This window comes from Carya illinoinensis, chromosome 15 (assembly GCF_018687715.1).
Source record: "Carya illinoinensis cultivar Pawnee chromosome 15, C.illinoinensisPawnee_v1, whole genome shotgun sequence".
Lineage (NCBI taxonomy): Eukaryota > Viridiplantae > Streptophyta > Magnoliopsida > Fagales > Juglandaceae > Carya > Carya illinoinensis.
The window spans coordinates 6,292,667-6,353,614 of NC_056766.1; the positions used below are offsets into that span (position 1 = coordinate 6,292,667).

Here is a 60,948-nt window from a genome sequence, read left to right on the forward strand (position 1 = left end):
ATTTGAATTTTAAAAGAAAATTAATAAAATAAGTCTTGTAAGTAAAAATGTAAGAATATGTAGAACTACTATACTTGCATATTAATGTATTCAACTCCCCGGCCTCGAGGATCATGATCAGTACTAGACTCGATTACAAAAACCATAGAGCTCTAAACCCTAAAACATGACTTCTGATCATGAATCTTAAACACTCAGTACGTAGAGTAGTACTCTTAACGAAACGTACAAATATTAATTAGGTGAATATAATATCCCATGAAGGGGAAATTGGTGAATCCAAAAGCTAGCTTTAGATCGATAAATCTCATATATATATATATATATATATACATCAATCGAGAAATTAGAAAAATATGATCATTTGAACACTAATATGATCGATGATCAGCACAATATATACATGATGAAGTACTTTATAAACTGAATTAAGTTCGTCAAAAACAACTTAATTTGGCTGGCATATCTTCATCATCGATCGATGATCATGATCATCCCTTGAGGAACTCACAAATTCTCTCAGATTTACGAAGAACCATGCACATATATGGTAGAAGCCGCGGACAGCATTAATCTTGTTGCAGAATTTCCACACACATGATTATTAAGACCATCAGGCATCAATATCTGATCATCGTCATCATCATCATCATCAGCCTTCTTCCAGCTTACAAAAACACATGCATGGCAGCTTTGGATTGATCTTCTCCATGCATCATCAAGCATTCCCACATATAATATTTAATTTTGGCTCAAATTAACCAGTCACTTCAAGCTGGAAGCCAAGTGGGAATAGCTGATCATTAAGAGTAATGAAAAACACATCAAAGGAACTAACTTTATATACATGACCTATATAACCAGCTATTCTGAACAAATTAATCATAAACAATCTTTACCTAAATATATATATATATAGGTAATTGTGATCATCAACCACCTTGAGGTACTGGATCTTCAAGTTGATCAGTGAATTCCAAGAATTTCTGCAACTTCACTGCTGGCCTGTTGTACAGATGAGATAAAAAAACCAGACGCATCTGATCTGGATCCCATTAGCTTGATTGATCCCTACATCAGTAGTACTTCTTGCTTTCAACATTTTCACCATTGATTAGGTCATTTCTAACTAATTAAAGACCTTCCTTCTGTACTGTCAAGAGGGTACATTTAAGTTTTGCAAGCAGATTAACCCCAGCTAACAAGACAACACGGCCTATACCCTAATAACCGTACAAGTTTACGAGGGCAACACGCATATATAGCTAGAGACATGGAACAAAAAAAACATCCCTTGATCTCCCTGCCATCTTGTAATTTTGTTTTATTCTGTCCATAAACTCAACCAAAAACATTTTCTGTGAAGGAAAATCACAGAACCTCTGTAGATTAATAAATCTTCTTGATCAAATGGTATAGTCGTAATTACTCAAGTCAAAACCTTATGTTTTGATGAAAAGTACGAAAATAGTACGCAGGACCAAGAACTTTCAGATGTCATCAAGCAGAGCGACTCTTAACAGAAATCTTGGAACTGATCCCCCCTCCCCCCCTTTTGTTCCGAACAAAAAGCAAGGAACTGACAAATTAGTGGCACTTTCTGCGCATACACAAACAGGTAGTCCTTAACTAATTAAGCAATCTTTGAGTTCACGTGACAGAAGCAGGCAACACGATCGACATATGACAAGAACAAACAATTTTAAAACATAACAGATAATCTGGAATGACCACATGAACCGTTTCAGTACTGTGGGTACAATACGAAAAGCATTGGTTCCAACTTCGAAGTAAGCAAAGTTCTGGTTAATTTCTCCCCAGCCGATTAGGAATCCACTGCAAAGACATTCTAAAGGAATACATCACACGATAGATAACAAATTAGTATAGGCAGAAAGAATCCAAATCCCAGTCCCTTTCCCCCCTCCTGCAATACACAAGCACACGGACGCACACAAGGCATGTACAAAAAATTCAAAGGCATACATATATATATATGGAGAGAGAGAGAGAGAGAGAGAGAGAGAGAGAGAGAGAGAGAGAGAGAGAGAGAGTGGTGGGGTGACAGATAGAGAGTGAGCACGCAGAGCTTCAAGCATGAAACCGGGCATGCAAGAAATACCATGTGTGCTCACTCTCTTCTGTCACCTCCCTTACCCTTGAACCCTTGATGTTAAGAGGGAAAGAGTATTGCCAGCCTCTAGCCTGTGATTTCACGAGACAAGCCAAAAGTAGCTGCCAAACCCTTATTTTGCACCATCTTTACCAAACCAATTAAAACCAGCTTCATCTCTTAGAAACAAAGCTTGTATTTGTTGTGGGAAGAGGTGAAGGCCTGTTGGGCTTTATATAGCACCAGAAATCCAGAAGAGAATGGTTTCATCATGTATGGAATAAATGTGGGCTTCACCCTTATTGGTCACTGCCTAATAATTAAATACCATTTTACAGATGAGAAAGAGAAAAGGAAAAGGAAGTCTAGAAACTTTATCTTTATTATCACTCCCCATATGATCATGCAATCTAACCAGATCAGACTCATTTATTCAACTACAGTAACCAATGCATCTTGTAATTCTAAATTCGTAACCCCCAACGTTCCCTGCTCTTCCTCCTTTATCACCTTCAACTCTCAGTCGTTATATGATTTATTCCCATTCTCTTGCCTATAGATCCTTCATATATATATATATATATATAAATATATACACACACATGAAGTGGCCTTTTTCAGAAAATATCAAATTCTGCATATTTTTTGAAGCCTTGTTGGATATGCTTAATTTTTATCGAGTACTTATGGCATGCAGTGTTTTGACGTAATGGCATGCAGTGCTTTGACAAATGATCATAATCATTGCATTCGAAAGGATAAAGATCAAGATGGATTTTTTAGCTTAACCATCTAATCAGTCACCATATATACGTACTTAATTATATCTGAACTTCAAGTACTGTATTTACGTTTTGTCCCTTTGTAAGGTACAAATTTGTCTTAACTCATGTACAGGAAAAACTAAAACATCTTTGTCACATTTATATTCAGCATTAATATGTTCTCCAAAGCATATGAAACGAAATATTTACTGTGCTTTACAGGTAACTAACTTTATGAATTCTCGAATTTATGTAAAAATCAAATAAGATTGGTCCATTGCGAAGACAAACAAAAGGGGGAATGTATCCTTCTGCAAGGAATGTACAAAGTGGTAACCTTAATTTATAAAAAATAATTAACCACAAATCACGTTTAAGCTCCTAACATGGGAACTATAATGGCATGAGGTCCCCCTCCCTTTGTAAAAAGATAAAGGATCGAGAAAAAGAAATATGGAATGATATCAGTTTAAAAACCAATTTACTTAACAAATGAGAGGTTGACAGAGTCTCGTCAATATACATAAGCCCATAGAAATATCTAATGCAGCGCTAAAGTAATTGAAAGTATATATGCTTTTGATAAATTAAAGTACCATAACGACGGAGAGAATCATTGAAATGAAAATCCTTGGACCAATCACCTATGTAAACGCGTGTTTCCCAGGATATGATCTTGCCTTCTTTACATTAATCTGTGTTTAACATGCATTAATGTGAATAAGAATATTAGAGCTCTTGAATAAAGTTGTTAAGCAAAATCTGTATATATATATATATATTGGCGATGATCAGTTACACATCTTTTATATATTAATCTGCATAGTGCATGCACTCCATGAAAAGACATGATTTAACAATGTCAAGCCGATTCATAAAGCCAAACAAAGCCAGTAGTCGAAAGATTAATATATTGCAGATTTAGATCGCACCGGCCGGCCTGATCTGCAGGCGTGTCATGTAGGAAGACAGACTATATATACTCTAAAATAGTACTGCTATATATATATATATATAAATACACAGTATGATCATGACATGGAGTACTGCAGATATATTGGAGTTGATCCAATGAGTATACGTGGTGGGTGCAAAGGAAAAGATAAAAGGTTTTCCCATTAGGGAAGTGGGGTTCTGTTTAATATGGTCCAGACTCCGGACTTTCCCCTTTTGGAAGTGGAGGATGAGAGGCGTGCTTACATATATGTTGATTCCAAACGGCAAACGGGCTTCAATATTCAAAGAAGGAATTCAAAAATTGTAAATACTTGTTCAAAAAGGAGTGCCACTTGCTATGCCAATTATGATATATAAAAACAATTAATAAGCATCTGCTGCCGTATGGGGCACCTTTTTTTTTGGGGGCAGCCCCTAAAAGGCAGGTAAAAGGAAGCATTTGGGACTTATGTCATGTTCTCATTCTATCTTCCACACCGGCCACTTTGGCATCCAAAATGGGTGGTGCGGCATGAAATTACTTATTCGATCCCTAGGTTCCGAATGGCATTCCAGGGTCAGCTATATATGTACTGTTGGATGAAGCCCACTGTCCGTGGATTTGGTATTTGGCAATTTGCCTAAAAACTTTTTTTTTTTTCTTTTTCTTTTTTTTTTCCTTTCATCGATCTAAATTGATCGGTCAAAGTATATATCCTGTCATGGCCGAGTGGCATGAGTAGCTAGGGTTTTGGGAAAAAAGGAAACGAATGGTAGGGTTAATACAGCAGCTTGAACCCCACACGTTTAGACAGCCCCAAATTGCATGCGTATTGCAGTATTCGATAAAACAAACATGCATGCGATTGTTTTTACATATATAAAACATCATAGTGCTGGTTTGGTGGGGATCTGCAGTGCTAGCTGCCTCACCTCCACATTCAGCCAATTGCGTGCATGTTGCTAGGTCAGGAAACATGTGATCAAGCACATGGCCCTGATCATGCATGCATTTGGATGCTGCTGCGTGCCTTGAGTTGCAGAAACAGAACAGGACCATTCATTTTTAGGCTATATTTATTGTATACAGAACTTTGGGAACAGTGATTTTATGTTGAGACAGTTGACCCATATATATAAAGTTTGGAAAAAGATCATGCATTCCAACTTGAAATAGTATTGTTGTGTAAATTGAATAGACGTAAAACTGAAATAAGTCTCAACTTAGATTTTATGAATCCCAAGAGATTTTCACAAATATAAAGAGCATACCAAAATCCATAGCAATTTCTTCAATTAAATCTTGATCAGGTAAAATGTAGAATTCATCAGAAAATAGGTTTATCTCTCTTAGCCGTTTCTCTAAAATGAAAATTCATACACACCATTGATGGAAACTGTACGTTTATCTCTCTTAGCCCTTTCTTTTTTAATGGGTAGAGAGAGGACTTGTTTCCTTTTTGATAACTGTCAATTCTTTAATAACCGCTACTCCACTTCCCATCAAAATAGAAGTAAAAATAGAAAATTACTTCTCTCATGCATATCAGCTAATATTTTAGAGATTGGCTGGATTAGACGACCTCATAATATTAGGGGTCTATAAGTCATACACGTGTCACGTGGGACATTAAATATCCAACATTCTCTCACTTGACCCATATAACTAACCTTATTTTAGGCTCAATGAAGTCGATATTATGCCCGCAAAACACTAATCCATCTGTAATTTCACTTGGTCATCATAACACTATGGTCAAATGAATCACTAGAGTGAGTCATGGCAATTATACATCAATAAGGCGATATAGTCCCTTCTATGTACCACAACACTAGCAACCCAATCAACCATGCACGGTTCATAAATGATAAGTATCCAAAATTGGTCTAACAAAAATTGTCTTTGTCAAAGACTTATGTTATCATTTATCCAATCTCATAGATGTAGATGTACGTACTGAATGGAAAACAAGAAAAATTAGAAACATAATTAATGAGATCTCAAAACGTCTAATAACATGAACAAACATTTGCAATCCAAAAACACAATGGGCATTACCGGTTACAATCATGAAACATTTGCAATCCAAAAATTAGAAACATAATTAATGAGATCTCAAAATAGATAACAACATAAACAAATATTTGCAATCCAAAAACACAATGGGCATTAAGTGTTACAATCAAAACGCATTGTGACGCCCCCAAATTCCGTTTGGGATCGGACGGACATTTGAAGCGTCGAGACATGTAACACAAAGTTACCTGCCCCCGTTCATGACATATAAGATGCAATAATCCTAACATGCATCTAACATTATGCAATATTCGCAGCGGATAATTTTTTTTCTTTAGCAATACTATGCACCAAACTGAAAATATCCCAATACTTAAAACATACTTCATACATAAAGATCCATTGAATAACTAAGATCACAGCACTATTCCAAAATAGTTATGATCCAAAAGTACTGGAGATGCAACTCCATCGTACAAGTAGTAATTTAACTACTATATTAACATTAACGACGCACCGTCGTTCAGTCGACTGTGTCTAGTTGGTCAGCTCCTGATCCTCCTTCAGGTCCTGTAACAAGATCTACCATTCGGGGGGAATGGTAGTTGGGACTACCACAGTGAGATTTGATTACAAATCTCAGCAAGTTAACAAAAACTTCCATACAGACTAATGATGCATGTATGACAGTAAAAGCATAAATGCATAATCAAATTTATAAGTAATTAAAGCATAACTTAGCGTACAACATAGCATAATTGACATAACTTAAATTGAATCATGAACTGAACTTGACTTGACATGAACTTGATCTGAAACTTGACTTAGCATGAACTTGCTCTGAAACTTGAATTAACATGAAAAATACATACTCCACAGTTGTTGTGGCCCCATGTATTCTACGTGTAAATACATACTCCACAGTTATTGTGGCCCTATGTATTCTACACAAACTTGACTTAACATTAAAAATACATACTCCACAGTTGTTGTGGCCCCATGTATTCTATGTGTAAATACATACTCCACAGTTGTTGTGGCCTCATGTATTCTATACATCACTATGCAGTTAAATACATACTCCACAGTTGTTGTGGCCCCATGTATTCTACATAAACTTGACTTAACATGAAAAATACATACTCCACAGTTGTTGTGGCCCCATGTATTTTACGCATCACAATTGTAGTTAAATACATAACCAACTTGAGATAGTAACATTTCGTAACATGGCATAACATATAACAGACAACGTATTTAACATGACATATTTGTAATGTATAGTAATACATGACAGAATGTATTGTGTAACAGATAAAAATTGATGACAGAATAAATTCTGTATAATAGACAATTACATGATAACTTGGCATGGTATGACATATATGATAACATACATACATACACTGTAATTCTTTTACTTAGCACACATACACAGTAGACTGCTAGTAAGTTAAAAGCTAACTTACCTCGATCTCCGCGTTTCTTATAAAACTTCAAGTGCGATCACGAGGAACTGTAATTAGTAATTCTAAAAATTAGAACTAAATCACTAATAATTTGAAATATGGAAAATACTAACTTAAAGAGTAAAAATTTCATTTTACTCTCTACATGTGGGAAATTGACCGTTTTACCCATAACTTAAGGATTTTGCATACTAACTTCAAAAGTTTCCAAAATTTACATTCCTCATGTAAATTTTGTCCTAAACTTAAATATCAACTCATAAAAATTTAAAACAAAACACAACCATGAAGAACACAGTATGGTCGAAACATCCATAGGCCATTTCCCTTTATTTTTGTTGCAATTCCTTCCAACTTCAAAACTCATGCTTAAACCAAAATTTTGCAACAAACATCTTCCAATCCTAAGTTCAAAACCATACTTAAAACATCCATTTAGAAAAATCTAATAATCAACACCAAACTTTTTTTTGTAAAAAGATCCAAGCACTTGAATCACAAGTTTTGACCTTAAATCAAAACATCTCCAAGAATTTCAAAAATCAAATCTTACTTCTAACATATTCATAATATCATCCTAATATCAACCATGCTTTAAATCATCAAACTAAAGTCACCAAAATCACAAAATAACATTTGGAGTTTTTGGTTTTACACTTAGTCCAAAAACAGGAACTTTTTCCTCAACTAGTTTTGATAAATCTCTTGATCTATGACTTATAAATATATGATCTTCAAACCAAACCATTACATGGTTTAAAAAGATGTCCTAAAACATATACAAGCTTCTAATTCAAGATCACATGGTTAGAAATTAACCAAAACATAAATTTAGCCAAGAATATCCACACTTTGGCTTATCTGAATATCTCTTTGCATAAAATTTTATATCTTTGAAACTAACATCAAATATCTTCAAAATAATAATATAACATGTATATAAGATGTTTAGGATCCTCCAATAAAATTATCAAAGTCATTAGAATAGGTTTAGACCACCAAAGAGTTAAACTTTCTCAAAACAGAAACTGTTTTTCCTCTTCCAGTTTCTAAGTTTCTAAATCTAAGAACATCTTTCATCAAAACCTTTAATCATGCAAAAATCCTCAACCAATAGTCACATATACATGTTAACAATACTCCATAAAAATTTCGGATCAATATCTAACTATTAGCTTGGTCAAAAACTCCAAACTATAACATATTCTCCAGTTTATCTCCCAGAATGACCTTTCTATAGTTTACACAATATTTGACTGACCAAATGATCTTCAAATGGGGCAAATAAGATATCCATGTAAACTAGACTCAAAAAGGAACAACTTATATGAAAGAGACTTTATGATAAAACACTTACAACAGCTTTGAAATGGGCGTGCAAAAGATCTCCTAAAATCTGTCCGAGAGAGAGTGTTTGATAATCTTTTATTAGAATGAGTAATTGAAGATAAGTTCATGGGTGCTGGCTGGACACATTTATGGACGAGATAAGAGAGGTGATAAGGCTGGAGTTGAGAGTTGAGTGTGGTTTTCTCCTACCCAAAATATCTATAAAAGATTATCTCATAATATTCTATCCAATAATATCTATAAAAATCAACTTAAGATATTTTTATCTAATAATATCTATAAAAATCAACTCAAAATATTTTTACCCAATAATATTCACCAAAATTACCTCAAGATATTTCTTTTTATCCAAAAATATCTACAGTTTTGAACAGACGTTTTGTTCGAAAATATGAAAAAAATGTTATTGCGCCATAAAACTTTAAATAACCCTCCGAGTCTAATGGCACAAATCATAATACATTTTGACACTTCTAACTATCTCCAATAATCAAAAATACACTTCTGATACCATAGTAAATAATAACACTAACTATGTAGTTAGACAAAAACCTATACGATTAATGGATTCGTGAAAACTTATGGGTTTTTCACGAGATTCCTAAAGTTAATAGAAATTTTACAATTGAATTTCTAGCGGGCTGTTACACGCATCCTCCTAACATGTTTCTTAAATGTATTTGGTGGTAACCCTTTAGTTAATGGAGCTGCAACTATGAGCTCAGAATTAATATGTTCTATAGTCATAAGTTATTTCTAAACTTCCTCCTTAACAGCAAAATACTTCAACTCCATGCGCTTAGTACAATTAAAGTATTTGTCATTCTTGGAGAAAAATACAGCTATAAAATTATCACCATAAATTCTCAGCGGCTTCTCAATAGTGTTGATAATTCCAAATCTTGAGATAAAATTTTGTAGTCATAAATAATAAATTGTGGCCTCAAAGAATGCCACAAATTCAGCTTTCATTGTGGATGCAGCAATGATAGTTGATTTGCACTTTTCCATGAGATTGCTACTTCAGCCAACATATATATATATACATAACCAAAAGTTGATTTTCTACTATCAACACATCCAACAAAGTTTGAATCAGTGTAGCCAATCACCTGCAAATTATTATACCTCTTAAAAGTGAGCATACAATCTTTTGTTCCCCTTAAGTACATCATCACTTTCTTTGCAGCTTTCCAATAATCCATTTCAGGATTACTATGGTGGTTCTGCCCTTTTGTCCCTCTTAGATTTCTTCCACTTCTTATTGGCTCCTTAACTTACAAGGTGAACTAAATAATGTCCTTGTTACTTGAGCCTTGCCTCTTCTTGAACAAGCATACTGGCCAATTCATTTATATCCTATTTATCCTTAGTAGTATTATAATGAATTTGAAATGACCCATACTAAGGAGGCAAGGAGTTCAAAATAAATTACACGAGAAAGAACTCATCCACATTCATCCAAGAGCCTTTAATTTAGCATCTAGATTTGACATTTCAATAATGTGTTCATGCATCCCACGTGTACCATCAAACTTCATGGTCGTGAGTTCAGCCAACAATGTCCCAGCAAAAGACTCATCAGCTGAATGAAAATGTTCTTCCACAATTTTAAAGAAATCCTTAGCAGTGTCACATTCAAGAAGTATTGAATTAATATTGCTCGTTATACTCATTCGCATGAGCATAATGCTCAATCCGTTCGATCCTTCCCAAGAATGATATAAAGTATTTTGTTCCGCACTACTTTCCTCAATAATAGCAGGTAGCTTCTCAGTCTGGAGTGCCAAATCAAGATCCAGTACATCCGGGTGAAACTGGACTTATTCAGACTAGTATGAGAAATTTGTTTCATTAAGGATTAAAACAAATGAAGTGTGCGAATGAAGCGAAACATAATTGAAACTACAATTAACTAAATGCTCACAACATTAATGCTTTGAGTTTAGAAAAAATAATAAACAAATAATAAGTAGTACTTCTGCAATACATCTTTGGATGAAAATTATAGCATACAAAAATAAAATTTTGACTATTATGGTGATTCCCTTTCACCTATTAGAAATAATTAATAATGCATCAATAAAATCCGATAGGTCTGTTACCTTTGAGTATCCGGTTCAACTCTCAATTAAGGATACACGTTAATTATTTTATCTCAATTTATTAATCACTCAAAAAGTGGTGCACCTTTGGGCCAAGCCAAAATATTCTCATCATAAAGATATATATATCTAAATATATCTATTAAAAAATTTTGTGCAGTCATTTTCTTAATACTTAGGATATGAGTATTAAGAACCAAAATATACAGCTTGAAACCTATGATTTTCTAGTTGGGTCACTTTGGTGATGACTAAACTATTTCATAAAATAGATCTCCAGTTGAAATGATCACTTGGCAAAACAGTTGGTCATCAATTACAACATGTCAAATATTTACATAGTTTCATGTACGTGACAATTTCATATTCAAATAAATTATAGATATTCAATTATAATATACCAGTACAATCAATGCCATTGATAAACATGAAACATTCAGATTTTGTAAATAACACACATTTTATGCACTATAGTTCTATATTTGTATAACAAAATATAGGTAACATTATCAATCAAATTAAAATTATTGTACAATAAACCATCACAAAATACTTTTTGTGACGCTTTTTTTTAAAACGGCTTCAAACAGTCACAAAAAGCTTCTGTGATGGTTTTCTAATTTTTTTGTGACGGTTCCATTTGTTACAATAAATATGTTGTACTGAGGAGAATCTCATGGATAAGATAAAACCAACATATATGGATCAATCAATAAAATTAAAATCCCACTCATCTAGGAAGTTAGTCACCGAATGGATAAGTACGTGATAATGTAAATTAAAAAAAAAAAAATGAGATTTCATTTTGTGGGAGAACAAGTCAAAAAATAAATCTTTAAACATAACTGATCAAATATAAATGAAATCTTGTACAAATATTTGATTCCGACAAATAGATCATGGAAAATAATGAAAGTAGTCTCTTAACGATGCTCTGATACCACATGTAAATTTAATAGATCATGATTTTCACAAATATAAAGAACATACTGGAATCCATAGCAATTTCTTCAATTAAATCTTGATCGGATAAAATATAGAATTCACCAAGAAATAAGTTTCTCTCTCTTAGCCCTTTCTCTAAAATGAAAAGTCACACACACTAATGATGGAAACGGTAAGTTTCTTTTTTAATGTGTAGAGAGAGGACATGTTTTCTTTCAAAAGTTTAATATGTAATCACTTTTGCATATTCATTTCGTACTTCATTAATATGAATTGTTGCATTACTTTTTTTAAATATAAAATAACTGAATTGATTAATTATATTAGTGAAGTAAGAGTAAAGAGTACGTAAAAAGTAATTGTATATAACAAAACTTATTTACTTTTTGGTAACTGTCAATTCTTTAGTAACCGCTACTCCACCTTCTCTCTTTCATATCAGCAATATTCTAGAGATTGGATTAGAGAAAACCTCATGATATTATGAGTCTAAAAGTCATACACGTATGTGGGACATTAAATATCTATTATTGGACCCATATATATAAAGTTTGGAAAAAGATCATGCATTCCAACTTGATATAGTTTGGACCAATTTCTAATCATGCGTTTGAAAGATTCTCTCACATCAACCAGATCTTCTTTAATCTTGATAAGATTTCGACATCCTAGCTGTTCTATCCGATATTGCATCTATATATCTTACGTGTAAATCTATATTCTATACATCACGCTTCTACAGGGAAAGAAAAACCATAAACAACATTTTAATTTACAAATTTAGTATATATATGTTTCTCTTAGGAGATCAAGAACTTGTCGATCAGTTCCACAAGCAACAAGAAAATAATGATAAAAAGAATATTGATAGACGTCATATATAATATAAATATACACATGTGTGTGTGTACATATATATGCATATATATATATATATATATGTGTGTGTGTGTGTGTGTGTGTGTAATTAAATACGTGGTAATTGACATATAACATATATATATATATATATATATATATATATATATTGTTGCAATAACATGAAAAATGTTGTGTATATTTATAGAATTGCATTTTTCCATGATATATATATATATATATATATGCATCCAAAACTTTATATTTTCTTCTTAATTAAATGCCGGCGGGATCGAGAAGGATATATAGCTAGCTAGAGTTAAAATTAAACCAATAGTTTTGGTTCGTTTCTTTAAAAAAAATCTAAGTGTCAGCAAAAATTTAGATAAGCCTGAACTATGAAAAGAAATTTGTTTTAGTGACAGCTAGCATTTACTTTCCATATATGATAGGAAAAACTAAGATAATTAATAAGTTGATAGCAGCTCATAAACAAGTAAGAGTAATGTTACATACAGTCGTAGAATACGTAAGTACCGTGCAGTTACTTTAAAAAAGAGTGGGATACAATATTAAAAAATTAATTTTTTTCATGTAGATTATATATTTATTCACTTTTTTTAAAGTGACTACATGACGTTTTCGTATTCACGATTGTAAGTATCAACAAGTAATTGACACATGTTAATTCGAAGCAAAAAAGAAAGAAAGAATGGATCAATATATATATTAAGCTTGATATATCGAACATATATATATACCATCTAGTTTAATTTGGTGACGAGTTTGTGTTTGAATAATGCTCCGATGGGGCTTCTATAATTAAGGCTAGCCTTTTGTGGTAAGTGGCTAATCATCATGTGGGCATGCATATATGCACTTTGATCAAAAGGCCTCATATATATATATATATATATGACATGTCCAAAATCAGTTAAACAGCACACACACCACTAGAGATAGAAAAGCAGCTAAGAATAGCACACACTGCATAGATATCAGACAACTAAAGAAAGCAAAAGGAGCCGAAAAGTTGGACTTACATTAAATATTCCAAGATTGGTTAGACATGCAGTTATGTATATATATGCATGCATGCTAGCTGAAAACAGGCCGCGTAAATGAATATATATATGGAAATTAATGCGTGGGTAAGGGGGCATTATCATGCATGCATGCATGCTGCATGGTACCCTGCTGATCACATATATACCAATTGATCAATATCAAGTCTCGATCTCTAAGTACTTTCTGCAACCATGCATTTGCAAGGAAACGGCTACGTACCCTTTTTCCAACCCTAGCTTCAGTCATCCAAATTAACTACTCAAATTAACACTAATTACAACTCCATTAACCTTCACCTAATTAAAATCAGCAGCAAGCATGCATGGAAGACATATCTCCTCATGATGATCTCTTAATAAGTACCACCTACAAGTACATCATGATGATCATCATGTACATAGAAGACTCATGTACATCTCCTCATATGCATTAAATCTGCAACGGACAGTGTACGCCTGGCCTCATATCATGATAACAAGTAGTAGATTGCAACATGCTTGCAGTAGTACCTTAATTTCCTTCCAAAAAATCTTCGATCCCCCAGCGTCGGAAGTATACTCACGCATAATGATATCCCTTTCTGTATGCATGGCTTGCTTGATTAATATTATATGTATGCATGCAGTCATGTACGGATGATCCGCATGCATGCATTTCATCGCTTAACCAGTATATAGTACATGATTAACCAGCTAATTGATTACGTTCTTCATGTGTTCATGCAAATATCACGATCGATGATCTGCGCATTAATGCATGCATTTATGCATGCTGGCCTATATAAAGCTTTAAGTAATTGGTAGTAAAGGTCACAATATTTCACAAAGTGTGTCGAGTTCGCATGCATGCAATATCAGCAGTACATCATCATCCCATGCAAACAGAAGGGCTCTCGCTCCCAACAACATCTTCAAGCCCAACAAGTACTGGCCCTTTTAACTAAGCCCATTTCATTTTCACCCAAGCACCTGGGCCCTAATTTCACCCAAGCAAATGAAGACCGAAGTCCAACAATATAAAGCCCGTGTCGTGGCCCAAGATTATTATCAACAACATATATTAATGATTATGCTGACACCGTCTTTTATTCAAATTTCAAACCCTATTATGATTTAATTGATTTTATCCATTGCTATCTCATCGAATTGGTGTTTTTGTCAACTTGACGTGAAAATGCACTTTTCTCCATGGGAAAACATATTTGAAAGATATTATTAATTTTAAATTTTAATTTATAAAGTCGAGATATTGGTGGTATTTTGTGTGTTTTTGTAAAATAAAATTATTTATACATCATATTTTATGCAATCCTCGTGCACTCTTTTTTTTTTAATGGAAATAGACTTCATTTCATTCAATGAACCAAAGTTACAACTATGACTTATTAATACAGGAAAATTCAGACTATAAACCAAACTACATATCTGCTCTAGAGCATCTCCGCACACATAGTGGCGAATATTGTCTTAACTTCTCAATAACTCTCTTCTAACATAGAAAGCACTCTATATAAACAAAACTGAATAACCCTCTCCATCCTCCCAGGGAGGTGGAGTATAGGATATTGCTGCTATGGACACCAAATTCAATAACCTATTTCTTATATATTAATAACTAAACAGCAAAAAACTACAATACAAAATACTATAAAAGCAACATAACCATAAGTATCGGCATGAGCCCAGACGGCACATCCGCTGCAAGCATTGGCGTCATGAGCCCAAACAACACAAGCACCCAGCACGTGCACAAACAACAGCCTCCACTGTGCAGGCCGACCGTAGCATCCCTTGCCACTCTCGACCAGCTCTTGCCCCAGATTGCGTTCGATCTAGTAGCTCATCACCTCACTCAGGTCAAACATGAAGAGAAGAAAGAACAAAAAAACACTACGGAAGTGGCGGAACAAAACACAAAAATGGCGACAATGGCCCATGTAAGACACACACCACTCTCGGAGGAAAGCCGACGGTCAATCTCTAAAGTCATGAAGTCACAGATCTCGGAAAAGTCTAGCGTTGTGTTGACAGAAGGCTTCTTGGTGGTGCGTGAGGGCCACACACCAACGTGATCCGAAACTCCCCCTGCGCACATTGGCTTCGCTCCACTCCAATTGACACCGCATTTGGTGGTCTTGAAAATCGGTTGTTAGGCAGCATCCAGGTGGGGCACATGTTGAACAAAATAGAAAAATATAAAATCCGTATGAAAAATTTTATTTTTAAAAGTAGACCTTATTTTTGTTTCAAAATGGGTGTGCAAGTCTTACATACATTAATATTATATCTAGCATTACTATTGAGTATTGCTAGAGGGCCATTTGAAACTTACAGCTCATATAAGCCTCTTGATATAACACCATTATGTGATTTATTAAAAAATTACAAAAAAATATATTCAAACCCAAAAGAGCATCCAAAAATACAAAAAAATGAATAATGGAACTCTAGGTTCCCTTTTATTTCTTTTGTGTTTATATTTTTAATAAATTAAGTAGTATCACATAATAGTGCCACGTCAAGCGGATCATCTGAACGGTAAGTTTCAATTAACCAAATAGGATTATTCATTATTATTTTGTAAATTTGTTATTAGAATACTCATTTTTATAGTAATGTTTGTTCCTTCAACTAAATAGAATTTTTAGTTTTTTCTTATTTTTGTGAAGAAAAACATCTCTTATATCTGATTAAAAATCTTAAAAAATTACAAGGAATCAAAATAAATGAATAATAATTCACTAAAATCGGTTGTGAATTATTTAAGAAAAATGATATTTGCAGTCGTGGTTGTGCAAGCGGCGTGCAGTCATTTTGAAAAAAATAAATTAATATGAGATCTATATAAAAAAATTAATATTTTAATTATAGACCTCACTTTTTTTCAAAACGATTATATAATATTTATAATTTCACGACTGTATGTAATATTGCTCATTATTTAATTCAAGAGACCCTTTATTTTGAACCATGAACAAAACCTTCAAGAGTACAATCAAACAGAGACAATGACGTAATTAGGCGGTGCGAGACCTTCGGCGTGGAGACAAAGCTAGAAAATAAGAACGAAGCACAGGGGTAAAACCGGCAACTCAGAAAAGCGAGAGGCTTGACAAAATCCATCACGTTTCTTTCACCCCGAGTCCTTTCTCTTTGTTATAGTTACTTCCCACTACCCACAGCCTTCTCTTATCTCTGTGTTTCGTTGCTTTCCCTTTTAACTCCTCCAATCAAAGATCCGAGGAGTTTGGGAGACCCTAGCCCTAGAGACCCCCATACCGAAACTGTACCTCTCTTTCTCTTCGTCGAGCTACCTCTATCGTTTTCAGGTGCTCGCTTTCTTTTCTCTCCTGTTATTTTTTCGCTTTACACTTTATAGATGGGAATTTTATTGCTTTCTCTTTTATCTTTGCTTATAGATTCCTTGTTTCTATGGATTTGGTTCTAGATTGTTTTCATCGCGAGTAGATCGTTAAATTTTTTGGCTTTGTTTGGTTTCCGAGAAAAGGAGATGGAATATCCGTATATGTGAAACATAAACGACCAAATACATGTGAATTAGAATTTCTCTCTTTTATTTTCAGCTAATTTGTTTCGTGCCCATTTTTTATACCAATTCTATGATGCCCATGTTTAGTTTGCTTGGTATAGCGCTAGATGCACTGAAAAATTGGGAAATATTCTACTTATTTAACGGAAATTCTTAAATTTATGTATGGAACTTCTTTGTACGATTTCCATATATTTTGATTTTAAGTATTGTATGCGGGATATCAGCTGTGGTTTAGTTCATTAAATATGTGGTAATGTGTTAAGTAGGTTGTTTGATTGGTTTGTAATAAATCATTCCTGTTTGAATCTGTCAACTTGATTACAATGGTTTCATGATTTTGGTTAGTAGTATGATTTAGGTCATTTGGTTGAGATTTTTTGGCCCCTCGTAGGGAGGGGGGGTTTGTTGTGTATGGGCAAGATGTGAATCTCCTTCCAAATAAAAATAAAAAATAAAAAATAAAAAAAGAGAGAGAGGAGATATTCATATTAGATGGGGACTGTTTCTTGGTGCAGATGTAGCATGTACAATACAGTGCTATACAAATTGCACACCTAGGGTTCCTAGCCATCTAAATGATTGTTTTTTTTTTTTTGGAAATTTCTTAACCCTATTAACTTGTATGTACCTTTTTCTGCACTTTCTATCGTCCAACACCTTTGAGTAATTCAATTGTGCTGACCATGTTGGCGTTATACACTAGCCTTTTTTTAGTGTTGGGTTCATCTTTTCAAACTGATTAGCTTCTTGGTGAGAGAGAGAAGGAATCATCTTTTTGTAACTGTGCGTGTATAAGTGTGCAAAACCTTTACCTAGTAGTATCTGGTATTTTTGGTTACTGGCATAAGAAATCTGTTGTTTCTTGCTTATTAAAAAAAATGAGAAATATGTTGTTTCTTGCATGCATAGAGAAATGTAATTAGTATATCTGTGGCTATACATAAATAATTCCCGGTGTACTGATATATGATTACAAGTTAGACGCTTACCCCTGACTCTTTGCAGTCATGGCTAGTGCGGCACCTGAGGGATCCCAATTTGATGCCCGTCAATTTGATGCTAAAATGAGCGAGTTGTAAGTTCTTTCTATTCAGTTTTCACTTTAAAGATCTTTCTATTCAGTTTTCACTTTAAAGAAATATACTGCCCATGCACTGATGGTAATTGGTTCTCTTTTTGTTCATCCTCCACATCATTGGTGAGATATTAGCATTTTTTCATGTCACACTTTTGTCATATGATGCCTGCAATAAAGACTCATGCTTGGTTTGTTAATTTGGTTGGAGCAGACTTGGAGCAGATGGGCAAGATTTCTTCACATCATATGATGAGGTTTATGATAGTTTTGATGCAATGGGATTGCAAGAGAACCTCCTTAGAGGAATCTATGCTTACGGTATGTCAGATAAGATATATTTTCTCTCTGAAATTCAAATTTATCAAGTCTGTCTTTAATAGGCAGTACATGCAACTTGCCTATTTGCCATGTCTATGGATTAGCCTGGCAAAAAAAATCATCAAGTGATTTTTAGTTTTGTTTTTAAACATTTGAGGATGTGTATGCGCATGCACAGGCACACACGTTTACCCGCACTTATTATTGTGCCCTGCTACATTTCACATTGAGTATGTGAAGTATTATAAAGGTGAAGGAATATGATAAAGGTTTACTTATAAATAAATAAAAAGTATGATAAAGGTGCATTTAGTGTCAAGTCCCACATTGGTTCCTTACCGGGTAGAACTTGGTTTTATAATGATTTAAGGAGCATCAATTGTAGCTTTGACAAATTCTTTTGGAGTATAAGCCTAGATGTCCTTGGGTTTTCCTCACATTGTTATACTTAAACTTGCACTGCATTCCTATTTCTTTTGTATATAACAGCTCTGTGATTACATTCAGTTTGTCTGGCAATATCCTCTGATTTGCCTTGTTCTTACCTAGAACTTCTTCAGGAGTTGTTTTATTAGTTCATGGTGTATATAATTGTACATGCAATGGGTGATGCGAGTTTCATGTGAAGTGAAGTTTATGCTATATTTGAAACTTCTTTTCTCTAATATGTACTCCGAGACTTGACTTCAATCTTGTGGTGACATAGAAAGATGATACATGGATCAAACTTCTTTGTAGGTTTTGAGAAGCCCTCTGCAATTCAGCAAAGGGGGATTGTTCCTTTCTGTAAAGGACTTGATGTGATTCAACAAGCACAGTCTGGAACTGGGAAAACTGCTACTTTTTGCTCCGGTATCTTGCAGCAGCTTGATTATGGCTTGGTCGAATGCCAGGCCTTGGTTCTTGCTCCCACTAGGGAGCTTGCACAACAGATTGAGAAGGTCATGCGGGCCCTTGGTGACTATTTGGGTGTCAAGGTTCATGCCTGTGTTGGTGGAACAAGTGTTCGTGAGGATCAACGAATTCTTTCTGCTGGGGTCCATGTTGTTGTTGGTACCCCTGGTCGTGTCTTTGACATGCTTCGCAGGCAATCACTGCGCCCTGATTACATTAGGATGTTTGTGTTAGACGAAGCGGATGAAATGCTTTCACGAGGCTTTAAGGATCAGGTCCTTGCTTTATTTTCATATAAATCTCTTCTTTTTGCGCTTTCTTGAATTATTAGATAGAAATCTGAGTCTAAGGTTTTAATAATTGTATTGTTGCATACAGTATTCAGGGATCCTACTTCATTCATGATGGAGGGAAAATATTTTACCATTACATGCTAGTTTTCAGAATTAACTTGTGTTGGCATTTGGTACTCTTATTCATTTCAGGCATGTGTGCAGGGCCCTTTCAAGCTGGAATTTTGTACCACTGTATTAAAAGATCTGTTTTTACTTTGTACAAATGCTAGCTGGTTTGGTAATTTCTTTTTCTAACATTCTCGGTTGGCGTCTTCTAGATCTATGATATCTTCCAGCTGCTGCCACCTAAAATTCAGGTTGGGGTTTTCTCTGCCACAATGCCGCCTGAGGCTCTTGAGATTACCAGGAAATTCATGAATAAACCTGTAAGGATTCTGGTTAAACGTGATGAGCTCACCCTTGAGGGTATTAAGCAATTCCATGTTAATGTAGACAAGGAGGAATGGAAGCTTGAGACACTTTGTGATCTTTATGAAACCTTGGCAATCACCCAAAGTGTCATCTTTGTGAACACAAGGCGCAAGGTTGATTGGCTGACAGACAAGATGCGCGGCCGTGACCATACAGTTTCTGCCACCCATGGAGACATGGATCAAAATACAAGAGACATCATCATGCGGGAATTCAGGTCTGGGTCCTCTCGTGTTCTCATCACTACTGATCTCTTGGCCAGGGGTATTGATGTCCAGCAAGTCTCTCTTGTGATCAATTATGATCTTCCTACTCAGCCAGAGAACTACCTCCATCGAATTGGTCGTAGTGGGCGGTTTGGAAGGAAGGGTGTTGCCATCAATTTTGTGACCGCAGATGATGAGAGGATGCTCTTTGACATCCAGAGGTTCTACAATGTGGTGATTGAGGAGCTGCCAGCAAATGTTGCCGATCTCCTTTGAGGCAGTTTTAGCTTGGCGTTGTTAATGGTTTTTATCTGGAAGCCATTATTGATAAGTCTTTTTCCGGGACTAGGGCCTTTGTTGGTTCTTTCATGGGTTGAAATCAGGGTTTTTGGCTCTTTTGCATGGTGATATGGGCGCCTATTCCCATTTTGGGTGTAAAAGAATCATCCATAGTTGCAAATTTTGTTGAGTTTGCTATGTATTCTTATTTCAAAATGAATTGCAGTTGTAATTTGGATTGGCCTTGTCTTGATCTAATATTAATTAGGTTTATGTGTGAGAGGGAATGTTATGTAGATTTGAATCATGATATGACTTTGTTGGGATACTGATCTTGATCTAGTATCTCTTCAAGCTGTTTGCTAATGTATCTATTCTCTCTCCGTGTCTGTTTGAAGATTGCTAATTCTTCTGTGCTCAAACTGGAGGATGAATCCGTTTCTATGTTTCAACTGCTGTTTCTCTTTCAAAGATCGAATTTGATTCGTTTTGGGGTAGATGTACCTGTGTTTTTGCCGCATTTTACCCCCAGAGATTGCATCAGTCTTTATAAAATGTGCGGTACATGCTATTTGGTGGGGGGATTATCAACGGTCTAAAGTGTTCATGGTCTCTCTCTCTCTCTCTCTCTCTCTCTCTTATGGGCTATATAGTCTTGTTTGTTTTTGCAGATGAGTTGAAATAAAAATTGAAAGTTAAATAAAATATTTTTAGAATATATGTAGATTTTTTGTTGGGACAAAAAAGTAGAGCTAGGATATTTTAGGAACTTTAATCTAATTCCAATCATTACATAAGAAGTTGTAACCAAAGAAAAGAATAAGAATATCTCTCTCATCCGCATACTCATTTCCTTTGGAATAAGAATACTCATATATTCGTGTATGAAATGGAGCCGTAGCCATTAGTTGAAATGGAAGAAGATAGAATCAACTCAAGTAATTTTCCTACCCATTAGTTTGGTTGCCTAGAATAAAAACTTTGAATATGTAATCCATATTTTGGTACAATTCAATACACAAATTAATAGATTCACATTGCAATCAAATTTCTTAAATCACCCTTGTTATATATAATTCTATAACCTTGTTGACTACTCCCAATAGTTGTTTTATATTATCTTTTAAAATATATTACCAAAATTCAATTTTTCTATTTTACATACTAACTTATACTATATATTAGTTTATATATTTTTTTTATATATCATTTTAAAATATTTTTTTAATATTTTACCCAAATGAGAGAAACTCATTAAAAATTCTTTACATTTGTTGTGCACAGTGCACTCCAATGTAGCAATATCCCTGCAGCAAACTGAAAAATTACAAATGGAATGCATCCGTTGGATGATTTTTTGAACTCATTTCTTCATACAACAACCTTAGGGATGCTTTTAAGGAATTGAGCTATCATTAGTTTGGCTATATAGAATAAAAAACCATGAATATGTACTCTGTAATTTGATATATGAGTAATATTATATACAGTTTTAATATGTGTAAGTTCAGTACACTCATTTTAAAAAAAATAAATAGTATATTATTAAAAAAATAAATTTTCATGTAAACTTTAAACTTATCTATTTTACAAAAAAAAAATACGTAAAATTTATACATATAAATAATATTTCTATAAAGATAGAATCAACTACAGTATATGGATGCTAACCAGGCAGACCTTATTTTTACAAGTCAATGCAAAATTAAAAGAAAAAACAAGAAGAACTTGACTCGGACAACATGATTGCCCAGCAAACACGCCGACTCGAATCAAAACCCAAATTTCAATATCACCCCTTCTAGAGAATAGAAAAGAGAGAGAAATTATAGGAAACTATCCTTGGGAGGCCAGGGGTGTTTCCCTACTTATTGGTTCCCCACGTTCCATTATTTACCTCTCTTTCCTCTCCCAAAAGTCCGGCAAAAACCCAACGTCTCAAGGTCCCTGCCACCCTCTCATGGAAGACTACAACGGATCGAGGCGATATGGGGAAGGGACGATACAGATGCAGAGCTATTACGGACCACCACCATCCAGACAACCCACTTCCTATGATCTCAGGTGCTACAGCTCCTCCTATGCAGAGACCCAGATGGGCAACAACAGAGACTTAAAGCTCAAGAAGGCAAAGAGCACTGCTGGGTCCTTTTCAAAGTCTTGGACTTTTGGTGACCGTGAGTTCCAGAGGAAGAAGAGGATTGCTGGCTATAAGATGTATTCTGTGGAGGGAAAAATGAAGGGATCCTTGAGGAGGAGCTTCAGGTGGCTTAAACATAAGTACACCGAGGTGCTCTATGGCTGGTAGTGATTTTGCGGGCATGGAAGTTTTCTTCTTTCTTACTGTATGTTAAAAGTTGTGTTTGGCATTCTCAAATTCAGTGTCATCAACAGAATTTCTGAATTTGTTGCTTGTGATGACAAAGTCATTATTTGCGTTGTTCAATGGACTATAATAGTATAGACCATAATTTGCTCCTGGGGATCTTCTCTCCGGCTTTAAATTTGTTTGTTAGTCTTTTATAGTTGTTGATGCTGGTTTGATCAAAAGCTATTTATGTCCTTTGAGATTGGTGAGCAACCTTTGCGACTGTTAGTTCTTCAATTTTTGTCACTTATACAAGATATAATGCCGGTTTGTTTTCTTTCTGAAGAAAGAGGTTGCGTTCGTATCTTGTTGATTAAAAAAACCTACTTTCAACGGGACTCTCACATTTGATGCGTTGGGTTCGGCGAAGAGGATTAGTATGTAGGATGGCTTTGTTGCAGGCATTGCATAGCATTAAGAGCATGAAATCTCCTCTGTTCTGTGTTTTTTGTTTTTGTTTGAGCATAAGAAAAACACCCCTTTCCCTATACCCTCAAAGTTCTAAATGTCTAACGTGATCACTCCTCCTTTGGTATTACTCTAGGTAGCAAATATATGTAGACCAAACTGGTTATTACATCTGTAGTATCTCTTTAATGAATGTTTTAGGTCCATTCCCTGGTTGACTCACTATGATTAGTAGTCAAGGTTATCAATGTTGAGTTTTCCTCCATCGCCACGTCTTATTTACTGATAGAATGATGCGCTCTGATTTTCGCACTTCTTAAAGGATTATGTTTAACTTTTTTCATGGTGCTGACAATCAAATAGAACCAATAGTGAGAAATGGAAGGAGTAGAGGGGAGAATGAGGACTGGCTTATAACGGGCTGAAACTGTTCCTAACAGCAGTTGCTGGGTATTCTCAATTATGGCATTCATTGTTTATGACTAACTAATGGTGTGCTTTCTCTACTCAAGTATACATGGACCCATATACGTTGTTCTGTCTCCTGCTCTGTCATCCACTAGAGAACCCCTTTTCAGCAAAAGCATGTTCCAGCATACTGGTAAAGCTTTCTAACTAAAGAATTTTATCACGCCCAGGCCATCCAACCATTTAAGCCAGCCATTTATAGTGTCATAGAATTCATTAGCACGTTCTGATTGAAGATTTTAGTGGAAGCAGCGACATGCTAGGAGAGCTAGCATGAGTCTTTGTTAGTCATTAGTTGTTGTAACTTCTGGAGGCTCTCTGTATCATCACCCTTCACTAGAAACCGCCTTTTCCTTCCATGAGCTTTTCTCTTTTAATCCAGCTGTGCATTCTATGTGGTACTTACCTCAAATTTCTTCATGCTATTTGCTCCCCTGAACTTCTCTCTCATTCTATTAAGAGTAACAATAAACAATGTATAGAATCTGAGGTTCTAGTGTAGTAACATTTTTGAGTTTGAGAATCTTGAGAACTTTATCTCTCTCCTCAAGTTTTGTGTTTGACTTTTTTATTTCTGAGTTTGAGCACCACTAGCCCAACTGGCAAGGGCGAACTTGTGTTCATGACCTCCATGTCACTGGTTCGATTCCTCTTGGAATCAAACTACGACTTAAGTGGGAGGTCATCGTGGTGGGTTGCTGTGCTAGTTTTCTCGAGAATTTAGGTTCTATGGTGAGTCTTAACAACTCTATTTTATGTGTAATGTTTTGTATCAACTCGCATCATTCATGTTAAAATCAAGTTAGCTGCCACATTCATGTTAAAATCAAGCTATGGTATTTGGAAGGGTTAATATTGGTTTGGCTCAAATTAGAGCCCAAGCCCAAGGTCCATCACCCTAAAGGATAACTACTCAACGGAGCTGTGTGGTCTATCCACCCTACTTATTAGGAGGGATGAATTTTCAGCCTATGAATATTCACGGCATGACGATTGGATAATTTTGAGATATCAAGAATAAGCCTCCAAATGGCTAAACATTACATAAAGTTAATCTGTTTATACACTCATCCAATGAGTCTCTACGCCTATATATAAGAGCATCAGGTAACTCTCGAATCATCGAATTACACATTTTTTAATTATTATCTCTCACTTGTTAATGACTTAAACATTGGAATTATCATAGGTATGTAGTGCCACCTACATAGTGACTTACATGTTAAAGATTATAATTGGTAGTGGGACACATCCTTTCTAGTATTTTCATAGTTGGTGTTTCTTTTTCTTCTCTTTTACTTGGCCAAATAACAAATGATAGAAGAAGAGCCCTAACACTCTTAAGACTGAAAATTGTATGAAAAATGATAGACTAACTACTACTTTATAATTTGTTTACAACTATAGATTAGAAAATATTTTAGAAATAAAAAAATTATATAAAAGTAAACCTATAAATTGATGTGATTTATACGTCAAATTATAAAATTATTTTTATTATAAAATAAATTTTATAAATTTTATAAAATTATATCATTTCTAGAATTATTTATATATATATATATATATTTTATGTAATTAGCATCTCCATTTTCTATGGTTGGTGTACCGATCAAGTAAATGGTATATTGTCAGAGTTTGAATAGATTCCCTCCGTGCTCTGGGGTGTAGCCCGTCTGTCTCAAACAAAACACGTCTGTCTCAAACAACTTCTGCCTAGTCTTTGCCTTTACAATTGTCACCTTAAAATTTGGTACAATGTGGGAAAAACTTATCCATATCCAGATACTCTGATTAGTCATGTCAACGACACTTGCCCGCTGCATCAGTCAAAGGCTTGAGCTGTCTCCGTGTCCATGCCACCTTCAAACCTTTATACCCTTGTGCTGAAGTTCATGACACGGCATACAACAGCATCTTCCTCGACTTAGTCAAATTTACCTTTAAATTTAACCGAGTTATATCAATACTTCTTTATATTTATCTATTCTATTTAAATATAATTTTTAGATTAAATTAATTATTATTTTCTATATAATAATAAAATATTATTAAATTAATAATTTTTTTATTTAATTTATTTGATCACATTCTATAATTCTACCAATTAAATGTTAATAATAATTATTATATAATATTAAATTAATATTATTATATTATAATTAAATTAATATTAAATAAGTATTACTAAATATTAATAATAATTATATTTTAAATGTTAAATGTTAATTATATTCTAATTAATTTAATTTATTTGTTTAGAATAAGAAATTAATATTTTAATATTTGATAAATGAATAGTAATCTTTCATCTTTAGCTTACCACTTTAATAAAAATCTAAATTATTTTAAATTTATCCAATTCAATATGAAGCATATTTTAACTAAATTATGTAAAACTTGGCCTTGCTCTAATAGGGTGGTTTATCTTTTATGTCACTAAAACCTTTTTTTTTTTTTAGACCAAGAAAATAATTAGAAAAAAATACATTTTAAACGTTATTAATGTTTAGAATTATTCTATTTATAGTCATTTTTATATATTTTTTATATATTTTATTAATATAATTAATCAAAATAGTTATTTTATATTAAAAAAATGATACAGCTAATCACATTAATAAAATATATAAAAAAATACATAAAAAATAACTATACATAAAATTTTTATATTATTTATTCGCTCAATACAAATTAACCCAAAAAATATTGTTTGTGTTTTATTTTTTTGTAATTATAATAAATGTTACAATAAATTGTGTAACTTTATTCATCGATTTATAAGTACCAAAATTCGAATTGTTTCAAAAAGAGTGATTGGACTCGATCGGGCCACCTGTTCTGTGTACCTGCTCAAGAGGAGTAGGTGTGTCCAATCGCTCCGCTTTCTTCCTAAAAAAAATCATCTCGAAAAATTTTAATTATAAGTTATTTTACTTATCAATAAATACGTATACTTATTTAATATAATTAGATAAAAAGTAAGATTTTAATTAAAATAATAATAATTTTAATTTTAAATATAAAGACAACAATAATAATATATAAATTAATATATAAATACAAAACTCATTCATTCCAATTATTCACTCTTTTTTATTGTTTAAACTTTAATCACTTGGTACCAAAAGTCGCTTTTTTGTTTAATCTCGAGGCGGTGGAACGTGCATGAACTAAAGGATTTAGGTCCATTTGGAATTTAGATTAAATTGATCTTAGTTTGATTTAATTTTAAATTAAATTTAATATTTAAATATTTAATTTTTAAATTATTAAATTTATTTTAATTCAAAACTCTTTACACGTGAGATATATAATATTTTTTAATTTAACATTTTTTTATACACATAACTTACAATCTTTTTCAATTTCTTATAAATACATATAAAATATTTTGTTATATATAAACGTGTTTGTTAACATACCATTTATTTTGATAATCACTATAATTTTAAAAAGTCAAATTACTAATAATTTGTTAGCATGATTGATATAAAAGGTTTCTTACCCATTTTATATTCGAGTCTCGTTTATTTTTAGAATCATTCTCATTTAATCTTATCTTATTATTACAAATTTTTTAAATTTCTATACAAAATTAAATAAATAATTCAATTTTTTTTAAATTTAAAAATAAAAATAAAATTTAAAAAAATATATTCTAATAATATTTTATTCGATTTTTAACTTTCATATTAATTTATCTCATCTTATCTTATTTGCGAAAACAAACTACGCGTGCAGAAAATGAGGCCGTAAATTAATTTTTTCTAGTAATGTGATGTCAAAATATAGATCAATACACATTAATTTGTAATGTTTTGATTAAGATGTTTTAGATTTTTAAGTTAAATCATCTCACAAAAATATATATTATTTGAAAAGAAAAAATCTATTATTCATCTCATGATAAATTTATAATTAAAATATAATAAATAATCTAAATTATCTAATACTAAATTATAAAATTAAAATAAAAAATTAAAATTAAAATGACAAATAACATTCCTGAAAAAAATGTACTCATCAAATAAACTCCTTAAATTCGTGTCGTTTTCCTGTTGTGGCGACGGCGTGCCACCCTATCAGCCTCCATTCACAATTCACATACGATGCACATCAATACGTGAGAAACAGGCATGTGCTGTTACACAGACAGCGCAGTAACCAACAACCGAATAGAAAAGCCATCGGTGGCTATAGAACCCAATTGGAAACCTTTGTCGGTGATTCTTCAGAGTGAGAGAGATGTGGGAATCGATCTGTTTAACGTTAGCTGCGACCGCCGGTAACAACATCGGCAAAGTCCTCCAGAAAAAGGGCACTCTTATTCTTCCCCCTCTCTCTTTCAAGTTCAAGGCACGCCCGCAACCTGAACCTTTGCTCCTTTTTTATTTTTTGGCTTTATTTAGATTTTCTCGTCACCCCATTATTGATTTCTGTGATTCGGTATTTATTTTCTTTTAGTTGATCTGAATTATGGTGGGTATTGTCAAATTCCGGTAAAAAATTCATCCAAGATGAATGTGAAAAGATGCAATTTTGTAAAAATATGATTCATGATTACCGTTTGATTTCATGTCCTATTTTGTGGAATCGAGATTCAATTCTAAATCCATGCAACCAAACACTACGTCCTGCATGCCCTTTTATTGATTGATAATTGGTGCTGGTGTAAATGTACATTTGTTTGTGTTTATAGGTGATAAGGGCATATGCTTTCAACAAAACTTGGGCGGTTGGTTTTCTAATGGATATATTTGGAGCAATGTTGATGTTAAGGGCACTATCTCAAGCCCCTGTAAGTGCATCTACATCAAGCTTTCGTATCTTTATCATTTACGTTATGACATTATTCAGTATTCCCAACAGAAAAATAAATAATTATATAAATAGAAAGCTGTCAGTGCTTTTGTTATTTTGTTGAGGATGAAGTTCTGGGTTCACATATCCAATTACCACATATCAAAGATGATTTCTTTTCCACCAGTGCTGCTGCAGTTGAACTTCTGGATGCATATTATGGTGCTCTTGGACGATTTTTTAACCTTGGCTTCGTTCTTTATGATGTCTTCTCAGGTATCTGTTATCCAACCAGTTTCTGGCTGCGGACTTGCTATTCTTTCTGTCTTTTCCCATTTTTATTTGAAGGAAGTCATGAATGCTATTGACTGGGTGGGCATTACTTTGGCGGGCATCGGTACTATCGGTAATTTAAGCTCTTTATAGTTATCGTAGTTAAAAACATTTTGCCTTTTTATAAGTAAATGATTATATTTATAGAATAGGCATAACGCAAGTATACAAGATGATATACAAGAGGAAACACCTATCTAGGATGAAGAAAAGGAAACAAGAAAATCATGAAGGCCTAGAACATTAAAATCTACAGCTATGACCCATAGGAATAATGTTCTAACAAAAAGAGATCTAATATCCTCAAATCAGCGCTCCTTGTCTTTGAACGTCCTGTCATTTTGCTCCTGCCATAAGCTATAAGCACCACAGAATACAAATAGGAACCATCTGCACATGGCTGTGATTTGTGGAATACCTCATAGATTTGTCCAACTAGCCAAAAACGCCTCCACTATGGCGGGCATAACCCACGCTAACTCTAATCTGCTGAACACCTCATCCCATAGCGCTCTAGCAACTTAACAATGTAGTAGAAGATGATCCACAGTCTCACCACTCTTCTTGCACATGCAGCACCAATCTATTATGATCACCCCGCATTTCCGCAAATTATCTATCGTCAAGATCTTACCCAAAGAAGCTGTCCAGGCAAAGAAAGTCACTTTGGGAGGTGCCTTATTATGCCAGATCGTCCTCCATGGAAACTATGTTATGCACCTATGTGAGAGACTTATAGAACAATCGAATCGAAAATGTGCCTAGTTAAAAACATATTAAAATATTATGTTTTTTTATTTTTTTATTTTTTTTTGTTAAAAACATATTAAAAAACATAATTGGTCTTGATGGTTCTCATATTTATTAGAATCATCACCTGATGACAATTATATCAAGTAAATGTTAAAGGATATATTACTTTTTCCAAAAAATATGTAAATATATTTTGCAGCGTGATGCTTTAGTGTGTGTGAATATTGATGATTTCTTGTTCCTTTTGGTTTCACTTTTTTTTATCATCCCTAAACCATCAAATTTTTTCTAATGCCTTTTTTCTTTTTAATTTATTATAACCGACATTTCATTAAATTAACAAGAGAAATACAAAAGGAGGGGGTGGGGGACCCAACGACTGTCTCATTACAATGAATACAATGCATAGAAATACAATTAGAAAAATGGTGGCAAAAATATGGTCCAGGTCTTAGTCTTGGTGGAGCCAAGAAAAGAATCGACATAAAAGGTGGTTTTTTTCTTAATTTCATTGGAGGATTGTGATACTATGACTGAAAGCCACAACAGATATTTATGCACTGGACTTTATTTGCTTTGGAGATTCCGGTGGAGCTTCCCACGCCTTAATTTTCCATATCCTTGGAATGGAAAGCATGGATGATTACCTGTTCCTGCAAAAGAGAAATAAAGGACTGTCCCTTGAAGGAGAAAACTGTTGAACTACTGTCAAAGAAGGAGGCCTGTGGGCCCTACATGCCACCAAATAGGGACTGGGTGTGGACCATGCACACGTTGAAATGACTGGCAGTGGAGAGTGATGGAGGAGCTTATGGCCAAACTAGAGGAGGGGTGCGTGGTGGTTGTGGGCGAGCAGATGACAGCAGATAAGAGGTTTTAAAAATGGCAAAGGGTGAAAATGGAGGAGAAAGGGAGACAAAGGGTAAATAGGCCGACAAATGAGCCGGGGACTATCTAGTAGAGGCTAGTGACAAAAATTGTGGTCCGAGGAGGTTTAGAAACCACAGTTTGGAGGTGGCGTATGGCAGCAATGAGTGCCATTGATGATGTGTGGCAGCCACACGTTGGTGGTTTGGGGTAGCTGATGGCTGATGATGGTGGAGAAAAGGACAGTGACTCTAATCTTAGTGATTGTGTGGTGGTTTGGTAGGTGGAAAGCCGTAGATCTATCCTCTAGGTATCTAAGAGAAGGGTTGAAAAACTAGGAGAAATGGGCTAAAAGAGCAAGGGGAAGATGGAAAGGGGAAATAGGGAGGAGCAGGGAGGGGGCCGGATCTAGTGGAGTTCTCCTCCCTTCAGTGGGAAGACTTTTAAGGAATGGGGAGAGGGTTTTGGTAAAGAGAGAAATATGAGCTTTTCCCACCAAGTTTTTACCTGCTTGTCACCAAAAGTGTCTAAGAAAATATTCAGGTGATATAATTGCCTAATGCTTTCAACATCCTTAGGGATGTTTTACTTTATACTCCTTATCTTTGGATGAATGTTCATGTTTCTAGTTTTCAGGACTTTCTTACCTATCAAAAAAAGTTTTCAGGACTTTCTTGCTCTTTTTTCTTTTGTTTAGGAATATCTCCTGTACACTGCACGTGTCCTTTTATTTTCATAAGTAAGGTAGTCTTATATCAATCTAAACTTGGGTATCAACCTCACAGCCTTTCTTGAATAATTTTACCAACTTCTAATTTTTTTTATTTGGTTTATTTTATTGACTTTATCTGTATGGTATAAGTTGTGTATGTTTTCTTTGTATTTACAGGAGTTGGCGCTGGAGGTGAGAAGCAAGAGGCTACTGTCATATCTATTTTCCATTTACCATGGCTGGCATTTGTTGTTGCCATCTTGTTTGTAGGTACCTTATCCTATGCACGATCTGAGCTAAGTATAGGCATTTAAGAGTTTGTCAACTCATTGATAATAATAATAATAATAATAATAATAATAATAATAATAAATTGTCAACTCCTGTTCATGTGACACGATTTTGGTATCAAAACTTGAAATTGAAGAGGATTTTCTTCTGGATTTCATAAAAATCCTGTTTGGATGAAGTTGTTGTAAGGTGTTATGTCAATGTATTGCCTCAATTCGTTGTTGGTGCAATGTGCATGGAATTGCTGCCAACTGTACATGTGTCTCAGGTACCTAGCTCATGGACCTCTAAAAACACCATGCCAGACATGGTAGTTTATTCATTAAATTTGGAATTTGAAGATGTGATGCTTTTTGCAACCAAACAAAACCTCAATCCAAAGTACCTAGTGTTGGCTGCACAGACCCTTTTCAGCATTCAATATAAACTAGATTGTAATTTTTGTTCACAAACTCTATTGCAGATACCTAGTATGAAATTGGAGTAGTAACATTTAGTATATGTTTTCTTAATCATGAAATCTTGTTTAAGTAGGACCAACTGTAAGGTTTGTAACTCTCTAGATTGAGTACAGAAGGGTGCTGAATGAGATTTTACATTGTCTAGGATGGAGAAGTTCGTAGCCTTTATAATGGTTTCAATAAAGCTCCAATTGTGACCTTGACTAGTGCTTTTGCAGCATCAGCCTAGATGTGGCTTCGACTTTCCTTTGGATCGTTACAAATGATATTACAGTAAATCCCAGCTAGAGGTGTGGGACTTGAGCTGAATGGTCTGACAAGGACATCAGAGATTTGAGTGAGGAAGGTCCTAAGGTCCAGGATTGAGCATAGAAGGGTAGTAAATGGATTTCCACATTATTTGGGAGAAAAGTTTTTGGCTTTTATAATGATTCCAATGAACTCCAATGTGACTAGTCCTTTTGAAGTGATATGTAGCATGGGCTTTACTCAGATCTTTAGAAATTATGTAGCGTGGCATCAATTGTCCATGCATTCAGACTGCTATAACCTTAAGATGTGCAGTTCCTAATGACATTGGTTTATGTTGTCACTAGGCTGTCTCTTTATTCTATTTTTATTCCCTTTTGGAAAATGATAGACGGCACCGTTTTTACAACCCTTTACACAACCAAAATAACTGATACAAGTAACATCATTTTACAAAAAACACCCTCATTTTAAAACATCTTTGTATAAAGGGTTGTAAACATGGTTGTAGGTGTATCAATACATTAAAAGATGATGTTTACTTCATTTGGAAATCAACCACACTACAAGATTCGGAATGAGTGATTGCTGTAGTCCATTCCATAATGAGGCCTAGTTTCATTGCTTTAAATGTTACCGACTTGGTGCAAAGTGCAGTGTTGTGAATACTTATGTTACTAGTGTTTGGCTACCTGGACTTGATAAACATAATTAGTCTTTATGCATTACTCTTTGCTTGGAAGACCTCAATTGATGGTATATTTATCTGTAACATAGCAGTGGGGTGAGGTTTGTCGCAATAATGCTGATACTTGGGATGTGGTTTCGTTATCAATTATGCAATCATTGTAAGCCTGGTAGGATTTTTCAATTAGGGGATCGTTGTAAACGTTGTAGAACTCTTTTTCTTAGGTACTTCTTAACGGGTGGCTTCGTATCTACAAACGTCAACGAAAAGAACAGGAGATGGTAAAAATCCCCCTTCAGTGATGTTCGCATTAAGCAAGATATGCCATTTCTTTTCTTTTCTTTTAATATTAGCACAACTCTTCTCCTACTCCCCACCCCTTGTCTCGTTATTGACACTCTTTTGATCCAGATGGAATATGAAGTTGTTGAAGAAATTATATATGGTTTGGAATCTGGAATTTTGTTCGGGTACTATATCCTCTCAAGCTAAATTTTTGCAGTATTTTTTTTCCTGCTCATATTTTTGTGTGAATTCTGACAGAGCTAACATGGTAAAGCATGATTAAACTATTGACAGTTTTCCATCTTACAACTTACAAATAGTGTCTTGTCATGTTCTCTTGTGATGTTTGTTAAATCAAATAGTACATTCTGTTATTGTAAAATCATAATATACATGAAATTGAATTTATATCAGGAGCTGAACTTGATTCCTAAAGCAAATTCATTTTTTTATAACTTATCGAGCAATTTTAATACATCTGATTGCAGGATGGCATCTGTAATTTCAAAGATGGGCTTTGTATTTTTGGAGCAGGGCTTCCACATGATGCTGGTACCAATATGCATTTCAGTCAGTGTTTTTTGTAGTGGTACAGGATTTTATTATCAGGTACTTCAGATGGTTGAAAATTAACAATTTAATTTCGATATGTTGATGGACCTGCGTCTGAGCTATTTAATCTTTTTGAGCCAAATTGATATTTCAACAACATACTAACATGTGTGTACCTTTTTATTTTGTTTTGGGGAGAGAATTGGTTGAATCTTCTCTCATATGTTCTACTGTCCATATTGCTGTATTTGCCTAGGAGGAACTATTTTAATTGAAACTAGTGGGGTTCTGTAAAAAATTGGCACAAACAATCATTATCATAACATACTTGTTCGTTCAAGTTTTACAGACTCGGGGTCTAAAGCATGGGAGAGCAATTGTAATAGCCACGTGTGCTGCTGTGGCATCAATTGTGACTGGTGTTCTTGCTGGTATGCTTGCATTAGGCGAACGATTACCTGAAGCACCAACAGCTCGTGTTTCACTTCTGCTTGGATGGTAATTTAAAATACTGAACTATTTTGTAATTCAATGTGCTTACAGAAGAAACCTTCTTAAAGCTTGATACACAGTGAATATCAATTTATCTCAATTTATGCCTGGCACTTTGTCAATGTCATAGTTATCAGTCAAAATTAATCAGGTAAAAATATACAGTTTGAAACATTTGGTTATATTTAATTACTTGTCATATACTCATTATTCGACAGATCCATTAATAGTACAACCCTTATTCTCAATTTGCAGCACCTGGTTCTTGTGGATTGAGGTGATATGGGGATCTGAGTCCTTGTATTTCGTATCTGGGTGCCATTATGTTTATTATTTGCTGTTTTCATTTCTTTACTGCAGGTTCCTTATCATTATTGGTGTGGTTTTACTCGTGAGTTCATCACGGCTGGTGAGACACCTTCCATGGCCATTACGACATCTCATACCAAGTGGTGTTGAGAGGAATTTCAATGCTAGACGATCTGGATCTGTCCGTGTTAGGGATTCAAACCCAAGTGCTGTCATCCATGCAGCAACATTGCATCATTTAGTATCATCTCCTCCTAAAGAGAAGGCTTGAATTGACAATAGCCGATAATGGGGATAAAAACTCAAGTGCTGTTATCTAGACGGCAACATTGCATCATTTGGCATAACCTCGTCCTGAAGAAGACTTGGAAGTGACAATAGTAAGAAGATTATCACGTGTGTATGTTAAAACTCTTGTTGATGGGCTTGTAGATGACATTGAGTTGTTCTTTATTGAGGGTGGGGTGTATAGTACGATCCTGCTTACTGATTTTAGAGGGCATGTAATTTTGTGGGTCATTCCTTCTCCTTGACATGCTTTGCCTGATTTAAAATCCTTGTATCTTGAACCTCGTATCCATTTGTATTACTTGGGATGGTGATATCATAAATACTGACATATCTGAGTTTTACTCATTAGGTATGAATAATTTTTGCCAAGTATGTGCTACATGCAAGTCCTAATCTCTAATGACAAGAAAGTTTTTACATTATTTCTATAGGTGTGGCCACATCGTTGACATGATAATATTTGATTTAAAAAATCAATTTAGAATTAAAATTTTTTTACAAATTAAATATTATCATGTCAGTAATGTCGAGGATGCATCTTTACATTAGCTTGTAGATATAATATTCCCTTTTACAAGCAGTACTTTTAAATGTAAGAGTCCTAATCTGCCAGAACAAAATGAAGAATTCATAAAGCATTCACAATCCCGTTTCTCATTATCTCGCCAACTTTAAGCAAAAAAGCATAATCATGTATGGTTGTCGGAGAAGTTATGCTGCGGACACCACTTCAGAAGGGTGGCTCTATTATTAGTCCTTGACAGTACAAACTTTTCATGTTTTCACCTCTCTGTTTTTTTTTTTTTTTTTTTTTTTTTTTAGCTCTTTCTCCTCCATGTTATCTTTGATAGTAGAAAAAGCTCCCCGTTTTCACCTCTGCTTTCCCTTTTACTTCTCTCTCTTGAGGCAGACAGCAAAATGATGGTAACAATGACAAGAACGACAAGGACAAAGACTGGGGGAAACAAGACCTTTTATTATTTTGACTTTTTTTAGCCAAACAAGAGCTGATTTTAAGTTAATAAAAGTTATGGAGGGGCCCCTCCACCCAAAAATCCCAAAAGTTCAAAACAATGGTCATATACCTCTGCAGTCACTTCATGGTGGATTTCAAACGTTAAAAGAAACCACTAGGGATAAGGAAAGAACAGGGGTGGGGGCCACTAGAGAAGTTACAGCCATTTCCACCTGCTCCTCATATTCATGATGAACCAGATGCAGAGGTCCACCATCACCAGGAAAAAAATCCTACCACTAGCGTGAAAAAATCCACAATGCAGAACAAAATGCCATTTTCCAAATCGTATGGATATCCTATCCTAAAAAATTCATGATGCTACGATTTTGATGGGACACATCAAGGTAATTATTTAGGAACCAAACCATTCTGCAAAAGATTTGATGATGGAGTTCTGCATTAGTTACTATAATTAAGTTACAAGTCAAGGTAATTATTGTGTTCTTAGGTGGAATTCTTCTATTGACAAGCGTTAAGATGATAGGATTTTATCTATAAGATAATTTATTATATATTAAATTATAATTTTTCAATTGGGTCCCTTGTATCACATTTTCAAACTCCGTGAATGTGTAAGGTACAAAATTGGTAGAAATCACACGTGACACTTAGAGCATTAGTATTGACTTCATCAAAAGTCAATACATTTTTAAATTTTGATGAATTTACTTAAAATGAACATTGGATTCATCAAATAGTATTTGGAAAGTTTTGAACTACAGTAATTGTTGCTCTTCTTTCAAATTTGAAGGCCTACTATTCCACCTTCAAACTAATATTTTATTCTAATTTTAATAGGCAATAGTTTTATTTTTTTTATTCTAAATTATTTGGGAATCAATTATTTAAATACTAAATTAAACTATTAATGTCTATATGGTTAGCATAATTACAAAATATGAAGAAAAAAATTAAAAATATTATTATTAAAAAAATAATATTATATTATTATTTTGATGAATCTAATGGTTAATTCAATATGAAATTATAGATATAAAAGTTTTGTATTTATGAAAAATTTATACTTTTCATTAAATTTTAAAGATGAATTTGATGATTCTAATGCTAGAGCTATTATACCATTACAACTTCTCGAGTGAAAAGTTATTTGTATAAAGAAATGATCATGCAAATCTTTTGAAAAAAAAGTAATAACTATTCTTAAAAAATAATTGAAAGTGATTCTAGTATTACTTATTATTATTATTATTAATTGAGAAAAGATGACTGCAGGGCCCTAGAACCAGACTGTCCTGACCCGTCAGAGAGAAGATGGCCATGACATCAGGACCCCTCAGATGGTGATCCCTTGAGAGATCCATGTGAATTGCAGCTTGGCGTTACATATATGGCCAAGCTCAAAGAAAAAGGCACATACACGACTAGGAGTAGGGACTTCCAAAAGTGACAGATCAGTTGAGTTCCTATGACCCGGGACGAGTTTTAATTATCATGAAACTATTTAGTTGAAAATTTTATGTTCTGGACTCTAGACACCAAAATCTTCACTACCTAAATAGTTATTGCTTCTTACTTAAGAAAGAAATTTTAGATTTAACAACTTCCCAACTTCCTAATTTAGGCCCGGAAAAGTGAAAATGCTTCGTCTTATCTTATTATTACAATTTTTACAAATTTTCTTGTAAAATATAATATATTATTCTATTTTTTATATCTCATAATAATAATAATATTAAAAAATAATATTTTATTCAACTTTGATCTCCATTCACTGTCCAAACCGTGCCTTAAACTTTTATGTCAGTTCTCTCCTAACTTACCCTATACCAATTAGTGGGTGTCACCATCTTATTGCTTTGAAGTCCTCAAATTATGACCTGAACCAGATATGAACTCAAAGGAAAACGTGCACGACTAAACTTTTATACCTAAATTAGTGACTGCTCTCTCAACGTTTTCTGATTCTTTTTAAGTTTCAATCTAACTTTATAAACAGTTTTTAAAGGGTCATGATCAGGTTTGTACAAAAGAATTCTTGCTGCATGTAACTCTCTGAATATTTCAAGGCTGGAGGGATGCTGTAGGATCAATTTGCAAATAGTCTAAACTTTCCAAGAGAAAAAAATGCACCTAAAATGCTCCTGGAATGAAATTATTTTTTAAGTTACCGACAGATTGTGCTTAAGAACTGTTGTTCCTTTTATGTTATCATCAGCGGACCTCAGGATGAAGTCATCTTTGAGTTGCTCGAACTCAATAGTTTCCCCCAAAAGTCCAAGTTGTCTTCAAATCAAGTGTCCAGTCCAATTAGCCCATTATAGTGGGACCTCTGATCACCACTTAAGAGAAGATTCTGTACTACTGCATACCACCTCTTTTCCCATTTCAAACTATCTTTGCCCCTTGAACAAGTGGTAACGACCAGATATGACTAGAGAACAGTGTTTCAACTTTCAACCGACCATAAACCATGGTTTGTAATAAAACATTAAGGAAAATTTTAGTACAATTCAGGTCACAAAGAACGACAAGAGTTCATAGTAATAAACAATAAATGGTCCCATCTATATAGATTCTTCCACATAAATGATGAGAAGCACATCAGGAATCGATTTAGCAGAAAGACCTACCACCAACAATCACTGTGCGTTTTCTTGCCCGGGATAATTACCAAGCTGTTCCATCTGCCAGCTTTCATGAGAAGCAACATGTTCATTGAAAGGAGTGTATTGCTGCAAAAGCATATATATATAAAAAAAAAAGAAAAAGAAAAATTAGAGTATGGATATACTAAATAGACTTTAGCTACCTCTATATCATTTCCCTGTCCGAGAATTGAAACAACATTTCATGCAAGTCTCCCTAATAAGAGGATGTTGTTTACCATGTCAATAAGACTAAAAAATGAAGAGAGAGAAAGAGCGCCAAAAAGGAAAGGGAGATCAATGAATAAGAGGAGGGAGGCCAAGTCATCTGGAGGCTCTATATATATTAACTCATCTGAAATTTGTGTTTCACTTAGTGACCCAATTAAATTACATGACTCAAATCCATGTCAGGTGTGCTTTTTACAATAATGATTTCAAGCATTTTATGAGTACAACTAGATTTTCTTAGGAAATTTGGGGAGGCTCATCCATGTGATAGGTGGCTTAGCCATCTTTTAGATTCAAAGAGTTCAACAATTTCATTTCAGTATTTTCAGGAAGTCTGGTGAAGCTTTATTCATTTTTTCCGTTTGGGGAAAAGCAAAGAACATCCATGAGAATTGCAACTGCTAAATAGAAGCTAACCTTGCATTTAAATTTACCACTGTCTCTCTTCTTTTTTCCTTTTGTTTTCAAGAAGAAAAGAATAAGGGAGGGGTTTATTTCCATCCAGTAAGCCTAATTAATTATGGGGGAAGATGATTTAGGTAATTATACCTCCATCTCAATCATTAGTTCTTTAGCAGTTGGAGCAGAGAGGACTATATGCCTAGCACTTGGCTTGATGAATCCTTCTTTAACCCCATTGTCAAATGATGCCAGCAAGGAATTATAGAACCCGTCAACATTTAGCAGAGCTACCTATAGAATTCAACATCCAGTTAATGGTAATTCTCCAATTCTCCTATATCTTCAAACACCAAATTGGTAGGTTACCGGTTTTTTATGAATTCCAAGTTGGGCCCATGTTATCATCTCCAACAGCTCTTCCATTGTCCCATATCCTCCTAAAACCACCAAAAAGGAAAAGATATGTGGGTATTAAGCACTAAGAGAATAACCATTTTGATTTGTGAAGGAAGATCTCAACGGTTTCATGGAACAAAACACTCAAGGTGATTGTTTGTTTTCTTTTGACTATTGATGAGAATTTTCCAGATGATTTACCAGGAAGAGCAATAAAGGCATCAGCTTCTCGAGCCATTGCAGCTTTCCGCTCATGCATGTCTGAAACAGTTCTTACTTCTCCAACAGTTTGACCAGATATCTGTCAGTGTTAACCAACAACATACTAATCACCATGAGAACATGTTTTTCAATTACCAACATATCTAATTACTTTTCACAGCAGGTGACTAGAGTTGAGATTAGGTAGGACGTAATAAAAATTTCTGCCCCTACAGGGCTGCTAAAAATTGAAATCTGATTCAATGCATTAACAGATATACCTCAAGAGGCATGAGAGCTCTTGGAATGATCCTGCAAATGAAATGAAATTAAGCATTTCATCAATAGATCCAATGTGATCAACACCCATCTTGCATTTAATGATGGGAATATAGATGCATGACAGACACAGACAATGTAATACTGAAGGCATGTTTTTCAGTTATACCCGAGAACGTGGCAACCTCCATCATACACTGTCTGGGAAATCAAACCCATCAACCCGACACTTCCCCCACCGTACACCAAGTCTAGCTTCCTCTGCACCTGTTATTAGATGCCCATAAGCTTAACACCGACCACAAATAATCCTTCAAGAGTAGTAACCCAATCAAGGATAGTGATTAAGAACATGCCCATATATATGATCAGACAGGAAATACAGAGTTTTGTACGTGAAATGCAAAATCCACAAATTCATCAATCTGTTGGACAAATTAATGATCTGTAGCCAGAACCCAAAACCCAATACTAATCTCATTACCAAAAACAAACAACCACCATATGGAACTATGATTTTTCAACTCCCAATGAAAATCTGAAATCATCAGACGCTCATTTTAAGGCCAAGACCAAAGTACAGCTCCATAACTTCCATTATCACAGGAAAAACAATCCAAGTTCAAAACATCAAACACCCGGTACACAGCACCTAAAGATGAGTACAATATCATCAAAACGAACACGTTTTAGAGATATACGCCAAAGCTTGAGACTACATTAAGCATAAGCGATGAAAGAGAAAAAGGGAAACCAACCAGTTCATTGCCCAATTCAAGAGCAGCATCGCTGAAGACTTTTCTGTGGCCAGAGTTGCTCCCACAGAAGACACAAACCCTCTTGAACTTGCTTCTCTCGTTGCCTTCCTCCATTCACGATTGATTTTCTCCAAATCCAGTTCCAAACAATTCAAATAACAGAATCAAAACAAAAAGGCAAAACTTGTTCTGCAGTAACATATATTACTTCAATTGCAAAGACCCAAAACTCATCAGAATCAATGTCAACCAAACACAAAAAAGAAAAAGAACTTCAAAAGAAAGCTATTTCGAATGGTTTTAAATTGATAAAAACAGGAACTGAATTCGATAAGCAAATGGGCCTTATATATTTGTCGAATGGGAGCAGGAGAAGCCGACATGTACACATTTCCTTTCCAATCCAACTTCTCTCTGTCGGCTTTATAACTCTATATCACACAAAACATAAAATGATAAGAAAAATAGGTACAAAAACAACAAATAAATATTATTATAAATCAATTAAAAATCATATTTCTTTGTTTCTCTTCATCCAAAGTAGTGTTTTTTTTTTTTTTAGTCTAAAAAAGAGAATATAGATTTGTTAGGAACTTAGGAGTAACGGACTCGGCAAAGAGAAGACAAGGTTACTTTAGCCAATGGACTTGACTTATGCACAACAATAATCTTGTAATTAGATTCTGTTGCATCATGATGTTGCTATTTTGATTTAGTTAATATGGATAGCCAATTATAAAATTCTAAAACCATAGGGTGGTGCCTTCAGTTCATCCTACGTGATGCTTTTACTTTTTCAATGACGAAATAAAATGTTTTATAATGATTGTAGAGGCCACGCATAAGAGCATCCTCATCCGCATCCTTAAATCTAATCCTTAGCTAAATTATAAAAAAAAACATGAAAAGTGAAGAAAACTCATCTACATCCGATTTCCTAAATTAAGTTTTGATTTCTTAAATTTGGGAAGCAACTACACATCCTATATTATTCTTTTTTTTTTTTTTATTCCAAACTTATATTTTAATAGAATACAAAAAAAGAATATAAAGAGAAGTGAAAGAAAAAATAATATTAACAATAAAAGAATAAAGAAAATTTATTTTAATATAATAGAGAAATGATAGGGATTAACGGGATGTAGGAAGTTTTAGAAAGATTAATAAAATTTAGGAGAAAATTATAAAAAGTATGATTTCTAACCAAATTTTAGGGAATATTATAACGAACCGGATGACAATGTTCTAAAAATGCTAATTTTTTAATTTCATTATATAATTAGAAAAAAGATATCTATTCCTTCAATCATCTAAATACATTGATCACATATAATTACATTATATATGTTTTTTTTTCCATTATAAAAAGAAGAATTTTACTAAAAAAAAATCCATTCTTGCTTGAGAAAAATGCCAAAACTTTCAAGTAGTGGAAACTCATGGCCTCTAATGCATGTTAATGTATCAAGAAAGGGGGGTAAGAAAAATGATTGAAAGTTGAATTAAAAACATATAAAGAGAATAAATAATGTCATACACTATACTCTCATCTCGCTTTCATCCCACTAAAAATCATCTAATAATGATAAATATGTCACATCTTATATAATCGGATGGTAACATGGTGTATAGAATTTTTTGAACAGAATGTTTCAAATTTGTTTTAATAGAGATTCAATCAATTAATATTGCTTAAAAATAAAATACAAAAGAGAAAAGAAGATAAATTAAAACTTAAATTGCAAAGTAAGATTGAATGATATCCTTTGAAAATCAAGTCAACTCTATCTATTACATGGATTTATGATCTCCATTGGTAAAGAACAAGAGTTTTTTTTTTTTTTCCCTTTGTTGTAAGGATACCCAAATTTAAAAAAATAAAACACACAGAAATAATTTTAGGAGCAAAATTGTTTTCACATTGACATGATTTAATACCAGTGAAATGTACAAGAAATACACAAAAGTGATAGTATATAGAATTTTTATTACTATTTATGGTGTGGGGATTATTGGTAGATACATGTAAAAAGTAGTGTGTGCATATATATATATATATATATTATAATAAATTTTATATATAATCCTAAAAAGGCAACAAAATTAAACATATTTAAAAATTAAAAAAAACTTAAAAATAAAAAAGAAATCTCAACGATGTAAATTGGGTGCTTTACTTGGCTTATAAAGGCCAAATCTTTTTTTTTTTTCTTTGTACTATTATTTCTAAATTTATATTTTCTATTTTTTCAAAAAAATAATTTATATTATTTAAATTGTATGGTTTACGTTTCGTACGAATGCCACGAGTCAAGATGATTGATGGTCTTTCATTGACGGTCTACTGAAGTAGCTGCACCAGAGCTGTACCGTAACACGTCTCCTCAGGGATTTAAAACAGAAACGCCTTTAAATTCGTAAAAATAGGCGCGTTTCAGGTCGATATAACCGAAGGAGAAACAGAGGACGATTACAAGTTTACAACTCCATTCGTTGAGGAAGCTGAAGAACTTCCTCCTTCGGGCGGCGAAGGAGAACAGGTACTTGCTTTTTCTCCAAGTTTCTGTAAGGTATATTTATACAGACCTGTTCTCATCCTACCTAAGCAGTTCCTCCTGGTGGGTTACAACTGGGGATTGATCATTCGGTCTTTAATTCAAGTGGGTATTCTTTAGATCGAAGGGTTATGAAGTATTCGATTGGACTCGTCGCCTTTTAGATCGAAATTGGCAATTCATTACGGTTGTTCTCAAGCGGGTGTTGATCGAAATATCAGTTTTCGTTTTTCTGTAGACAATCGGCTTATATTGATCAATTTAAAGTGGGTAATGGTGTTTGTGTAGCGTTGTTATAATTGAAGGTGGGCTTTTGGATATTTGATCTACCTAAGCGAGTTGCTCTGTGCATTGTTAATGTATCTTGCCGTCATTGAAGAGGAAGATTGGCTTGCGAACCTGCCCGCTTTGTTTCTGGGTGTTCTCAGGCCATTTTATCTGCCCTTCGAACAGAAGGCCTTTTCCTTTTGTATTCCTAGAGATAGATGGGATAAGGAGTCCTTTAATCTGCAGGGTGGCTGATAAGAACTTGTCGAGTCTACAAAGGCTGTTAGTCAATTGGTTTTAAGTGATTTTAGATGGGTTCTTCGCAAGGTTCCACCTTGTCATCAAATGTCGCAGGGCTTGTCGATGGTTCATCGGCTCGCAAAGAGATTTCATATCTTGACAGTATGCCTATTTATGTTAAGGAGCTGATTGCTGGAGGAGCAGCGGGAGCATTCGCTAAAACTGCTGTTGCACCCCTGGAACGGATCAAAATACTCTTGCAGGTGAAGCATTAGTAAATTTCTAAGCTCGTCTTTTCATTATTTCTAATATAATTGGACATAATGACCTTGAGATTATTTTCTGGTTCTTATAGATATGCTTTACTTTGTAACAATAGGCTTATGTAATCTGATGGAATTATGTTCGAAAGGATCATTCTTAGATGGAAAGGAAAAAAAAAAAAAAAAAAAACAAGTTTAGAGAATGCAACTTAGGTTATGCCATGAGTCGGGTTTCCACATTAAGCATTCTGGATAGAGTTTTTAAGTGGTTTAGGAGAGGATTTAAGTAAATAGTTATATGAGTTTCTGAAGTTATTAGGAAGTGGAATAATTTGGAAAGAATTGAGTCATATGAAGAATATAACTTTTCTTTTTATCAGTGAACAAAATTTTACTGATCAAATAAATAGGCAAAGGCCCAACCATACAGGACATATGCAAAGAATTGGTGTGCGCAACCCTGAGGGGTAGCTCAGTTGGTCAGACCTTGGCTTTGCTTTCCAGTGATCACCAATTCGAGTCCCCTCAGGACCACTTGAGGTTTACCTGGCCGTTAACTTCAAGGTCCTATAGGATTAGTCGAGATGCATGCAAGCTGGCCCGAACACCCACAGATATTTAAAAAAAAAAAAAGAAATTGGTGTGCACAAATAATATAAGAAAGAAATAGTGCATATGTATGATTATTTGAATAATATAGAAAGCTTGTTTCTAGTTTGACATTTTTCGTATGACTTTCATGGGCAGCATAGGATCTACACATTCTAGGGGTTTCATTTGGATTTTGTTATAGTTCACCTGGTATTTGGGAAGGCTTGTTTGGTTGAAAGGGCAAAAAATCTCATCTCATAAACATCACTCAAATACAAACACTTTTCAATTTCAAATCTTCAACTTTTTCATTTCCTCATTACCTAATCATTACAACTTTTCCAAACTTCCAAACAAAACAAAAAAAAATAAAATTCAACTTTTTCAAATCCCAAATCAAAAATAATATTAAAAAATTATATTCTAACAATATTCAAACTTTATAATATTTTTATTCAACTTTTTTCTCTCTCCTTTACCAAAATCACATAAAACATCTTAAATCAAACCATTTCACTACTATTCACAGATTTTTCATCTCACCCCATCTCATCTCAATATCCCAATGAGGCCTAAGTTTGCCATCCTCTAAAAAATATTTGCTGCATTTGATGGCTCTTTTTGTTCATTTTCTGAAATCTTAAGTCTGATGCTTCAGGACTGTTGCATACTTCTACTTTTTCTTAATACTTACTTTACATATCCATTCTGGATATACATATTAAAATCATATCCATTTCTGGATATATGTTTATCATATATATTTTTTTATACACCCTCATTTTCTATATGTGTATCTATGTGGATTTCTCCAGACAAGAACAGGAGGGTTCCATTCTCTTGGGGTGTTCCAATCTTTGAAGAAGTTACTGAAGCACGAAGGCGTTAAAGGATTCTACAAGTAAGCTTTTACACATTACATTCAATCATTTATTGTGTCTATGCTCCCCTGTAATTTATTTTAACTTATGCTTGTTGGTGTTTTAGAGGAAATGGAGCTGGTGTTATTCGGATTGTTCCTTATGCAGCCTTACATTTCATGGCGTATGAGCAGTATCGATGTTTGATCTTGAACAACTATCATGCATTAGGATCAGGGCCCCTTATTGATCTTTTAGCTGGTGCAGCTGCTGGAGGAACTGCAGTTTTATGCACATATCCTTTAGATCTGGCTCGTACTAAACTTGCTTATCAGGTATTTATCTTGCATAATAATGAAACATTTTGTCTTCTCTAAGCGAGGAGGGAGTATTTATTGTGTTGGCTGAGTTGTACTTACTGACTTTCAAAAAAAAAAATACTTACTAATTATTGATCCTTCTACCAGCAAAACATTCCAAAATTTTTGTTAATTAGGGGGAGGACCTACATATATGATTCTTTGGCCCCTAGGAGCTTCATAATAATTTTTTGTTTTACACTGAATTTTTAAGGTAATTTCAGAGAAATTATATAGGTGCTCCTCCAAATACAAATTTTTCATATCCCTTCTTCAATCCTTAAGCTGTTTGAACTATAACCCATTGGTTTTGCCCCCTCCAATCTTGAAGTTTAGGCCTCCACCTCCACACCTCCACACCCCCCCCCCCCCCCCCCCCCCCCCCCCCCCCCCTCCCTTCCCCTTTCCCTCCCTTGTAAAATGCTTCAGAAGGACCAGGGCATACCGATTCAATTGAATGGGAATTGGGATGGTTGTTGAACAGAATCTAACCTATCATGTTGTTCTCTCTGAGCAGTATCTACTTTAGATGCCTTAGAAACTCATTGCTTGAAGTCCAAACCATTATTAATGATCCATGTAAGATTAAGCTATCAAGGAACTTCGTGCTGATTTTACTGCTCCTTTTCCTCTTCTGGGTGGTTGCTTAGTTAAAAAAATTTCATTACATGATACCTTCTCTTCCTCTTTACTTCATGATTTTGTAGGTCGTTGACTCTTATGGTATGAAGAGTAATCATACTCAACCTGCATATAATGGCCTAAGAGATGTACTCAGAAGTGTGTACAAGGAGGGAGGAATGCGTGCACTTTATCGAGGTGTAGGTATGTATGTGCTCTCAATGTCATTGATATTTGCACGGCATCAGATGTTTTTTGATGTTTTAATAAAGGCAGGCACCTAGTTGTTTCTTTTTTTTTTTTTTTTTTTTGTTTGGGGGGGGGGGGGGGGGGGGGGGTGTTTAATTGTCTAACTGATTTCTCATGTTAAGTTCCTCTTCCCATATGTGCTACCATATATCGCACTAACTTATTAAAAGAAATTGAGGGCACGAATATTCATTTCAAGTTTCCTTTGTTTAAGCAGGCCCAACACTCACTGGAATACTTCCTTATGCTGGGTTAAAGTTCTACATATACGAGGAACTCAAGAGGCATGTTCCTGAAGAGCATCAAAGGTCCATTGTGATGCGTCTTTCTTGTGGAGCTCTAGCTGGTTTATTTGGACAGACCTTCACATACCCGCTAGATGTTGTTAGGAGACAGATGCAGGTATTGCTCCCCATTACAATCGCTATACTGACTAGCAGCAGAGTAGAGATTTTTTTTTTTTTTTCCTGGTTATAAAAACCTAGTATATTTTTCATACTGGCTACCCTTACTGCTCAGTCAGGGTTGCCTTAGGCTGGTGAGAAAATTTAGGATATCCATCGTAAGGCTCAAGTTTTTTCAGCAAGCCATATAGTGAACTTGCCAAGGATGCTGGTTAAAAGCTCCCTCGCTCTGGTTTTAAATTATTGCATTAGCTACATCTTGATTAGATTGTAAGCAACATATCAAAGCCTGGGTAGGCACCTAGAATTGACATGTTAATTAAATGCTTTGGGTCATATTATTCCTCCCGTTCTCCTGACAAGTGCATTTGCTTTTTGTTTTTGTTTTTCTTCATTTTAATCATCTTAAACATTTTAAAAAAATTAACATCATTAAAAAACACTTCCTTAATCACTGAGTAAAAAAAAAAAGAAGTGTGATGGGACCCATTATCGGGACACTTAGCATTTCACTTCACAGAAATAGTGATGCAGTTGTAATTGTTAAATGAAGTTGAGACTGGAATTACATGGATTGGTGTTTTACACTACTAGTGGGATGCTATTACAGGTTGAAAATCTGCAACCTTCAGTACATGGAAATATCAGATACAGAAACACATTAGAAGGTCTTACTGTTATTGTTCATAATCAAGGATGGAGACAGTTGTTTGCTGGTCTAAGCATTAACTACATGAAGGTAATTGTTTTTAATTATTGAATCAACCTACTCTAGCTGAATTTCTGATCGGTGCTTTTCAATATATCTGATATTGGGTTTACATTGAAGTTTTCTAGGGCTTCAGTTGGTCTAAGAGGTTATTTGATACTTGTTATACGCTCAAGAACATAAGATTATTCCTAAGATTGTATTGAAGTAAAAATAGTGTGAGCAAGATGAATATTTAGGACTCTGAAGCATTTGTCATAAAAACACCACAACAATATGACTTTTGCCCTTCACTGAACTTTTTAATTATAAAAACGCACAAGCACACAGACAATAGAAATTTTCATGAGTCTCCTAGACACAGTGCAACACCGAGGCCTTGTTCTTATTGGTAAATTTATCACTTCAGAAAACAACACACGCACAGAGTAATTTTCTCAAAGCTCAACTATATAGGCTTCTCAAAGCTCCAAGTTGAGTAGATGATGGCTTATTTAACATTTCAAATGCTTCAAAGAAGCATTTTAGGCTTTGCTATACTTTTTCTGGTGTAGGTTACATGCACTGAGACCACTGTACTTGAATCATGATTCATAACGTCTTGCTAACACAAATTATGTGATGTTCCTAGATTGTTCCTTCCGTTGCAATTGGTTTCACTGCATACGACATGATGAAATTTTGGCTCCAAATTCCACCTCGATCGAAGACTCGAGCAATATCTGCTGCCTGAAGAATGCGTCGGTCTCATGACTATTGCGATTTAGAGACTTGCCAAATCTTCTTACAATACAGTAGAAGACTACACCAAGTGTCCTCATTGCCACTGTAACAGAAGCTCCAGATATTCATTCTCTAGGCTTCAACAGGTCACTTTTCCTGGCTCTATGACCAAAAGAATCAGGGAATTGGATGATCAACTTATTTTGTTCTATTTCTTTTATTAGTTATTTCTTTCTTGCACAGTATTATTAGAATTATTAGCTAGTTAGTGACAGTTGAGAAACGAGCAACAAACAAAATAAAAGCAAACACAAGCAAACAATCACATGATACAAAATTAATATGGTTCAGCAACGTGCTTACGTCCATAGAGTTGTAGAAGATTTTATCATACTGGAAAATCACAAAATACACTTTGGGGGCAAAATCTCATTATTCAAAACACTTAGAACCTCATTAAGTACATATTTATAGTACGTCATATGGTGGAAATCTTAATTTTCACTTTTCTGCACTATTCTCTTGAGCAGAGTGTTGAGTGAATTCTTTGTCTGATTTTCGCTGGAGTGACGAGCAAACTTTTTGTTTGGAGCAAACTATTTGTCGGGTCAAGTCATCAATTTGGGCCAACACACCAACAAAATCAAGCTACACAAACCCAAGAGTCACTTCTTATACTTTCACTTAAAATGTACATCGAACGGTCGGTATGATTAAGGATAATAAAGTCGAGAATCGAGAGAGTAACATTACTCTTCATTTGTTTGATTTCCTAACATCAATCCTTGTCATCTATCCACGTTCTATTCCATCCCTTCTAATTGAAACTTTTGTCCCCAAATTCAAATCCCAGATCTAAATCATCCTTGCTGTATCATTGGAGAAAATGCCGAAAATGACAAGTGAAAAAAGACAACAAAAAGAAAGATGAAAAGGAAATGTCACCTTGAAATTTGAAGAGTAATCCAGCCTGAATTGATGCTAAGCCATTCTTTAATTGCTGGAATCTGGAGGAAGCCAGACAAAACCACAACAAAGCTGTCTCTCACAAATGTCCCAACCTCGAAGTCAGCAAGCTAACAAACAATGTAAAAGTCCAGTTCATAGTTCATACCTCGGTTAAATTAATTATTACAGACCGACTTGTTTGTGCCTGTAAATTAAATGCTTTCTTTTCTTGTTTCATACCACTCACGGTTTTATAATATCCCAACCCACAAAATAAAAATAAAAAAACTCTTCTATGTTTTCAACTGTTTTTGGAGTTTTTGCTGACCGCTAGCGTGGAAGATAGGTAAATTTTTATCCGTTGGCTAAAGGATAGAAAATACATTTCTAGAAAAAAGGTAACGCTAATTCTATTTATTTGTTCAATCAGATTTTTTTTTCTATTTTTTTAATATTTGGAATATACCAAATTCTCATTAAATTTATTTTCTCTGCCTAGTTTCTTTTAAGAATTATTCTTATCTCATATAATTATTATAAATTTTTTAAAATTTTTACACAAAATAAAATAAATAATTCTATTTTTTAAAATCTCAAAACAAAAATAATTTAAAAAAATATATTATAATAATATTTTATTTAACTTTTATATTAAATCATTTGTAAAAACAAACGAGATCTTACTTTATATTAACAATCTTTACTCAGACAATTCTAATCATCAAAATATTTTAGTTCTAAATAACAAAAACAAAAACAATTTCACAAAATTTACAGTTTTTTATTTTTTATTTTTTCCATACTCTCAAGGACCACTCTACTTTCTCCAGCTCCAAGAGAGACACCATTAAAAAATTTCTAAATCTATACAAATTTTTGCAGGTTTTATCACTTTCTCAAAATCTCATAAAACTCAATATTTTTTCTTTCTAAACTTTCAAAAATCAAATCTTTATATTAAACAGCGTAAAACTGAGGACTCAAATGCTAACTGATCCCGCATGGAATAAAAAAGACATTGATTCGAAAAACAGGCATCGCGGGACCGTGATATTGCAGTAAGAAGCAGGTGAAAAGTGGAAACAGCAGCAGATCTTAACCGCACTGACTTGAGAAGATCCTTTGTCTGTTTGCTTTTTGGCCTTTTTTTCACGTACTGCCCAAAAGGTTGTGTCTTTTCATGAATTTTCTTTTCTTTTTGTTTTTTACTCTTTTTTTTTTTTTTTTTTTTTTTTTTTTCCATTAAACTCGTAAAGACGTGAACCAGTGGGATCTAATTCTGTATTTTAACTTATACCAAACTCACCGGCCAGATTGCCATTTCACACTCTACCACGGACTTTGGTTCGAGCGGGATGATCCCCCGTTTGTCCGTTGGTTCCTTTTGAAATTCAAACCTTCATTGCCCACTCATTTCATTTGCCACAAAACCCAGCATCCAAAGAGAACTCCACTGAATCACTGATCTCTGGCTCTTTCTTTCATTCTGACTTCAGCAATTTCTTCTCTTTCTTCTGTTTTCTTTTTTAATATTTTTCATGGTCATTAGCCGCTGTCTCCTCTCCATCTTCATATTGATTGCACCACCTTCTCTTTCTCAGCAAGCTTTGGTCTTTGAGCTTTTGGGAGCTCAGTTTGCCCGGGATCACAAGGTTCGTGAACTCTTGTTCTGCTTAAGCAAAGACCTTTCCACTAAATCTAATGGGTGCTTCGGGGAAATGGGTGAAGTCTCTCATAGGTCTCAAAAAGCCCGAGAAAGAAGACCATGTAAGCTCTTTTCTTTCTTTTCTCTTTTACACTTGTTTTCTGGGATGCACAAAGGTTGAAACTTTCTCTCTTTCTAGGAGAAGGGAGGTGGTAAGAGCAAGAAATGGAAGCTATGGAGGAGTTCTTCTGGGGACTTAGGGTCTTCGTGGAAGGGTTTCAAAGGAAACCACAAAGCGGCTTCTGAGGGTTCTGATTCTCCTCCGGTGGCTGATGCTTTTATGGCTGCGGTGGCCACACTTGTTCGTGCGCCTCCTAAGGATTTTAGGGCTGTAAGGCAAGAATGGGCGGCCATACGGATCCAAACTGCTTTTCGTGGCTTCTTGGTAAATGGATCTCTCTGCTTTCCGCCCCTTCGTTCTACCTTTGGTTTCTGAAAAAAATGTAGGGAAGGAAAAGAATGTTGAAAATACAATGAGTTGGTCTCTTTTACTTCCAAAAATTTCCTTGGAGATTTTCTTTTTCTTTGTTTTTTGATTGGATACCTGATATATCTGCACTCCTTTGATATATAAAAGTGAAAAATAGTTTACCTGAAGCGACGCACCATGAAGCTGAAATATAGTATCATATGTTCATGTTTCATATTTAGGTTTTATTTTAGACTACCATGTAGTCTTCGGTTCAAATCCCAGAAGGGAAAGGGACAACAGGTTTCAAGCTTTAATGGAAGGAAATTCGATGTATTTTTAGCCTTTATTACAATGTTGTATTGTAAGATCAGTATAGTATGCACCATATTCTATTAAGAGCCCAAACTGAACCCTAAACCTGAATTAACAGCCAGCATTATTTCTTAAATCTGAACCAGACTGTGGTCTTGTCTAGTGTTCTTTGTTATGTTTATCTCAGCTCCTTAAATACCACTTTGACTAGTAATCGTTTGATTCGTTTGCCTGTTCAACTTGATGTGAAAATTCTCAGCTGCATGTTTTAATCATTTGAGGTCCTTTTGTACGATGTTAAAAGGTCCGCAGTATGTTATTGCGATCTAAATCTTTTTGTACTTAGAAGACGTTTCCGTTTTGTGGGTGTTCTGTAAAAATTGCAGGCAAGAAGGGCTTTGAGGGCCTTGAAAGGAGTGGTGAGGCTTCAAGCTTTAGTTCGGGGTCGGCAGGTGAGGAAGCAAGCCGCAGTGACACTGAGGTGCATGCAGGCCCTGGTTCGAGTTCAGGCCCGAGTTAGGGCTCGTCATGTCCGAATGTCCATAGAGGGGCAGGCTGTGCAGGAAATTCTCAATGAGCACCGCAGCAAGGCTGATCTCCTGAAACAAGCTGAGGTACCATAAACTATCATGTATCTGATCCATTTCCTGTTGGTTTCATCTTAAAGCGAAATCAATCCTTCTGCAAATTCATTTTACTGGTTAAGAAAAATTAACTGATTTGTACCATATGTTCATAGAAAGGCATTATTTAAAAGATTTCTCAATTTTGAATCTCATGAATTTCAGGAAGGATGGTGTGATAGCCAAGGAACATTGGAAGATGTTAAGGCAAAGTTACAAATGAGACAAAGAGGTGCAATCAGGAGGGAGAGAGCAATTGCATACTCTCTTGCTCAAAAGGTATTAAAATGAACACTAAATGATTTTTTTTTTTTTTTTTTAAATCTCCACCTGAGCAAGTCAATTCAAGTTTTTTCAGGAATGGAGTTCAAACCCCAATTTGAATTCCCATTCAAGCGGTTCTATGTGCTTTCTCAAAAATCATGAGATTGACAAGAACGGCTGGGGATGGAGCTGGTTAGAACGTTGGATGGCAGCCAAGCCATGGGAAACTAGATTAATGGAACAATCGCACCCTGACCCCTCTGTGACAACTCCTCCTCCAAAGAGTTGCGGAGATTCCCATGTGGTCACTCATTCGAAATCTTCCAAACCATGCTCTGTGAAAATCAGAAAGAATAATGTCACCACCAGGATTTCTGCAAAAACTCCCCATATTGGGCAAGTTACTCGCTCATCTTCAAGCCCGAGTTCTGAATTTCATTATGATGAGAGCTCTGCTTCATCTTCAATCTGCACATCGACAACACCAATTTCTGGCAACACTGGATTGACCTCAGAGAGAACTGAAGATAGCAGCAACAGTAAGCCAAATTACATGAACCTGACTGAGTCAACGAAGGCAAAGCGGAAAACAAGCAGTCATTCATCTGAGAGAGTTCAAAGGCAGTCCATGGATGAATTCCAATTCCTTGAAAGGTCAGCAGCTTTCCCTATTGTGGATTCCAAAAGCAATGCTGGTTCTGAGCTTTCTTCAGTTCACCTTTCCAAGCCACTTTACCTGCCAAGCCGATCAGATAAGCATTCATTGAGATTATTAAAGTGACATACCTCCATAAATAGGGGGATTCGTAGCTGTTGGTTCAAGAAGTTCAACAGCTTGTTGTTTCCTACCAATTCTGTTTATTTGAGAATGTATATTCAAGTTAAAAGCCGTGCTGCTATAACTGTTTTGTATTGAAACACTCAACAAGCCCTTGAGGTTTGATTTCAAATGGTGCTTTGTTTATAAAGTAGTTTGTTCATTACTTCTTTCTTATGCTATTAGTTACTAGGGTGAGATTGATTGATGTAGACGGCAATGCTAGAGGGATGATCAATGTGTTAAGCAAATAGCTTTCAGTTTGTTGCTTTTGTTGACGGGAATTTAAAGGAAACGGTTAAAAACACAATCGATTCCGTTTACTTTCAGAATTTGGCTTTGGAAGATTCGTTGAGTATAATTAATTGACCCAAAACCCAGAGACCGAAGAAATACAATGGTTCCACCTAAGTAAGCAGGTTTATTTTATCAGGTAGCATGGATTCAAAATTAGGATTACCTTGACATCAGTTAGAATATGAAGAGCATTACAGTGTGGAATTATCCATTGCCATAGAATGCCGGTCGACAACATGACCTTTCCATTAATACCCTGTCTTTGTTTAGCAGAAGTCACAGTATAAAAGTAGGTAGCTTATGTAGATGGCATGGCTGCATGATAAATCTTTTAGTAATACGAGGTTACAATCGTATGAACAAAGGCAATCTAAACTTTCTTATTGGGTGCATCACTCTAAGCTTTACCCCATACTTAAAGTTTACTAAGCAATGTCTGAACAAATTTCACGTTCGCTCTATGACTCTAAGCTTGACCCCATGCTTGAAGTTGAGAATGATGCCATACTCAAGATCCAGTGGTTCTTCCATGTTGGGTGAATGTCGAAAAAGATATTTCCGGTATAAATGAATCAAAGAGAGCTTTATTTCCTGAAGGGAGAATTTCTGGCCGATGCATGATCGTGGCCCGAGCCCAAAGGGTATGAAAGAATAGGGATGCCTTCGTTTCTCTTCTTCACAGTTTGGGTCAAACCTCTCTGGAGTGAACTTCTCTGGCTCCGAGAAGTTCTTTGGGTCTTTTGCTAGAACTCCGAGTGCTAACCAGACCCATGTCCCCTGCTTATCAGAATATGAATTTCATTAAATTAAGCACATGTACAAAGTTCCAGTCTACACACATGGTACGCAGACATACATAAAGGTCATGTATGACATTCAGGCATATTTAAATTATACCTTTGGGAGAAGATAACCTCCTATCTCTACCTCCTTCGATGTTTCTCTTGCAACTAGAGGGGAAACGGTGTAATACCTCATGGCCTCCTTAATGATCTGCACTTAGAAAATCAAGAGAACAATAAAAGTCAATCGTTGGGTAGGTCTCATCTGGGAGGTGTTGGAGAGGGAAAGTTGACCTAATTAACTAATCTTGTTCACTGCAGGTGAGATATAGTTAGAAAAACTGTGACATGGATACAACACAAGCAATATTTGCAATATGCCAATATTGCTCTTTGGTGTTAGCATATACGACTTCAAACTTGACTCAAATGCCAAAAAAGAGTTTTAAGAACCTTACCTGGTCAAGGTAAGGGAATTTGTTTTGGAGATCGTGACTACTTGGCATCTGATCAGGTGGACTAAATCCGTCAATCTCTGCAAGCATCTTCTTCTCGACTTCTGGATGTCTGGCAACTAAGTAGACAACTGAAGACAATGTGAAGGCTGTGGTGGCTGATCCAGCAAGCAAGTGCTCATAAGTAACTGCACTAATGTAGTCTGTGGTGAAGACATTCTTAGAAACAGGCTGTGACTCCCTCGCATTCAATATGAGTGACAATAAGTCCTTTGAGTTTATATCCCTCTCTTTCATTCGCTTTGCCACAATCTCATTCAGCCGGCCGCTCAGTTTCTGATTAGTGCGCTCGACTTTCCAGTCCATAGTTCCAGGTAGTCTCTTCAGGATCTGCCTAAATGGTTCCTGAAGTATGGGGATAAGTAGACCCAGTATGATTGAAAATGAGCCAGATAAGTCCATTTTAAGTTGTGTTGTGGAGTAGATGTGTTGATTAATGAAGTCGGAGACTTCCTTATCATCACTCCTGTTTTCCACAATGTCAACTGAATCACTGATTGTCTGTGGTTTAGAAAGGCTAAAGTCAACACCGAAGGCTGCTTGTCCAATGACATCAGTGGCCAACTTGAGGGAAAGGTTTGAGAAGGTGATATCTTCTTCTTTAAACGAGTGAAGGTTTTGCGTTGCAGATACAATAAATGCTTGCATTTTGGGTATTAGGCTGGCAAGGTGTGATGGCTGATAGACTGATAATATTGTGTTTCGCATGGTTGACCATCTTGCATCCCTGCAAATTCAAGTTCCATCAGTATCTTAAATGACATTTCTGGTGTGCTGCCTCCGAACTTCTCTGTAGTGTATACAAACAAGTGCATTCAAGTTACCAATTCTGAAAAACAGAGACAGCTCTAGACTCTAGCATTGCAAGTTTTACTTTAGCATAATAAGCTCACTGAGGACATTACTAATACAAGATTCAACACTATACAGAACCTCTGAAATTCTGAATTAAGAATTATTCACCTTATGGAATAATGTCAAAGATGTTGTGTGATATTTACAGCCATAGCATACTTTTATTTTGCTGCGTGCACTGTCAACTTTATTAAGTACTGCAAGAAGTACCTGGTGAAGAAGAGTCCTTTCTGATGAAGAGGGGAGGCCGAGATGGGAGAAGGTATGCTTCTGTTTGGAATGTCCTTGAATTTCTTTATTCCTACCTCCCTACAAAGCTCCGGATCTGCAACAATTATCAGTGGCTGTCTACCCATGTGAAACCTGCTCCAAACATAAAATTTATTATAAAGGTAGAAAAATCAGCATGTGATGGAAAACATATTGTCTTTCTATATAAAACAACCTTTCCTCGTCTTGGGAAAAAGAGTACTGCTATTCCCTTGTGATAGAATTTGCCCTCTCTCTCTCATTTTGGCAACTCTCTTTTTGTCCTCGGAAAGAAAAAGGAAAATTGTGGGTTGACGTGCCGAGAATGATTAGTTTTTCTTCTTAGGATGAATGCTATTTTTGAAAATAACTAAAATATAAAATATATTTATTCTTTTACGTATTAACATAACAAATGCTAAACTTACGGGAAGAGCACACAGGTTGAGGTCATAAACATTAATACCGTTCATGAACAGAGTTAAAAAGGAAAAAAAAAAATATTGGATAGTTTAAGCATCAAATATAAAAATTTTCCTACTTTTTTTTTTCTCATACCTAGGATAAGTTTAAGAAATAAGATAAGATGAAAATTTTATGAATAATAATAACATAGTTTATAAATAGTTATAAAATAGTTTGAGTTGAGTATTTTTAAAATTTTAAGAAATGAGAAAAAAAATTAAATAAAAAATATTATAAAATTAAAATATGATAATTAAAAATATTTTTTATTTAAAAATTTAAAAAATTTATAATAGTTAATTTAAAATTTTATATTTAAATTATAATTAAAAATAAAATAAACCTTTATATCTCAATCCTACCTTTTCTCCCAACTCTGTAGAATATTTAGAAGAATACTCTCATCAGTCACTATTTACAATTCACACCCCCACACCTATGAAAATCACACTCTATGCAAAATACTCTCACATCTTATAAAAACTATAAATATGGAGTGTGATGCGTGAATAGTATCGTTTTGCTGATTTGTAGCTGATTTGTAGAATTTCTCGTCTAGGAAAATGCTAAGCATCAAATATCTATACTGACCTGAAAATGGGACCATATCGTTTTGCAAGGACTGAGAAGACATCAGGGCCATACTTAGCCAGCAAGGGGAGGTGCCCTACAAAAGGCACGGCCGGTGGGCCAGGTACCCTTCTCACACCCCAGTAAGGTCCATAAAAGTACCCAAATACTAGTGCCACACCCAACACTGTGAAGATGGTGGAAACCATAGGAGCTCTTGTACTGCAGAACCATCCCAAACCCACAAATCTTTGAAGATATTCTTCCAAAAACACCATTTCCTGCGAGAGAAAAGCGAGGTTCTTGGCTGTTGCAGGAGGCTCTTAGCTGAGTTATATACAGAGGGGTCCGGGTTGAGAGGCGAGAGGGGAAGGGAAGTGGGGGAGGATTGGGTGTCTCCATCGGCCTCTTGGATGGGCAGAACTTGGTCTTTTGTCTGTATACCAATGATTGTATTGGGGAAACATATGCTCATCCTCTAGCGTTTCAGTCGTGGACCCGTGATTCGTGAACAGTTATCATACAATGAACCTCAAATCATTTACAGAAATGCTATCAAATAAAAAAAATCCAAAAATCATTTACAGATGCCACTGTCACCGAGATATGGATTTTGTTAAAAAAAAAATTTATTTAGTGATTAAAAAAAAATTTTAGTGATGTTGAAAATTTCTTTTAAAAAATATTTAAAAACATAAATAAATAAATTAAATAAGTAAATAAACCCTTTTATTTTTGTCAAGAGCCATCTGGAATAATATAGGATTTTCATCAAAAACTCATCTCCATCCCAATTTCCATTTTATGAATTTCATTTCTGGTCTATATAGAAAATCTCCATATTTGTTGAAATACTGTACATTTGCATCGTTCCTTGGCTTCAGCGTTCTCCCCTTCATCCCGCGTTCTCTCTCTCTCTCTCTCTCTAGGGTAAAACAGTTGGCCCTCCCTTGCACTTCAGAACCATCGATTGCAGTTCTCCATCGCCAACTTTTGTAAGTGAAAAACGTTTTCTCTTCTCCATCGTATGTTTTTCTTCCCTCATTTTCTTCTATTTTTCTTTTCCTCTCTCTCTCTCTCTCTCTCTTCTCCTTTTTCTTCCTCCCAATGCCATGATCAATCTCTGTTAGAGAAATGCATATCTGGTTAGTGTATTTTAGCTGTATGTGTTTTGCTTGACTTGGGAGAGTAATTTTTGGTGGATTTCCCATTGATGAGCACATTTTCTCGATATTGATTGTGGACGCAATTTTCTGTATTAGTCTATTTCTCCCATGGGTTTCTTTCTATTTTCTATATCTGTATATTTTATGGTTTGCATAAGATTTTTTCTACTAATTGGATCGGTTGAGAAGTAATTGTTGTTGAAAAGATTTTGGGTTCAATTTTTTTTTTTAAGTTGTTTTTATTGCATCTGTTTTCTTTATTTTTTGGCTTGGATATGAAGCTCCCTTGTATGTTTAATCTCTTATCCTGTAGTGAAGGATTATATGTTATGTAGCCATAGGCTATTATCTCTTATCATGTGCTGTAGTTGGACAATCAAATGTTAGGAAATGAAAGAATCATATTATATTTTTGCTTCTGTTAAGGTATTTGAATTGACATATTTATTCATTTTAGTACTGAAATATATTTTCCTGTGAATAATGTTTCTAATTGAATCAAGATTGCGCCTTACTTAGATGCAAAGCTTTAGCACTATTCCAATTTTTGGTTAGGATATTAAAATGTTTCTTACCAATAATCTCTATAATGAATGACTATATTGCAAATTCTGGAACCACTCAAATGGTGATTTCCATGTTAGAGGACTTTTCGTGCATGTGTTTTATAGAATGTTTGATTTTGCATTAGCTTAATTGTAATCTGTGCATGAATTAAACATTGCATATTGTTTTAACTCCATGAAGTCAAGAGTGCATAAATTATGATATTCTATCAATTCAAATCCCCTTATTGCATGCAATAATGGATTAGTCTTTTGCATTGGATCAATATTGCCCACAAGCCATCTCTCCAAGCCTAACACCACCCATCCTTATATTATATGTATAACACAATGGACTACTCTCCTCCAAATTTTGCTTATACCTACCATTCTGAGTACTTCTTGAAATTATGGTTGTCCAAGATACAAACACATTTGAGCAATACCCATTTGCTCCTTTTATGACAGAGCTTTTTGAGGGTATTGCAGCACTCAAACAGAGAGAAGAGGTTCTATTGTATATCTCTGGAGTTTCTTGTTGGAATGGAGGGAATCGATTATTTCACTAACATTGAAAACAATATTTTTAGATGAGGAGGTCAAAGAAACAATAAATCATATACTAAGTCATGACCCTCAACATCCATTAATTTCAATCCACTTCTTCTTCCTGATGTGTTCAGTTTTTTATTTTTTATTTATAGATAAGCATAAAGAAAGTGATAATTGAATTTGATAGTTGGAGTAAATTGATAAATTAATAAGAAAACCATTTTTTGTGATGCCTTACTAATCTCAGTTATAAGATATTCATGATATTTTATTTAGAAAACTGAAGATACTACCCATTTCCAAAATTGGTCATCAGTGATGTATTGAAAACGGGAACTATTTAACATGGAATGAGTTTGACTTTCCCCTTATAGATACTACATGATTGCAATTTGTCATACCTGGTCTTTTCTTTAGTTCTACAGTTATGGGACCTAAATTATTGATTGATGAAGTAGGCACCTATTGCATTGTAGCCTTGGTTTCCTAGACCTCTCTCAGCACATACTAGTACTGGTGGCAGCTACCTGCTCCATTTTTCACATTGAAATATTGATCACGAGTAGTAATGAAAAAATTGCAAGAAGTGCTTGTTATGTGAAATATTGATCAAGTTGAAATTCTCAAAAATGTTATTTTCAGATTGAGTAATGATGCTACACTCTATGATCATATTTATATCTATAATTAAAAATAATAAATATATCACATCTTGCATATATATATATATATATATATGTATATATATTAAAATAGAAATGTAGTATATGAAATTTTGCTAGGAAGAAAGCACCCCATCTGGGTTTGCATATGACCTTAGTTTCTTCTCTATTTTTTTCCGCTGCATTTTTATTTTGTTTTACTTTATTTTTGGCTGCCCTTGGAAAGTACATAACTCTCTAAATGATGATTCACAACTTGAAACAACAACAAAAATGAGTTTCTTGTGAGAGATATAACAAATGCTTTTATATAGTTGGTCTTATGTGTATCCTATCGTGCATATAGTTGGTCTTATGGTTGGCATGATTGCATTTGTTTTTTCTCCAAATTAAGTCATTAGTTATGTGCACTTTCATTCTTCTTTTCA

At 34.6% G+C, this 60,948-nt stretch overlaps 7 protein-coding genes and 2 long non-coding RNA genes across 13 annotated transcripts; 5 read left to right on the forward strand and 4 right to left on the reverse strand.

Annotated features, from left to right (window-relative positions):
• Window positions 1-346: 346 nt before the first annotated feature.
• Window positions 347-2,398, reverse strand: LOC122295862. Its single transcript, XR_006238296.1, has 2 exons — window positions 900-2,398; window positions 347-775 (listed from the first exon to the last, which is right to left on the reverse strand). It is a non-coding gene; the product is annotated as an uncharacterized LOC122295862 (long non-coding RNA).
• Window positions 2,399-16,765: 14,367 nt separating this feature from the next.
• On the forward strand, window positions 16,766-21,125 carry LOC122296317 (eukaryotic initiation factor 4A-15-like). The gene is made up of 5 exons (XM_043105910.1): window positions 16,766-16,953; window positions 18,183-18,252; window positions 18,467-18,573; window positions 19,312-19,742; window positions 20,081-21,125. The coding sequence occupies exons 2-5, from the start codon at window positions 18,185-18,187 to the stop codon at window positions 20,714-20,716; spliced, it is 1,242 nt and encodes a 413-aa protein (XP_042961844.1). The 5' UTR covers window positions 16,766-16,953; window positions 18,183-18,184; the 3' UTR covers window positions 20,717-21,125.
• A 1,375-nt stretch (window positions 21,126-22,500) lies between these two features.
• LOC122296261 lies at window positions 22,501-23,300 on the forward strand. The gene has a single exon (XM_043105820.1). It carries the CDS (start codon window positions 22,680-22,682, stop codon window positions 23,025-23,027), a length of 348 nt encoding a protein of 115 aa, XP_042961754.1. The 5' UTR covers window positions 22,501-22,679; the 3' UTR covers window positions 23,028-23,300.
• A 4,722-nt stretch (window positions 23,301-28,022) lies between these two features.
• On the forward strand, window positions 28,023-35,394 carry LOC122296260 (probable magnesium transporter NIPA9). Of its 3 annotated transcripts, none has more exons than XM_043105818.1 (9): window positions 28,023-28,322; window positions 28,666-28,764; window positions 29,043-29,172; window positions 31,609-31,697; window positions 33,345-33,401; window positions 33,532-33,590; window positions 33,894-33,957; window positions 34,307-34,455; window positions 34,810-35,394. In XM_043105818.1, exons 1-9 carry the CDS (start codon window positions 28,212-28,214, stop codon window positions 35,027-35,029), a joined length of 978 nt encoding a protein of 325 aa, XP_042961752.1. In that variant the 5' UTR covers window positions 28,023-28,211; the 3' UTR covers window positions 35,030-35,394. The 3 variants fall into 3 exon arrangements, with proteins under 3 accessions (XP_042961752.1, XP_042961753.1, XP_042961751.1); XM_043105817.1 differs by having other exon boundaries at window positions 28,026-28,322; window positions 33,894-34,014; XM_043105819.1 differs by lacking the exon at window positions 33,345-33,401 and having other exon boundaries at window positions 28,024-28,322; window positions 33,894-34,014.
• Window positions 35,395-38,456: 3,062 nt separating this feature from the next.
• On the reverse strand, window positions 38,457-41,425 carry LOC122297286 (cytokinin riboside 5'-monophosphate phosphoribohydrolase LOG8). Of its 2 annotated transcripts, XM_043107308.1 has the most exons (8): window positions 40,941-41,425; window positions 40,352-40,449; window positions 40,185-40,215; window positions 39,904-40,003; window positions 39,673-39,743; window positions 39,454-39,597; window positions 38,838-38,890; window positions 38,457-38,760 (listed from the first exon to the last, which is right to left on the reverse strand). In XM_043107308.1, exons 1-7 carry the CDS (start codon window positions 41,052-41,054, stop codon window positions 38,840-38,842), a joined length of 609 nt encoding a protein of 202 aa, XP_042963242.1. In that variant the 5' UTR covers window positions 41,055-41,425; the 3' UTR covers window positions 38,457-38,760; window positions 38,838-38,839. The 2 variants fall into 2 exon arrangements, with proteins under 2 accessions (XP_042963242.1, XP_042963241.1); XM_043107307.1 differs by lacking the exon at window positions 38,838-38,890 and having other exon boundaries at window positions 40,941-41,406.
• Window positions 41,426-43,374: 1,949 nt separating this feature from the next.
• On the forward strand, window positions 43,375-49,026 carry LOC122297284 (mitochondrial carrier protein CoAc1-like). Of its 2 annotated transcripts, XM_043107306.1 has the most exons (8): window positions 43,377-43,480; window positions 44,185-44,265; window positions 45,672-45,757; window positions 45,844-46,051; window positions 46,783-46,900; window positions 47,163-47,347; window positions 47,960-48,088; window positions 48,690-49,026. In XM_043107306.1, the coding sequence occupies exons 4-8, from the start codon at window positions 45,896-45,898 to the stop codon at window positions 48,789-48,791; spliced, it is 690 nt and encodes a 229-aa protein (XP_042963240.1). In that variant the 5' UTR covers window positions 43,377-43,480; window positions 44,185-44,265; window positions 45,672-45,757; window positions 45,844-45,895; the 3' UTR covers window positions 48,792-49,026. The 2 variants fall into 2 exon arrangements, with proteins under 2 accessions (XP_042963239.1, XP_042963240.1); XM_043107305.1 differs by having other exon boundaries at window positions 43,375-44,265.
• LOC122297287 lies at window positions 48,314-50,082 on the reverse strand. The gene is made up of 2 exons (XR_006238705.1): window positions 49,727-50,082; window positions 48,314-48,943 (listed from the first exon to the last, which is right to left on the reverse strand). It is a non-coding gene; the product is annotated as an uncharacterized LOC122297287 (long non-coding RNA).
• Window positions 50,083-51,024: 942 nt separating this feature from the next.
• Window positions 51,025-54,028, forward strand: LOC122296534 (protein IQ-DOMAIN 6-like). Its single transcript, XM_043106309.1, has 5 exons — window positions 51,025-51,496; window positions 51,574-51,819; window positions 52,545-52,772; window positions 52,947-53,060; window positions 53,140-54,028. Exons 1-5 carry the CDS (start codon window positions 51,431-51,433, stop codon window positions 53,824-53,826), a joined length of 1,341 nt encoding a protein of 446 aa, XP_042962243.1. The 5' UTR covers window positions 51,025-51,430; the 3' UTR covers window positions 53,827-54,028.
• A 342-nt stretch (window positions 54,029-54,370) lies between these two features.
• On the reverse strand, window positions 54,371-58,052 carry LOC122296532 (cytochrome P450 711A1-like). Its single transcript, XM_043106308.1, has 5 exons — window positions 57,617-58,052; window positions 56,522-56,674; window positions 55,400-56,183; window positions 55,057-55,152; window positions 54,371-54,936 (listed from the first exon to the last, which is right to left on the reverse strand). Exons 1-5 carry the CDS (start codon window positions 57,871-57,873, stop codon window positions 54,607-54,609), a joined length of 1,620 nt encoding a protein of 539 aa, XP_042962242.1. The 5' UTR covers window positions 57,874-58,052; the 3' UTR covers window positions 54,371-54,606.
• Between the last annotated feature and the right edge of the window lie 2,896 nt (window positions 58,053-60,948).

Bases quoted from the DNA above. Each gene is read 5' to 3' on its own strand.
- LOC122296532 (XM_043106308.1), bottom strand. From the start codon at position 57,873: ATGGTGTTTTTGGAAGAATATCTTCAAAGATTTGTGGGTTTGGGATGG. The intron at 56,675-57,616 runs GTCAGTATAGAT...TGTTTGGAGCAG, and splicing joins CGATATGGTCCCATTTTCAG to GTTTCACATGGGTAGACAGC. The intron at 56,184-56,521 runs GTACTTCTTGCA...TTGAATTTGCAG, and splicing joins AAAGGACTCTTCTTCACCAG to GGATGCAAGATGGTCAACCA.
- LOC122296317 (XM_043105910.1), top strand. From the start codon at position 18,185: ATGGCTAGTGCGGCACCTGAGGGATCCCAATTTGATGCCCGTCAATTT. The intron at 18,253-18,466 runs GTAAGTTCTTTC...TGGTTGGAGCAG, and splicing joins GATGCTAAAATGAGCGAGTT to ACTTGGAGCAGATGGGCAAG. The intron at 18,574-19,311 runs GTATGTCAGATA...ACTTCTTTGTAG, and splicing joins TAGAGGAATCTATGCTTACG to GTTTTGAGAAGCCCTCTGCA.
- LOC122297284 (XM_043107305.1), top strand. From the start codon at position 44,074: ATGGGTTCTTCGCAAGGTTCCACCTTGTCATCAAATGTCGCAGGGCTT. The intron at 47,348-47,959 runs GTATTGCTCCCC...ATGCTATTACAG, and splicing joins TTGTTAGGAGACAGATGCAG to GTTGAAAATCTGCAACCTTC. The intron at 48,089-48,689 runs GTAATTGTTTTT...TGATGTTCCTAG, and splicing joins TAAGCATTAACTACATGAAG to ATTGTTCCTTCCGTTGCAAT.
- LOC122297286 (XM_043107307.1), bottom strand. From the start codon at position 41,054: ATGGAGGAAGGCAACGAGAGAAGCAAGTTCAAGAGGGTTTGTGTCTTC. The intron at 40,216-40,351 runs GTATAACTGAAA...TTTCATTTGCAG, and splicing joins GGAGGTTGCCACGTTCTCGG to GATCATTCCAAGAGCTCTCA. The intron at 39,744-39,903 runs GTAAATCATCTG...TGGTGGTTTTAG, and splicing joins TGCCTTTATTGCTCTTCCTG to GAGGATATGGGACAATGGAA.
- LOC122296260 (XM_043105817.1), top strand. From the start codon at position 28,212: ATGTGGGAATCGATCTGTTTAACGTTAGCTGCGACCGCCGGTAACAAC. The intron at 29,173-31,608 runs GTAATTTAAGCT...TTGTATTTACAG, and splicing joins GGCGGGCATCGGTACTATCG to GAGTTGGCGCTGGAGGTGAG. The intron at 33,591-33,893 runs GTACTATATCCT...ATCTGATTGCAG, and splicing joins GAATCTGGAATTTTGTTCGG to GATGGCATCTGTAATTTCAA.
- LOC122296534 (XM_043106309.1), top strand. From the start codon at position 51,431: ATGGGTGCTTCGGGGAAATGGGTGAAGTCTCTCATAGGTCTCAAAAAG. The intron at 51,497-51,573 runs GTAAGCTCTTTT...CTCTCTTTCTAG, and splicing joins AGCCCGAGAAAGAAGACCAT to GAGAAGGGAGGTGGTAAGAG. The intron at 53,061-53,139 runs GTATTAAAATGA...AAGTTTTTTCAG, and splicing joins CATACTCTCTTGCTCAAAAG to GAATGGAGTTCAAACCCCAA.
- LOC122296261 (XM_043105820.1), top strand. From the start codon at position 22,680: ATGGAAGACTACAACGGATCGAGGCGATATGGGGAAGGGACGATACAG.